We start from the raw sequence: 72,089 nt of genomic DNA, 5'->3' as shown, positions 1-72,089 counted from the left end.
AGACAATCGGTGGTCTACATGCAGAGATCCCAAAACACCCCAGCAACAATGTATCCTTTCACTTGCTAATGTTAAGCCTTTTGGCAACCAGTCTACTCAAAACGTTACTTAGATTTCACTGGGGCTTAATAGGGACACACCCACCACCAACCCCTTCCCCATGGATGTAGGAGGTGCACAGACACATCCGAAGGGCGCTTGGGGCAATGTGACAGCGATTAGCGGCGTGAACAGATACGTTCTATGAAGTAAATTGATTGAGTTGGATTTAGTTCAGCTAAAGTACATTCTTGACCTTTAAACCATTTGCCATCAAGTCTGTAACTGAGGCAAACTGGACATGAGGGAACTATGGTTATTCTCAAATGTCAGGAGTACCTGCGCAGGAGTGGACATTTCAGGAGAGCGGAATGGAAGGAGTGATTAAAAAGTGATAGTTGTCGAGAAAATAGCATCTAGCATTCTATGCAAAAACATATTTAGGACAAACAGATCTTGGGCCGCAATATAATATGTGTGATGAGAGGTGTGGCTTTCAGGCCCACCACACGCAAAGGAGATCGAAGGACCCCCAGAATACACAACTAATGTGGACAGTGAAGATGATAGCAAGATGCATGTTGAGGTAAGTACATGGTGGTAAAAGCAACAGGAAGAGCAGGGTTGAGTTACTACTGCCAACATCACCAGTGAGGCAACATCTAGACTGTAGTGACCCATTCTGGAGAACAGATCTCTGGGGCCATTACCCACAAGTGCCTGTCACTTAATGCCCCACCCTATCTATCGGCAACCCGTCACCCAGACCCAATAGAGCGCATCTCTCTAACTAGATCTATGTCCCCTCCTTCAAAAGGTCAAAGGCAGGAGGCTCCAGCTTTCAACACCTAGCTCCCAAAAACTGGAATGCCCTCTCCAATAAACTGAGAAATGAAAAATCCTACACAGTATTCCGTAAAATGCTGAAAACCAAACTCTTCAACTAATCATTTCACTTCGCTGTAACCTGGAACACTCGCACAGGCTGCTATTCTGTTCCACTGTGCTATGCTGTTCCTCTGTAACCAATGAACACGCATTTCCTCCATGGATTGTTATATTGTCTGCATTGTTCCTCCTTCTGTATAAATCTGTACTAAGCAAGCACTCTGTAACAGCGCCATGATGCCCCTGGGCCGATGTGCGCTATGCAAATTCAAATAAATAAAAATAAAATAAATAAAAGGATCCGAATAGATAAGTGATTAGCCACATGCACGGCTTCCAAGGTGGTGAACCAACTGGGTTCGGTCCATGGGTCCAGAGTAGAGAGGCTGATCAATGCATCATGTGCACACAGAAGGAAAAGAGCAATGATACAAGGGACATGTTGGAGACCTTTGGATGTCAAGCGGGTTTGGACATCGTGCAAGACGCCAGCATTGTTCAACCAAAGGCACTGCTACAGCTAGAGAGCTAGCGATCGCAATTTTAGGTTGGAGGGAGAGGAGGAAGTGACGTTCTACCCAGTGGCTCGGATGCTGCCTTCAAAGCTGGAGACGTGGGTTCTTATTGTGTGTTTGGGATTCACCACGAAGGTGTCCTGCCACCATCAAATGACATTTTGGAGGACCTCACAAAACTACCCTCTGATGCTCATTATTCTGGAAAAGGTAACGTGTAAAGGTTACATGTAAACCATATACACTTAATAATAATTAAAAAAAAAAGAAAGGGTAACAGCACCAATCCAATGGGGTTAGAGCTCCACCAATTCATTGCCCAACAGATAGTGTACAAATGGAGAGAATTCATCACCACAGACACTCTGCCCAGTGGCATTCGTCCTACCAATATCTCTTCAAGAACAAACTGGTATCCAGGAAGTGACCGGGAGACTAGCTCAAAGACGACACGAAGCAACACAGGTTCGATCCCTGGGTCCACGCTTAGAAACCTCTAGCCCATATGTGTGCACATTCGTTCACGTATAACCTGCATTTTTCCATGAGCCTAGTCCATGTGGTGGACACAGACTGTTAACAGATACCCCCAGGGCAGTTATGACACCCAACACAGAGGCCAAGCTGTGTTGAAATTATTCGACCTGCTAATGAAGGATATTATTATACCCTCGGGTCGAGGCCAGGTCATTCACATGCCTTCTATTCACGGCCCCACATCCACGGGGACACATTGCCTGGTCCCAGATGTATTGGGCAGCTGGTTAGGGTGTATTTCCTGGTAGCACATCCAGCCCAATTGGCACATGCTGGTCTTTACTGACTGTGCCTAGAAAAGGAGTTGCCAAACATTTTTATGCAGGTTCCCTCAGGTAAACAGAAAATAATATGGCAGGGTCCACCAATTGTTAGAGCTGCTTATATGTTCTATACCAAAAACCGTGGATGTCATAGTGGATTTAAGCAAGCATGTAAAAGTCTTCAACCTAAAATGTTAGAGTAGAATAGACCATTTCAGCTAAAAAGCCACACAAACCATGGTGCTACCGGTTAGCCATCCTTGGAAGCTCACCTGGAGATCAGAGCCACTGAACAATGCATTGTGGGTTTGCAAAATAGCTCAAATGCAAGCTTTTGCACCAGACAATTCTCTTTGTCTCATAGACCAGACCTCCTTTGTCCTTCACTTTAGCAGCAACAAAAACAGCTCTTAAGAAGGGCGACAACCACATTTCCCCCATTGTCCGGTATGGTTGTGATTAACGTATGTTTAGCAACGACCATCAATGTTATGGTGACTTTATAACAGCATGGAAAACATTTCTACCTGAAATGTGAGAGATGAATATTCTGCTTCATCTAACAAGACCCCCACTCCACAGCACCACCCACAAGCCATGCCTGGGAGTTCCCCACCAGTTCACAGCCACTGAGCAATGCACTGTGGCAATGCAAATGAGCTCAAAAGCATGCTTTTTGCTCCCGAAAATTGTCTCTGCCTTATAGAGCAGCGCTACTTAATAAATAGCTTCCTCAAACAAAGGCACAGAGCTCTCCTGGGTGCAGGCATTCACATATGTGTTTCATCCTCATTAAGGATTATCATTGTGATCTCTATTTTCTCTAAAAGCAGTTACCTATAAAAGAGCCTCAAGCCTCTGTGGTACTCTTCTATGCCACAGTGTACTGAAAAATTGTCCAGAGGTTGTTTATTTATTTTTAGAGGTATTAAAAATGTATTTATTGAGATACATTATTTTCCACAATGAATTCATCATTAAGTAATACACACACATTAAATTACATTAACATTGCAGGAGAGCATAAGACACCAGATAATAAAAACCTAACACAACCATCATTCATCAACAATCAAACCATCATTTGCAACTCAAATCAATCAACCTCATTCACTCACAGTAAAAAAATGTGGACTAAAACTTTTAGCAAAATCCATATGTGGTGGCGTTTCATAATTTAGCCCCACATAGTCTTAAATATTTCATTTCATCCACATAGAATGTGTATCAGCACAACAATTAACCAGAAATGTGCCCTATTCCACGGAGTGGGTACATTCAACAGAAAATGGTAAATCCCATCCCCGGATATTCTTCTCTACCGGTTTCGACATTTTGAAAATAATTGAAATAACGTCTTCGTCAGGAGAAACAATTGATACAATACTACCACTGACTCCCAGTGTCATATGCTCTAAATAGTCAAACCCGTAAGTGTGACTCAGGGAAATTCAACAGGATTTCTAAATCTCGAGAAACAAGACTGGAATTATTCAGTGATCGAACAGCTGTTGCCGATATTGATGTTAACTCAGCACAAATGAATCAAAATTCAATTCTGTGACTGGAGCCTGCTGGAGGTAGCCGTGTGGGCTGCCGAAGGCATATTCCGGTCAAAATCTCAGATGCGCATTGTGTCGGCAGTCACCAGCGGGAATCGGAACCAAGGTCTCTCCAAGAGTTTATATGCCAACCTCGTGGGCTAGCCCCATAGTTTTAAGACCAATGGCCTAGAACCATAAAGTCCAGGTTAATTGGTAGAATCACAACCCCAAGTACTGGCAGTGGCCCATGGCATACTCTAGGAAGGATGGATGGGTCCCCGCATCTGCTATGTCATCTACGCCCTCATCCTTCAGATCTTGTTCTTAAATCCTGCCAGACTTGCCGAAAAGGGTGATTTCTTTGGCAATGATTAAATGTCCACCAGTGATTATAGAGGTATTAGTGTCCTCTTCCACCAGGACACCTGCCTACCATCAGGGTGGCAGCTGCAAGACACACAAATTGGACCCGTTGAGAATATCAGCCAAGGGATGGATGTGCACAGAAGCATAATACACGGCTTACTGTTATTTGGCACCTATCTACATAACATATAAACGGCAGTGACACACAGGATGCCAGATGTGAACAGTCCATGCACACACTTCTATTGTGACAATATCATCATTAAGTCTCAAATCTGATGTCTGTCTTCTCTTCTTCCTCCTAGTGCTCTCTCTCCTCTCAGTCTGCTGCCTCTGCTTTCACTCTCGTCGCCTCTTCTACTTCCTGTGCATCTATATATATATTCAGTGAAAAAACTTTGTTAAAGGGACGTTGTGGTTAAGTTGCGCTACTAAAAACCTATGAAATTCATTCACTAATTAGGGTATGATATTTATTGCAATGATCCTTGACACTTGTTTTGCAACATTATAATACGAATCCCTTGTACACATATTTCATGAAAAGTACATACACAGGTGATGTCATCAGTGATGTCATCAATGACATTTGTGATGTCATCTTTGATGTCCTGGGTGTTAGTCTTAGCAGTGCACGGTGATGGCGCGAGTTATGGTTGCTTAGCTTACCATAACTGGCGAATTTAAAGGGTTTTTCGGTTTTACTTGGAACATAACGTCCCTTTGACAATGTTTTTTCACTGAATTTCATAGGTTTTTAGTAGCGCAACTTAACCATAACGTCCCTTTAACAAAGTTTTTTCATTGAATTTCATAGGTTTTTATTAGTGCAACTTAACCATAACGTCCCACTAACATCTTATGTTCTCAAAGTGGGAACGCCGGGTGGTAAAAAAAACAAAAAGATTTTCCTTCCTACACCGGGACGCCTCTGGCGTCCCGGTGTAGGAAGGAAAATCTTTTACCAAGATGGCCACCATGGAAAGGGAAGGCGGGGTGTATAAAGAACACAACACAACAGGGGATGAGCGGGGGGTGGAGGGGAACAGGGGAGACACATGGGCATGAGCGGGGGGTGAGAGGGAACAGGGTATAAACGGGCATGAGCAGGGGGTGGGGGGGAAAGGAAGGAAACACGGGGCATGAGCGGTGGTGTGGAGGAACACGAGGGAGACACAGGGCATGAACAGGGGGGTACAGGGCACACACGGGACATGATCGGGTGGGGGGGAAGGAGAGAGACAAGGGGCATGAGCGGGGGGTGGGGGGAACACGAGGGAGACACGGGGCATGAGCGGGGGTGGGGGGTAACACGAGGGAAACACGGGGCATGAGCGGGGGGTGGGGGGAACACGAGGTAGACACGGGGCATGAGCGGGGGGCAACAGGAGACAGACACAGGGCATGAGCGGGGGGTGGAGCCAACAGGAGAGAGACACGGGGCATGAGCAGGGGGTGGGGAGAACAGGAGACAGACACGGGGCATGAGCGGGGGGTGGGGAGAACAGGAGACAGACACGGGCATGAGCGGGGGTTGGGGGGAACAGGAGACAGATACGGGGCATGAGCGGGGGTGGGGAGAACAGGAGACAGACACAGGGCATGAGCGGGGGGGTGGAGGGCAACAGGAGACAGACACGGGCCATGAGCGGGGGTGTGGGGGGCAACAGGAGAGTGACACGGGGCATGAGCACGGAGTGGGGGGTACAGGAGACAGACACGGGGCATGGGTGGGGGCAACAGGAGACAGACACGGGGCATGAGCGGGGGGTGGGGGGAACAGGAGACAGACACGGGGCATGAGTGGGGGGTGGGGGGAACAGAAGACAGACACGGGGCATGAGCGGGGGAGTGGGGAACAGGAGAGAGACATGGGGCATGAGCGGGGGGTGGGGGGGTACAGGAGACAGACACGGGGCATGAGCAGGGGGTGGGGGCAACAGGTGAGAGACACGGGGCATGAGCGGGGGGTGGGGGCGTACAGGAGACAGACACGAGGCATGAGCGGGGGGTGGGGGGCAACAGGAGAGAGACACGGGGCATGAGTGGGTGGGGGAACAGGAGAGATACACGGGGCATGAGCGGGGGCAACAGGAGAGAGACACGGGGCATGAGCGGGGGGTGGGGGGTACAGGAGACAGACACGGGGCATGAGCGGGGGTGGGGGGCAACAGAAGAGAGACACGGGGCATGAGCGGGGTGGGGGGAACAGGAGACAGACACGGGGCATGAGCGGGGGGTGGGGAGAACAACAGGAGACAGACACGGGGCATGAGCGGGGGTGGGGGGCAACAGGAGACAGACACGGGGCATGAGCGGGGGGTGGGGGGCAACAGGAGACAGACACGGGGCATGAGCGGGGGGCAACAGGAGACAGACACGGGGCATGAGTGGGGGGTGGGGGGAACAAGAGACAGACAGGGAGCATGAGCGGGGGTGGGGAGAACAGGAGACAGACGGGGCATGAGCGAGGGGTGGGGGGCAACAGGAGACAGACACGGGGCATGAGCGGGGGTGGGGGGCAACAGGAGAGACACGGGGCATGAGCGGGGGATGGGGGGAACAGGAGACAGACACGGGGCGTGAGCGAGGGGTGGGGGCAACAGGAGACAGACACGGGGCATGAGCGGGGGTGGGGGGCAACAGGAGAGACACGGGGCATGAGCGGGGGGTGGGGGGAACAGGAGACAGACACGGGGCGTGAGCGAGGGGTGGGGGGAACAGGAGACAGACATGGGGCATGAACGCGGAGTGGGGGGTACAGGAGACAGACACGGGGCATGGGTGGGGGTAACAGGAGACAGACATGGGGCATGAGCAGGGGGTGTGGGCAACAGGAGACAGACACAGGGCATGAGCAGAGGGTGGGGGAAATAGAAGACAGACAAGGGGCATGAGCAGGGGCGTGGGGGGCAACAGGAGAGAGACACGGGGCATGAGCAGGGGGTGGGGGGTACAGGAGACAGACACAGGGCATGAGCAGGGGGTGGGGGGCAACAGGAGAGAGACACGGGGCATGAGCGGGGGGTGGGAGGGGTACAGGAGACAGACACTGGGCATGAGCAGGGGGTGGGGGTGCTGGAGACAGACACAGGGCATGGGTGGGGGCAACAGGAGACAGACATGGGGCATGAGCAGGGGGTGGGGGAACAGGAGACAGACACGGGGCATGAGCGGGGGTGGGGGGAACACGAGGGAGACACGGGGCATGAGCGGGGGTGGGGGGTAACACGAGGGAAACACGGGGCATGAGCGGGGGGCAACAGGAGACAGACACAGGGCATGAGCGGGGGGTGGAGCCAACAGGAGAGAGACACGGGGCATGAGCAGGGGGTGGGGAGAACAGGAGACAGACACGGGGCATGAGCGGGGGGTGGGGAGAACAGGAGACAGACACGGGCATGAGCGGGGGTTGGGGGGAACAGGAGACAGATACGGGGCATGAGCGGGGGTGGGGAGAACAGGAGACAGACACAGGGCATGAGCGGGGGGGTGGAGGGCAACAGGAGACAGACACGGGCCATGAGCGGGGGTGTGGGGGGCAACAGGAGAGTGACACGGGGCATGAGCACGGAGTGGGGGGTACAGGAGACAGACACGGGGCATGGGTGGGGGCAACAGGAGACAGACACGGGGCATGAGCGGGGGGTGGGGGGAACAGGAGACAGACACGGGGCATGAGTGGGGGGTGGGGGGAACAGAAGACAGACACGGGGCATGAGCGGGGGAGTGGGGAACAGGAGAGAGACATGGGGCATGAGCGGGGGGTGGGGGGGTACAGGAGACAGACACGGGGCATGAGCAGGGGGTGGGGGCAACAGGTGAGAGACACGGGGCATGAGCGGGGGGTGGGGGCGTACAGGAGACAGACACGAGGCATGAGCGGGGGGTGGGGGGCAACAGGAGAGAGACACGGGGCATGAGTGGGTGGGGGAACAGGAGAGAGACACGGGGCATGAGCGGGGGCAACAGGAGAGAGACACGGGGCATGAGCGGGGGGTGGGGGGTACAGGAGACAGACACGGGGCATGAGCGGGGGTGGGGGGCAACAGAAGAGAGACACGGGGCATGAGCGGGGTGGGGGGAACAGGAGACAGACACGGGGCATGAGCGGGGGGTGGGGAGAACAACAGGAGACAGACACGGGGCATGAGCGGGGGTGGGGGGCAACAGGAGACAGACACGGGGCATGAGCGGGGGGTGGGGGGCAACAGGAGACAGACACGGGGCATGAGCGGGGGGCAACAGGAGACAGACACGGGGCATGAGTGGGGGGTGGGGGGAACAAGAGACAGACAGGGAGCATGAGCGGGGGTGGGGAGAACAGGAGACAGACGGGGCATGAGCGAGGGGTGGGGGGCAACAGGAGACAGACACGGGGCATGAGCGGGGGTGGGGGGCAACAGGAGAGACACGGGGCATGAGCGGGGGATGGGGGGAACAGGAGACAGACACGGGGAGTGAGCGAGGGGTGGGGGCAACAGGAGACAGACACGGGGCATGAGCGGGGGTGGGGGGCAACAGGAGAGACACGGGGCATGAGCGGGGGGTGGGGGGAACAGGAGACAGACACGGGGCGTGAGCGAGGGGTGGGGGGAACAGGAGACAGACATGGGGCATGAACGCGGAGTGGGGGGTACAGGAGACAGACACGGGGCATGGGTGGGGGTAACAGGAGACAGACATGGGGCATGAGCAGGGGGTGTGGGCAACAGGAGACAGACACAGGGCATGAGCAGAGGGTGGGGGAAATAGAAGACAGACAAGGGGCATGAGCAGGGGCGTGGGGGGCAACAGGAGAGAGACACGGGGCATGAGCAGGGGGTGGGGGGTACAGGAGACAGACACAGGGCATGAGCAGGGGGTGGGGGGCAACAGGAGAGAGACACGGGGCATGAGCGGGGGGTGGGAGGGGTACAGGAGACAGACACTGGGCATGAGCAGGGGGTGGGGGTGCTGGAGACAGACACAGGGCATGGGTGGGGGCAACAGGAGACAGACATGGGGCATGAGCAGGGGGTGGGGGAACAGGAGACAGACACGGGGCATGAGCGGGGGTGGGGGGAACAGAAGACAGACACAGGGCATGAGCGGGTGGGGGGAACAGGAGACAGACAGGGGGCATGAGCCGGGGGCAACAGGAGAGAGACAAGGGGCATGAGCGGGTGGGGGGAACAGGAGAAAGACAAGGGGCATGAGCGGGGGTTGGGGGGTACAGGAGACAGACACGGGGCATGAGCGGCGGGTGGGGGCAACAGGAGAGAGACACAGGGCATGAGCGGGGGGTGGGGGGAAGAGGAGACAGACACGGGGCATGAGCGGGGGGTGGGGGGAACAACAGGAGACAGACACAGGGCATGAGAGGGGGGTGGGGGGCAACAGGAGACAGACACGGGGCATGAGCGGGGGGTGGGGGGCAACAGGAGACAGACACAGGGCATGAGCGGGGGGTGGGGGGCAACAGGAGACAGACATGGGGCATGAGCGGGGGGTGGGGGAACAAGAGACAGATACAGAGCATGAGCGGGGGGTGTGGAGAACAGGAGACAGACACGGGGCATGAGCGAGGGGTGGGGGGCAACAGGAGACAGACACGGGGCATGAGCGGGGGTGGGGGGCAACAGGAGAGACACGGGGCATGAGCGGGGGTAGGGGGAACAGGAGACAGACACGGGGCATGAGCGAGGGGTGGGGGGAACAGGAGACAGACACGGGGTATGAGTGGGGGGGTGGGGGCAACAGGAGACAGACACAGGGCATGAGCGGGGGGGTGGGGGGCAACAGGAGAGAGACACTGGGCATGAGCAGGGGGTGGGGGTGCTGGAGACAGACACAGGGCATGGGTGGGGGCAACAGGAGACAGACATGGGGCATGAGCAGGGGGTGGGGGAACAGGAGACAGACACGGGGCATGAGCGGGGGTGGGGGGAACAGAAGACAGACACAGGGCATGAGCGGGGGGTGGGGGGGTACAGGAGTCAGACACGGGGCATGAGCAGGGGGCAACAGGAGAGAGACACGGGGCATGAGCTGGGGGTGGGGGGGTACAGGAGAGAGACACAGGGCATGAGCAGTTGGGGGAACAGGGAGACAGACACGGGGCATGAGCGGGGGGCAACAGGAGAGAGACACGGGGCATGAGTGGGTGGGGGGAACAGGAGACAGACACGGGGCATGAGCGGGGGGTGGGGGGTACAGGAGACAGACACGGGGCATGAGCAGGGGTTGGGGGCAGCAGGAAAGAGACACGGAGCATGAGCGGGGGGTGGGGAGAACAGGAGACAGACACAGGGCATGAGCGGGGGTTGGGGGAACAACAGAGACAGACACGGGGCATGAGCGGGGGGTGGGGGGAACAAGAGACAGACACGGAGCATGAGCGGGGGGTGGGGAGAACAAGAGACAGACACGGGGCATGAGCGGGGGGTGGGGGGCAACAGGAGACAGACACGGGGCATGAGCGGGGGGTGGGGGGCAACAGGAGACAGACACGGGGCATGTGCGGGGGTGGGGGGTAACAGGAGACAGACACGGGGCATGAGCGGGGTGGGAGGCAAGAGGAGACAGACACGGGGCATGAGCGGGGGGTGGGGGGAACAAGAGACAGACACGGAGCATGAGCGGGGGTTGGGGAGAACATGGGAGACAGACACGGGGCATGAGTGGGGGGTGGGGGGCAACAGGAGACAGACACGGGGCATGAGCAGGGGGTGGGGGGAAACAGGAGAGAGACACGGGGCATGAGCGAGGGGGTGGGGGGGTACAGGAGACAGACACGGGGCATGAGCGGGGGGTGGGGGGCAACAGGAGAGAGACACAGGGCATGAGCGGGTGGGGGAACAGGAGTCAGACACGGGGCATGAGCGGGGGGGCAACAGGAGACAGACACGGGGCATGAGCAGGGGGCAACAGGAGAGAGACACGGGGCATGAGCTGGGGGTGGGGGGGTACAGGAGAGAGACACAGGGCATGAGCAGTTGGGGGAACAGGGAGACAGACACGGGGCATGAGCGGGGGGCAACAGGAGAGAGACACGGGGCATGAGTGGGTGGGGGGAACAGGAGACAGACACGGGGCATGAGCGGGGGGTGGGAGGTACAGGAGACAGACACGGGGCATGAGCAGGGGTTGGGGGCAGCAGGAAAGAGACACGGAGCATGAGCGGGGGGTGGGGAGAACAGGAGACAGACACAGGGCATGAGCGGGGGTTGGGGGAACAACAGAGACAGACACGGGGCATGAGCGGGGGGTGGGGGGAACAAGAGACAGACACGGAGCATGAGCGGGGGGTGGGGAGAACAAGAGACAGACACGGGGCATGAGCGGGGGGTGGGGGGCAACAGGAGACAGACACGGGGCATGAGCGGGGGGTGGGGGGCAACAGGAGACAGACACGGGGCATGTGCGGGGGTGGGGGGTAACAGGAGACAGACACGGGGCATGAGCGGGGTGGGAGGCAAGAGGAGACAGACACGGGGCATGAGCGGGGGGTGGGGGGAACAAGAGACAGACACGGAGCATGAGCGGGGGTTGGGGAGAACATGGGAGACAGACACGGGGCATGAGTGGGGGGTGGGGGGCAACAGGAGACAGACACGGGGCATGAGCAGGGGGTGGGGGGAAACAGGAGAGAGACACGGGGCATGAGCGAGGGGGCGGGGGGGTACAGGAGACAGACACGGGGCATGAGCGGGGGGTGGGGGGCAACAGGAGAGAGACACAGGGCATGAGCGGGTGGGGGAACAGGAGTCAGACACGGGGCATGAGCGGGGGGGCAACAGGAGACAGACACGGGGCATGAGCGGGGGGTGGGGGGAACAAGAGACAGACACAGAGCATGAGCAGGGGGTGAGGAGAACAGGAGACAGACGCGGGGCATGAGCGGGGGTGGGGGGCAACAGGAGACAGACACGAGCATGAGCGGGGGTCGGGGGCAACAGGAGAGACACGGGGCATGAGCGGGGGGTGCGGGGAACAGGAGACAGACACGGGGCATGAGCGAGGGGTGGGGGGACAGGAGACAGACACGGGGCATGAGCAGGGGTGTGGGGGGCAACCAACAGGAGACAGACACGGGGCATGAGCGGGGGGTGGGGAGAACAGACACGGGGCATGAGCGGGGGGGTGGGGGGCAACAGGAGACAGACACGGGGCATGAGCAGGGGGTGGGAGGAACAGGAGACAGACACGGGGCATGAGTGGGGGGTGGGGAGAACAGTAGACAGACACAGGGCATGAGCAGGGGAGTGGGGGGCAACAAGAGAGAGACACGGGGCATGAGCGGGTGGGGGGAACAGGAGACAGACACGGGGCATGAGCGGGTGGGGGGAACAGGAGACAGACACGGGACATGAGCGGGGGGTCGGGGGCAACAGGAGATAGACACGGGGCATGAGCGGGGGGTGGGGGAAACAGGACACAGACACGGGGCATGAGCGGGGGGTGGAGAACAGGAGACAGACAAGGGGCATGAGCGGGGGCTTGGGGGGCAACAGGAGACAGACACGGCACATGAGGGGAACAGGAGACAGATACGGGGCATGAGCGGGAGGTGGGGAGAACAGGAGACAGACACGGGGCATGAGCGGAGGGTGGGCGGGAGGGAGAGAGACACACAGGGCATGAGCTGGGGTGGGAGGGAGGGAGAGAGACACACGGGGCATGAGCGGGGGGTGGGGGGAAGGTTAGAGAGACACACGGGGCATGAGCGGGGGGTGGGGGGAGGGAGAGAGAGACACGGGGCATGAGCGGGGGGTGGGGGGGATGGAGAGAGACACACAGGGCATGAGCGGGGGGTGGGCGGGAGGGGGAGAGACACATGGGGCATGAGCGGGGGCTGGGCGGGAGGGGGAGAGACACACGGGGCGTGTGCGGGGGGTGGGCGGGAGGGGTAGAGACACACGGGGCATGAGCGGGGGGTGGGCGGGATGGGGAGAGACACACGGGGCATGAACGGGGGGTGGGCGGGAGGGGGAGAGACACAGGGGGCATGAGTGGGGGGTGGGTGCGAGGGGGAGAGACACACGGGGCAGGGGAAGGGGGAGGGAGAGAGACACACGGGGCAGGAGCGGGGGTGGGGGGTGAGGGAGAGAGACACACGAGGCATGAGCGGGGGGTGGGGGGAAGGGGAGACACCCGGGGCATGAGCGGGGGTGGGGGGAAGGGGAGAGACACACGGGGCATGAGCGGGGGTGGGGGAAGGGGAGAGACACACGGGGCATGAGTGGGGGTGGGCGGGAGGGGGAGAGACACACGGGGCATGAGCGGGGGTGGGCGGGAGGGGGAAAGACACACCGGGCATGAGCGGAGGTGGGCGGAAGGGGGGAACAGGAAACAGACACGGGGCATGAGCGGGGGGGTGGGGGGCAACAGGAGATAGACACAGGGCATGAGCGGGGGATGGGGGGAACAGGACACAGGCATGGGGCATGAGCGGGGGTGGAGAACAGGAGACAGACACGGGGCATGAGCGGGGGGTGTGGGGGGCAACAGGAGATAGACACAGGGCATGAGCGGGGGATGGGGGGAACAGGACACAGGCATGGGGCATGAGCGGGGGTGGAGAACAGGAGACAGACACGGGGCATGAGCAGGGGGTGGGGGAAGGGGAGAGAGAAACACGGGGCATGAGCGGGGCGTGGGGGGGAGGGAGAGAGACACACGGGGCATGAGCGGGAGGTGGGGGGAGGGAGAGAGACACACAGGGCATGAGCGGGGGGTGGGCGGGAAGGGGAGAGACACAAGGGGCATGAGCGGGGCCTGGGCGGGAGGGGGAGAGACACACGGGGCATGAGCGGGGGGTGGGTGGGAGGAGTAGAGACAGACGGGGCATGAGCGGGGGGTGGGCGGGAGGGGGAGATACACACGGGGCATGAGCGGGGGGTGGGCGGGAGGGGGAGAGACACACGGGGCATGAGCGGGGAGTGGGCGGGAGGGGGAGAGACACACGGGGCAGGAGCGGGGGTGGGTGGGAGGGAGAGAGACACACGGGGCAGGAGCAGGGGTGGGGGGGAGGGAGAGAGACACACAGGGAAAGAGCGGGGGTGGGGGTACAGGAGACAGACACGGGGCATGGGTGGGGGCAACAGGAGACAGACACAGGGCATGAGCAGGGGGTGGGGGAAACAGAAGACAGACACGGGGCATGAGCGGGGGGCGTGGGGGCAACAGGAGAGAGACACGGGGCATGAGCGGGGGTTGGGGGGAACAGGAGACAGACACGGGGCATGAGCAGGGGGTGGGGAGAACAACAGAGACAGACACGGGGCATGAGCGGGGGGTGGGGGGCAACAGGAGACATACACGGGGCATAAGCGGGGGGTGGGGGGCAACATGAGACAGACACGGGGCATGAGCGGGGGGTGGGGGGAACAAGAGATAGACACGGAACATGATCGGGGGTGAGGAGAACAGGAGACAGACACGGGGGAGAGACTCACGGGGCATGAGCGGGGGTGGGGCGGAGGGAGAGAGACACACGGGCATGAGCGGGGGGTGGGGGGAGGGAGAGAGACACACGGGGCATGAGCGGGGGGTGGGGGGATGGAGAGAGACACACAGGGCATGAGCGGGGGGTGGGCGAGAGGGGGAGAGACACATAGGGCATGAGCGGGGGCTGGGCGGGAGGGGGAGAGACACACAGGGCATGAGCAGGGGGTGGGGGGAGGGAGAGAGACACACAGGGCATGAGCAGGGGGTGGGGGGATGGAGAGAGACACACAGAGCATGAGCGGGGGGTGGGCGAGAGGGGGAGAGACACATAGGGCATGAGCGGGGGCTGGGCGGGAGGGGGAGAGACACACGGGGCATGAGCAGGGGGTGGGTGGGAGGGGGAGAGACACACGGGGCATGAGCGGGGGTAGGGGGAGGGAGAGAGACACACCGGGCAGGAGCGGGGGTGGGGGGTGAGGGAGAGAGACACACAAGGCATGAGCGGGGGTGGGGGGAGAGAGACACACGGGGCATGAGCGGGGTGGGGGGAAGGGGAGAGACACACGGGGCATGAGTGGGGTGGGTGGGAGGGGGAGAGACACACGGGGCATGAGCGGGGGTGGGCCGGAGGGGGAAAGACACACGGGGCATGAGCGGGGGTGGGCGGGAGGGGGAGAGACACACGGGGCATGAGCGGGGGTGGGCGGGAGGGGGAGAGACACACGGGGCATGAGCGGGGGTGGGCGGGAGGGCGAGAGACACACGGGGCATGAGCGGGGGTGGGGGAAGGGAGAAAGACGCACGGGGCATGAGCGGGGGGTGGGGGGAAGGCGAGAGAGACACACGGGGCATGAGCGGGGTTGGGGGGCAGGGAGAGAGACACACTGGGCAAGAATGGGGGTCGGTTGGAGGGGAAGAGACACACAGGGCATGAGCGGGGGTGGGGGGAGGAAGAGAGACACACGGGGCATGAGCGGGGGGTGGGGGAAGGAGAGAGAGACACGGGGCATGAGCGGGGGTGGGGGGGAGGGAGAGAGACACACGGGGCATGAGCGGGGGGTGGGCGGGAGGACGAGAGACACACGGGGCATGAGCAGGGGGTGGGCGGGAGGGCGAGACACACACGGGGCATGAGCGGGAGTGGGGGGAAGGGAGAAAGACACACGGGGCATGAGCGGGAGTGGGGGGAAGGGAGAAAGACACACGGGGCATGAGCGGGGGCGGGAGGGAGGCAGAGAGACACACGGGGCATGAGCGGGGGTGAGACACACGGGGCATGAGCGGGGGGTGGGCGGGAGGGCGAGAGACACACGGGGCTTGAGCGAGGGTGGGCGGGAGGGCGAGAGACACACGGGGCTTGAGCGAGGGTGGGGGGAGGGAGAGAGACACACGGGGCATGAGCGGGGGTGGGCGGGAGGGGGAAAGACACACCGGGCATGAGCGGAGGTGGGCGGGAGGGGGGAACAGGAAACAGACACGGGGCATGAGCGGGGGGGTGGGGGGCAACAGGAGATAGACACAGGGCATGAGCGGGGGATGGGGGGAACAGGACACAGGCATGGGGCATGAGCGGGGGTGGAGAACAGGAGACAGACACGTGGCATGAGCGGGGGGTGTGGGGGGCAACAGGAGATAGACACAGGGCATGAGCGGGGGATGGGGGGAACAGGACACAGGCATGGGGCATGAGCGGGGGTGGAGAACAGGAGACAGACACGGGGCATGAGCAGGGGGTGGGGGAAGGGGAGAGAGAAACACGGGGCATGAGCGGGGCGTGGGGGGGAGGGAGAGAGACACACGGGGCATGAGCGGGAGGTGGGGGGAGGGAGAGAGACACACAGGGCATGAGCGGGGGGTGGGCGGGAAGGGGAGAGACACAAGGGGCATGAGCGGGACCTGGGCGGGAGGGGGAGAGACACACGGGGCATGAGCAGGGGGTGGGTGGGAGGAGTAGAGACAGACGGGGCATGAGCGGGGGGTGGGCGGGAGGGGGAGATACACACGGGGCATGAGCGGGGGGTGGGCGGGAGGGGGAGAGACACACGGGGCATGAGCGGGGAGTGGGCGGGAGGGGGAGAGACACACGGGGCAGGAGCGGGGGTGGGTGGGAGGGAGAGAGACACACGGGGCATGAGCAGGGGGCAACAGGAGAGAGACACGGGGCATGAGCTGGGGGTGGGGGGGTACAGGAGAGAGACACAGGGCATGAGCAGTTGGGGGAACAGGGAGACAGACACGGGGCATGAGCGGGGGGCAACAGGAGAGAGACACGGGGCATGAGTGGGTGGGGGGAACAGGAGACAGACACGGGGCATGAGCGGGGGGTGGGAGGTACAGGAGACAGACACGGGGCATGAGCAGGGGTTGGGGGCAGCAGGAAAGAGACACGGAGCATGAGCGGGGGGTGGGGAGAACAGGAGACAGACACAGGGCATGAGCGGGGGTTGGGGGAACAACAGAGACAGACACGGGGCATGAGCGGGGGGTGGGGGGAACAAGAGACAGACACGGAGCATGAGCGGGGGGTGGGGAGAACAAGAGACAGACACGGGGCATGAGCGGGGGGTGGGGGGCAACAGGAGACAGACACGGGGCATGAGCGGGGGGTGGGGGGCAACAGGAGACAGACACGGGGCATGTGCGGGGGTGGGGGGTAACAGGAGACAGACACGGGGCATGAGCGGGGTGGGAGGCAAGAGGAGACAGACACGGGGCATGAGCGGGGGGTGGGGGGAACAAGAGACAGACACGGAGCATGAGCGGGGGTTGGGGAGAACATGGGAGACAGACACGGGGCATGAGTGGGGGGTGGGGGGCAACAGGAGACAGACACGGGGCATGAGCAGGGGGTGGGGGGAAACAGGAGAGAGACACGGGGCATGAGCGAGGGGGCGGGGGGGTACAGGAGACAGACACGGGGCATGAGCGGGGGGTGGGGGGCAACAGGAGAGAGACACAGGGCATGAGCGGGTGGGGGAACAGGAGTCAGACACGGGGCATGAGCGGGGGGGCAACAGGAGACAGACACGGGGCATGAGCGGGGGGTGGGGGGAACAAGAGACAGACACAGAGCATGAGCAGGGGGTGAGGAGAACAGGAGACAGACGCGGGGCATGAGCGGGGGTGGGGGGCAACAGGAGACAGACACGAGCATGAGCGGGGGTCGGGGGCAACAGGAGAGACACGGGGCATGAGCGGGGGGTGCGGGGAACAGGAGACAGACACGGGGCATGAGCGAGGGGTGGGGGGACAGGAGACAGACACGGGGCATGAGCAGGGGTGTGGGGGGCAACCAACAGGAGACAGACACGGGGCATGAGCGGGGGGTGGGGAGAACAGACACGGGGCATGAGCGGGGGGGTGGGGGGCAACAGGAGACAGACACGGGGCATGAGCAGGGGGTGGGAGGAACAGGAGACAGACACGGGGCATGAGTGGGGGGTGGGGAGAACAGTAGACAGACACAGGGCATGAGCAGGGGAGTGGGGGGCAACAAGAGAGAGACACGGGGCATGAGCGGGTGGGGGGAACAGGAGACAGACACGGGGCATGAGCGGGTGGGGGGAACAGGAGACAGACACGGGACATGAGCGGGGGGTCGGGGGCAACAGGAGATAGACACGGGGCATGAGCGGGGGGTGGGGGAAACAGGACACAGACACGGGGCATGAGCGGGGGGTGGAGAACAGGAGACAGACAAGGGGCATGAGCGGGGGCTTGGGGGGCAACAGGAGACAGACACGGCACATGAGGGGAACAGGAGACAGATACGGGGCATGAGCGGGAGGTGGGGAGAACAGGAGACAGACACGGGGCATGAGCGGAGGGTGGGCGGGAGGGAGAGAGACACACAGGGCATGAGCTGGGGTGGGAGGGAGGGAGAGAGACACACGGGGCATGAGCGGGGGGTGGGGGGAAGGTTAGAGAGACACACGGGGCATGAGCGGGGGGTGGGGGGAGGGAGAGAGAGACACGGGGCATGAGCGGGGGGTGGGGGGGATGGAGAGAGACACACAGGGCATGAGCGGGGGGTGGGCGGGAGGGGGAGAGACACATGGGGCATGAGCGGGGGCTGGGCGGGAGGGGGAGAGACACACGGGGCGTGTGCGGGGGGTGGGCGGGAGGGGTAGAGACACACGGGGCATGAGCGGGGGGTGGGCGGGATGGGGAGAGACACACGGGGCATGAACGGGGGGTGGGCGGGAGGGGGAGAGACACAGGGGGCATGAGTGGGGGGTGGGTGCGAGGGGGAGAGACACACGGGGCAGGGGAAGGGGGAGGGAGAGAGACACACGGGGCAGGAGCGGGGGTGGGGGGTGAGGGAGAGAGACACACGAGGCATGAGCGGGGGGTGGGGGGAAGGGGAGACACCCGGGGCATGAGCGGGGGGTGGGGGGAAGGGGAGAGACACACGGGGCATGAGCGGGGGTGGGGGAAGGGGAGAGACACACGGGGCATGAGTGGGGGTGGGCGGGAGGGGGAGAGACACACGGGGCATGAGCGGGGGTGGGCGGGAGGGGGAAAGACACACCGGGCATGAGCGGAGGTGGGCGGAAGGGGGGAACAGGAAACAGACACGGGGCATGAGCGGGGGGGTGGGGGGCAACAGGAGATAGACACAGGGCATGAGCGGGGGATGGGGGGAACAGGACACAGGCATGGGGCATGAGCGGGGGTGGAGAACAGGAGACAGACACGGGGCATGAGCGGGGGGTGTGGGGGGCAACAGGAGATAGACACAGGGCATGAGCGGGGGATGGGGGGAACAGGACACAGGCATGGGGCATGAGCGGGGGTGGAGAACAGGAGACAGACACGGGGCATGAGCAGGGGGTGGGGGAAGGGGAGAGAGAAACACGGGGCATGAGCGGGGCGTGGGGGGGAGGGAGAGAGACACACGGGGCATGAGCGGGAGGTGGGGGGAGGGAGAGAGACACACAGGGCATGAGCGGGGGGTGGGCGGGAAGGGGAGAGACACAAGGGGCATGAGCGGGGCCTGGGCGGGAGGGGGAGAGACACACGGGGCATGAGCGGGGGGTGGGTGGGAGGAGTAGAGACAGACGGGGCATGAGCGGGGGGTGGGCGGGAGGGGGAGATACACACGGGGCATGAGCGGGGGGTGGGCGGGAGGGGGAGAGACACACGGGGCATGAGCGGGGAGTGGGCGGGAGGGGGAGAGACACACGGGGCAGGAGCGGGGGTGGGTGGGAGGGAGAGAGACACACGGGGCAGGAGCAGGGGTGGGGGGGAGGGAGAGAGACACACAGGGAAAGAGCGGGGGTGGGGGTACAGGAGACAGACACGGGGCATGGGTGGGGGCAACAGGAGACAGACACAGGGCATGAGCAGGGGGTGGGGGAAACAGAAGACAGACACGGGGCATGAGCGGGGGGCGTGGGGGCAACAGGAGAGAGACACGGGGCATGAGCGGGGGTTGGGGGGAACAGGAGACAGACACGGGGCATGAGCAGGGGGTGGGGAGAACAACAGAGACAGACACGGGGCATGAGCGGGGGGTGGGGGGCAACAGGGAGACATACACGGGGCATAAGCGGGGGGTGGGGGGCAACATGAGACAGACACGGGGCATGAGCGGGGGGTGGGGGGAACAAGAGATAGACACGGAACATGATCGGGGGTGAGGAGAACAGGAGACAGACACGGGGGAGAGACTCACGGGGCATGAGCGGGGGTGGGGCGGAGGGAGAGAGACACATGTGGCATGAGCGGGGGGTGGGGGGAAGGTTAGAGAGACACACGGGCATGAGCGGGGGGTGGGGGGAGGGAGAGAGACACACGGGGCATGAGCGGGGGGTGGGGGGATGGAGAGAGACACACAGGGCATGAGCGGGGGGTGGGCGAGAGGGGGAGAGACACATAGGGCATGAGCGGGGGCTGGGCGGGAGGGGGAGAGACACACAGGGCATGAGCAGGGGGTGGGGGGAGGGAGAGAGACACACAGGGCATGAGCAGGGGGTGGGGGGATGGAGAGAGACACACAGAGCATGAGCGGGGGGTGGGCGAGAGGGGGAGAGACACATAGGGCATGAGCGGGGGCTGGGCGGGAGGGGGAGAGACACACGGGGCATGAGCAGGGGGTGGGTGGGAGGGGGAGAGACACACGGGGCATGAGCGGGGGTAGGGGGAGGGAGAGAGACACACCGGGCAGGAGCGGGGGTGGGGGGTGAGGGAGAGAGACACACAAGGCATGAGCGGGGGTGGGGGGAGAGAGACACACGGGGCATGAGCGGGGTGGGGGGAAGGGGAGAGACACACGGGGCATGAGTGGGGTGGGTGGGAGGGGGAGAGACACACGGGGCATGAGCGGGGGTGGGCCGGAGGGGGAAAGACACACGGGGCATGAGCGGGGGTGGGCGGGAGGGGGAGAGACACACGGGGCATGAGCGGGGGTGGGCGGGAGGGGGAGAGACACACGGGGCATGAGCGGGGGTGGGCGGGAGGGCGAGAGACACACGGGGCATGAGCGGGGGTGGGGGAAGGGAGAAAGACGCACGGGGCATGAGCGGGGGGTGGGGGGAAGGCGAGAGAGACACACGGGGCATGAGCGGGGTTGGGGGGCAGGGAGAGAGACACACTAGGCAAGAATGGGGGTCGGTTGGAGGGGAAGAGACACACAGGGCATGAGCGGGGGTGGGGGTAGGAAGAGAGACACACGGGGCATGAGCGGGGGGTGGGGGAAGGAGAGAGAGACACGGGGCATGAGCGGGGGTGGGGGGGAGGGAGAGAGACACACGGGGCATGAGCGGGGGGTGGGCGGGAGGACGAGAGACACACGGGGCATGAGCAGGGGGTGGGCGGGAGGGCGAGACACACACGGGGCATGAGCGGGAGTGGGGGGAAGGGAGAAAGACACACGGGGCATGAGCGGGAGTGGGGGGAAGGGAGAAAGACACACGGGGCATGAGCGGGGGCGGGAGGGAGGCAGAGAGACACACGGGGCATGAGCGGGGGTGAGACACACGGGGCATGAGCGGGGGGTGGGCGGGAGGGCGAGAGACACACGGGGCTTGAGCGAGGGTGGGCGGGAGGGCGAGAGACACACGGGGCTTGAGCGAGGGTGGGGGGAGGGAGAGAGACACACGGGGCATGAGCGGGGGTGGGCGGGAGGGGGAAAGACACACCGGGCATGAGCGGAGGTGGGCGGGAGGGGGGAACAGGAAACAGACACGGGGCATGAGCGGGGGGGTGGGGGGCAACAGGAGATAGACACAGGGCATGAGCGGGGGATGGGGGGAACAGGACACAGGCATGGGGCATGAGCGGGGGTGGAGAACAGGAGACAGACACGTGGCATGAGCGGGGGGTGTGGGGGGCAACAGGAGATAGACACAGGGCATGAGCGGGGGATGGGGGGAACAGGACACAGGCATGGGGCATGAGCGGGGGTGGAGAACAGGAGACAGACACGGGGCATGAGCAGGGGGTGGGGGAAGGGGAGAGAGAAACACGGGGCATGAGCGGGGCGTGGGGGGGAGGGAGAGAGACACACGGGGCATGAGCGGGAGGTGGGGGGAGGGAGAGAGACACACAGGGCATGAGCGGGGGGTGGGCGGGAAGGGGAGAGACACAAGGGGCATGAGCGGGACCTGGGCGGGAGGGGGAGAGACACACGGGGCATGAGCGGGGGGTGGGTGGGAGGAGTAGAGACAGACGGGGCATGAGCGGGGGGTGGGGGGGGGAGGGGGAGATACACACGGGGCATGAGCGGGGGGTGGGCGGGAGGGGGAGAGACACACGGGGCATGAGCGGGGAGTGGGGCGGGAGGGGGAGAGACACACGGGGCAGGAGCGGGGGTGGGTGGGAGGGAGAGAGACACACGGGGCAGGAGCAGGGGTGGGGGGGAGGGAGAGAGACACACAGGGAAAGAGCGGGGGTGGGGGTACAGGAGACAGACACGGGGCATGGGTGGGGGCAACAGGAGACAGACACAGGGCATGAGCAGGGGGTGGGGGAAACAGAAGACAGACACGGGGCATGAGCGGGGGGCGTGGGGGCAACAGGAGAGAGACACGGGGCATGAGCGGGGGTTGGGGGAACAGGAGACAGACACGGGGCATGAGCAGGGGGTGGGGAGAACAACAGAGACAGACACGGGGCATGAGCGGGGGGTGGGGGGCAACAGGAGACATACACGGGGCATAAGCGGGGGGTGGGGGGCAACATGAGACAGACACGGGGCATGAGCGGGGGGTGGGGGGAACAAGAGATAGACACGGAACATGATCGGGGGTGAGGAGAACAGGAGACAGACACGGGGGAGAGACTCACAGGGCATGAGCGGGGGTGGGGCGGAGGGAGAGAGACACATGTGGCATGAGCGGGGGGTGGGGGGAAGGTTAGAGAGACACACGGGCATGAGCGGGGGGTGGGGGGAGGGAGAGAGACACACGGGGCATGAGCGGGGGGTGGGGGGATGGAGAGAGACACACAGGGCATGAGCGGGGGTGGGCGAGAGGGGGAGAGACACATAGGGCATGAGCGGGGGCTGGGCGGGAGGGGGAGAGACACACGGGGCATGAGCAGGGGGTGGGGGGAGGGAGAGAGACACACAGGGCATGAGCAGGGGGTGGGGGGATGGAGAGAGACACACAGGGCATGAGCGGGGGGTGGGCGAGAGGGGGAGAGACACATAGGGCATGAGCGGGGGCTGGGCGGGAGGGGGAGAGACACACGGGGCATGAGCAGGGGGTGGGTGGGAGGGGGAGAGACACACGGGGCATGAGCGGGGGTAGGGGGAGGGAGAGAGACACACCGGGCAGGAGCGGGGGTGGGGGGTGAGGGAGAGAGACACACAAGGCATGAGCGGGGGTGGGGGGAGAGAGACACACGGGGCATGAGCGGGGTGGGGGGAAGGGGAGAGACACACGGGGCATGAGTGGGGTGGGTGGGAGGGGGAGAGACACACGGGGCATGAGCGGGGGTGGGCCGGAGGGGGAAAGACACACGGGGCATGAGCGGGGGTGGGCGGGAGGGGGAGAGACACACGGGGCATGAGCGGGGGTGGGCGGGAGGGGGAGAGACACACGGGGCATGAGCGGGGGTGGGCGGGAGGGCGAGAGACACACGGGGCATGAGCGGGGGTGGGGGAAGGGAGAAAGACGCACGGGGCATGAGCGGGGGGTGGGGGGAAGGCGAGAGAGACACACGGGGCATGAGCGGGGTTGGGGGGCAGGGAGAGAGACACACTGGGCAAGAATGGGGGTCGGTTGGAGGGGAAGAGACACACAGGGCATGAGCGGGGGTGGGGGGAGGAAGAGAGACACACGGGGCATGAGCGGGGGGTGGGGGAAGGAGAGAGAGACACGGGGCATGAGCGGGGGTGGGGGGGAGAGAGACACACGGGGCATGAGCGGGGGGTGGGCGGGAGGACGAGAGACACACGGGGCAGGGGGTGGGCGGGAGGGCGAGACACACACGGGGCATGAGCGGGAGTGGGGGGAAGAGAGAAAGACACACGGGGCATGAGCGGGAGTGGGGGGAAGGGAGAAAGACACACGGGGCATGAGCGGGGGTGGGAGGGAGGCAGAGAGACACACGGGGCATGAGCGGGGGTGGGAGGGAGGGGGAGAGACACACGGGGCATGAGCGGGGGGTGGGCGGGAGGGCAAGAGACACACGGGGCTTGAGCGAGGGTGGGGGGGGGAGAGAGACACACGGGGCATGAGCGGGGGAAGGGGGGAAGGGGAGAGAGACACACGGGGCATGAGCGGGGGGTGGGGGGAGGGGAGAGAAACACGGGGCATGAGCGGAGGTGGAAGAGAGGGAGAGGGACACACGGGGCATGAGCGGGGGTGGGGGGGAGGCAGAGAGACACACGGGGCATGAGCAGGGGTGGGGGGGAGTGAGAGAGACACACGGGGCATGAGCAGGGGGTGGGGGAAGGGGAGAGAGACACGGGGCATGAGCGGGGGTGGGCGGGAGGGGGAGAGACACACGGGGCATGAGCGGGGGTGGGGGGGAGAGAGACACACGGGGCATGAGCGGGGGTGGGCGGGAGGGCAAGAGACACACGGGGCATGAGCGGGGGTGGGCGGGAGGGAGAGAGACACACGGGGCATGAGCGGGGGTGGGCGGGAGGGCGAGAGACACACGGGGCATGGGTGGGGGAAGGGAGAAAGACGCACGGGGCATGAGCGGGGGGTGGGGGGAAGGGGAGAGAGACACACGGGGCATGAGCGGGGTTGGGGGCAGGGAGAGAGACACACGGGGCAAGAACGGGGGTGGGCGGGAGGGGGAGAGACACACGGGGCATGAGCGGGGGTGGGGGGAGGGAGAGAGACACACGAGGCATGAGCGGGGGTGGGGGAAGGAGAGAGAGACACGGGGCATGAGCGGGTAGTGGGCGGGAGGACGAGAGACACACGGGGCATGAGCGGGGGGTGGGCGGGAGGGCGAGGGACACACGGGGCATGGGCGGGAGTGGGGGAAGGGAGAAAGACACACGGGGCATGAGCGGGAGTGGGGGGAAGGGAGAAAGACACACGGGGCATGAGCGGGGTTGGGAGGGAGGGAGAGAGACACACGGGGCATGAATTACCTGCCACTCCCTGTCAGTGGTTCACCTACCCTTACTATCTTTTTAAACACCCCTTAAATGTCTCGTTTTCGCCACTTTCTCCGACTTATAATGCTCTCTTCTTTTGTTGGTTTAATGCATACTTAGTCATTGCCCATTTTTCATCTTACATTGTATGGTTACTGTACAGGGCTTTGGCAAAAGTGCTATATACATTCTACTAAATTACATAAATACAACGATGAGTGAGAACAGTAGCTAGCAAGTCCAAAACCATGTATCATCAATGCGGAAGAACATAGGCACAGGATGGGAGGATAGCTCTGTGGCAATTCGCATCTTGTAAGCAAGACCATGCTGAGCAAACAGAGGTTCGAATCCTGGACCTGGCTTGGGGAAAAAAACACAAGCACATTATAAATAACCTACCCTTCCACAATGAAACATGCATTTAGATACCTAAGGGTTTTGTGTGCTGTAAATAAATACACTCCTGCAAACTTATTGGAATCCCAAGAGTGTGTATACAAAGTGCCATGGCAATGATTTCCTAAAAACGAACAAGAAACAAACAATTCTGGTGGAGGAATGGAATAAACAGACGTAAACAAAGGGCATTTTTACATGGAGGTTGAACGATGGGAAACCCAGGGTTGGTTTTCTGCTCTGTTTTAGGTTTTTCATGCTGGAAAGGTCTCCTGGGTGTGCAGGCACTTACTGTGTGGGCCTACACTGTGCGTCCAGATTTTTGTGTATGCACTTTGCTTGACTACTGATGTGGCTGCACACACACCTCTACAGTCACTGATTCATGGAATTATTTGCGTGTAAACGGGGATTTGCGTGACATTCTGCCCGCAAATCCCAAATCCCCGTTTTACACGCAAATAATTCCATGAATCAGGAAGAAGGTGACTTATAATACATAGTTAATAATGCGCATTGATTTTGACGTTTAATGGGCAATAGGGCATTTTAACTGGCCTAGGAAGTCTTACAGTGCAAGGGAAATCGCAACGGAAATATAAACGCAAAGTCATTAGAATGTATTCCAACGCAGCAATTAAATACGAGTCTAAAAGGAAAACAAAGGCTTATCTCTGGCAAACAGGAAAGCCCCCACTGGGCACACAGAGTCCTGTATCCCGCCATGAGAAATAGTAATTGGTCAGTCGCTGAACCTCTGGATAGCCCCTGGATCAGCGGGAGGATATTTTCTTCCTGACTGAAATACCATTACTCACTGAAGGGCCTGAATGCGAGGGAGGGAGGATGAGGGGGGGATGAGGGGGGGGGGGATGAGAGGGGGGGCGGGGCGGGTAAGATTGAAAGGGAATTGAAAAGATCTTGCTATTAAAATGGAGATTTATTTATTTAGACTTTGCGAAAACGATGGCAAACACACCTGGCGCGGGCTGATGCTATTTGCAAGTTTGCTGGGAAGGTTAATTGAAACTCAGACCTCCTCCCCACACGGCCCCGCGAGCCTCCACAGGGGACGGAATCATTTTTCTCCCTCGATAATTCGCATCCCATCCCTTGGCATGTGCAGCCATGTAAGCGCCGGCCAGCAACGAGAGCGTAGAACGGATTTGAAGTCTTTGTTCGCCGGGTTTCCCGTTCCATAAGGTCTTCCATAAGCTGTCTTTGTTGTTTCAAAATGGAGGGAAGTTCTTACTCTGTGGGATGGCTAAGAATTGCTAATGCAGCAAGGCGTGGCGTGAAATTTAAGAGCCATATTATTGGAGTGAGTGTCCTTGGAAACACAGTGGGCCTGGACAATTGGCCAAGGTCGATAATACTGAAAAGTTATGGCGCTTGTATAGGTTTGATCTTTGACAATGTGATTTGAATCCAAGACCTACGTTGCATCTTCTGTCTGTCCCTCCCTCTTTCCAGCTAGACATTAATTTTGTATTTTTTTTTTTAATTGAAACTTCAGTCTAACAATCACAACTTTACAGTTGATCAAGCATGACTTTTGTTACAGAAGCCATTTCACATCTGGACAACATCAGAGATAAAAGGAAGAAGAAAAGTCAGTTGACTCTTGTCGCGTGATCTCCACTTTGTACTCAATGGCCATAGACAGTAATAGGTACAAACAACAAAGAAACACAGAAAGATTGGATAAACAATTAAACAGGTATGGCGACAAGAATCAATCAAGTATGCTCGCTGTCAATTGATACTTGTGGGCCCCTCTTCAGGAATGAATCTAGATAATTCACTACAGCACAGGTTAAATCTATATGATGCCCTGCAGTCACACGTCCCCACCAGTTTGCCATGCTAGACATTAATTACAATAACAAGGAAAATAGGATATATAACCTGCGGGTGGAAGCGAAACCCACCCATTAGCAGAGGATTTCCTCATAGGCCGGTGCCTCTGTGGTGAAGAAAGTCATGAGCCGGTGGGTAGAGGCGAAGGTCAGAACGTAAAAAGCAGGTGGATGGGTCACAAAAGACACCACAGTGCTCAGTGTAGTGAAGAATTGAGGGTCCCAAAGGTACTTAGAGGGTTAAAGCTAAAAGTAATGATCTTGTGTTTCTATAGAGCTGTTCATGCTAGATTCCTATGCAGTGTAGGCATAGGCATTGGTATAAGGGCTCTGTTGGTCGCTTCTATGTGCTTACACGACTTACTTTGAAAAGTTTCATTTTGGTCGTGCTCTTTTGTTCGACCAGCATTTGACCCATTTTTTTTTTTATTATCGTGTGGGGGGGGGGGGGTTCCCCTTATGCCACACTCCATACACCCACCTCCCCACCCCTTCCTCCACATACATATAGCTATAAAAAAAACGTCAAACTCTGGTTGAGAAAAAGTGTATGACCACAATGAAACTTTTAGAAGCGAGTCCTTGAAAACACAGTATACATGTTGCTCGTACTGTAATGCAACTACAGGACTGCGGGGTGCACACAGATCACGCAGGTGAGCATATCACTCCGAGCTATTTCACCAGCCAAAAGCATGTCCTCAGGATGCACTGTCTGCTGTTTCTGTCCACTTTGGTGTACCAGCTATACCATAGATCCACAGGTTCAAAGGTGGCCAACAGATTGGGGATGTGCCCGCATACATAGCTACCCCTTGCCAATGGGCACCAGGGCAGTATTCCAGCCAGGCAGCGCTGCTGTCTCATTGCCTCGCTTTGCAGCGAATACTGGGGGCTATGAATGCACAGCAGTTCCACCCATAGATCTTGGCGACTACATTATAGGTTTGCAATTGGACAATAATTGGCTGATGTTTCCAGGCTGGAAGGGTGAACCTCTTAGTATTGGTCTGGCTACTCCTGGTTACAGCCCTCTGTAAAATAAACCTACTTTAATAGGGTTAGGGGCGTAACAATTGTTCTGAAAATCTTAACCACACACCTTTCAAACAAAGGGATGCTCTACAATGAATACGGCAAGTGATGATTGGATATATTGGTTGGAGATAAAGACACCTCAGCATAATATGTTCATTAGAGGGAACATTTAAAGGAACCATTAAGAATGTGACCCTGTTCAGTGATGTTGATCTGTGCTTCCTAAGCCAGGGTGACATCACCAGTAAGCAACTATTATAAAGCAGAGACAGAGAGAGAGCCTATTGATGGATATTTAGTAACATTAAATGGTCTATGATATGATATGGCATTTATAACGTGCCTATTCACAAGTGTTTCAGGGCGCGACGAGGCAAGGGAGGGGGAACAAAGGGAGGACGGACAACGATCCTACTAGGCCAGGTGTCATTCAGTTCGTGCAATTGCATGGTAAGGGGGAAGGTGGAAAGTGGGGGGAGGTGGGAGCACAGTACAGTACATGAGTAAAGAATAAAACAAAAGTAAAGGTAACGGCGAGCAGGTGGCAAGTACAGAGGTAAGTGCATACATCAGGGTAAGTGCTTGTAGTGGGACTGTAGGGATACAGAAGCAGTCCCCAAGAGCGGGGGTTGCCAGGCAGGCAGTGCAGGTGTGTGTGACTGGAGGCGGAGGGACCTGGGCCTGAGAACAGAGGGTGGCCAGGTAGCCAGCGCAGGTTCAGTTTCAGCCAGGAGGTCAGCAGGGGAGGGGAGGGGAAAAGGCAGAAGCAAAGAGAAAGGTTTGGAGGTGCTTCCGGAACCAGAGGTGGTTCTCCTCATGTTTCAGGGAGGCAGGTAGGCTGTTCCAGAGGGAAGCCCCAGCCGAAGAAAGAGATCTACCACCAACTCGTTGCTTGGAGAAGCGGCTGATCCTAAGGGAGTTGGAGACGGATGAGCGAAGAGCTCGAGAGGGAAGATATTTAGGAAGAAAGAGTCGACATCTTTTTTTCTACCTATGGTGTCCCCCAGGGATCTAACCTTTCTCCTTGGCTGTTTAACCAGTATCTGACACTCCTCGCCCACCGCATCGCCGCTCTCTGCCCCAACTTTCAGTGCTATGCGGATGACACCCAGCTCATTTTCAGGCTACCCTCGGCCTCCTCTTCTCCTTCCCTCATCTCTGACTGTCTTTCTGCTATCCAGGAATGGTGTGCCGCCAACGATCTCTGCCTTAATCCCAGTAAGACTGAGATTCTACTCATCGGCACACCCACTCCCTCCTTCCCTGCAGCTCTCTAGCCGGCCTCTCTTGGCCCTCTTCCTGATCCTACCTGCAAGGCAAAAAACCTCAGGGTCATCTTCGACTCCACACTCTCCTTCTCTCCTCACATATCCGACGTCTCTAAGAAGTCACACTACCAGCTCCACCTCCTCCGTGGTATCCTTCCTTTCTTCTCCTTCCCCCAGAAGCTCACTGTCTCTAGAGCCCTGGTTCTCTCAAAGCTGGACTACTGTAACAGCCTCTATCTAAATCTGCCTGCCTCTACTCTCCGCCCTTTGCAACTCATGCAGAACAGGACTGCGAGACTTGTCTTTGGCCTCAAGCCCAGAGACCGTATCTCTCCAGGACTGAAATCACTACACTGGCTCCCAGTGACTGCGAGGATCAAGTTCAAAACCCTCTGCATTGTCCACAAGGCCTTCTGGGGCCTTGGGCCAAAATACCTTCAACTCGCTCTTCCTAAATATCTTCCTTCTCGAGCTCTTCGCTCATCCGCCTCCAACTCCCTCAAGGTCAGCCACTTCTCCAAACAACGAGTTGGGGGCAGATCTCTCTCCGCTGCAGGGGCCTCCCTCTGGAACAGCCTTCTCTCCCCCTCTCCCCTGCTAAACTTACTGAAACTGCACTGAATCTGCAACTGGGCCACTCACCGCTCTCGGTCCTTGGCCCAGCCACTCTTCCCTGCACTGCCTCCATGGCAACCCCCTGCACCGCGGGACTGTGTCTGTATCCCTGCAGTCCCCCTTCCCAGCACTTTTCTGCACTTATCTCACACTTGCCACTAGCTGGCCCTTGTTATGTATCCTGTATGCTCTTAACCCTGTATTGCACTCTCCCCTCTCCACCTCCCTTTTGCTCTTTCCCTTCCCCTCTACCCTTGCTCTTGCGCAATCTGAATGACACCTGGCCTAGTAGGATCGTTGTCTGTCTCCCCTTGTTTCCCCCCGCCCCCATCTTGTTGCGCCTTGAAACACTTGTGTATAGGCGCGTTACAAATTCCATACCATATCATATCATATCATATCATATCATATCATATCATATCATATCATATCAAGGTAATGGGGCCCCAGGCCCCAGAAGGCCTTGTGGACAATGCAGAGGGTTCTGAATGTGATCTTTGCAGCCACTGGGAGCTAGTGCAGCAATGTATTGTGTGAACCTAAATTGCCTTTGCTGCTTTGCCCCTAACTCACCCGTTCAGCTTTCTCCCACCTATCAGACAACACCCATCATACATCACAGTAGATCTTTTTGCCCCCAAACATCATATAATTCACACCATTATCATGCTACTGTCTCCCATCCCTCTCTAACCTCTTCTTCTCTAATGGGAGTGCATCCACCTTCTTTAAGGCATCCACTTGTCTACCTACCTCAAAAAGCCATCTGCAGACTCAAACAGTCCTAGTAACTATTGACCTGTCTCTTGTCTATCCCATTATTCCAAAATCCTGGAACCTGTTGTCTTCAAGAGGATCACCAGTTATTTGGAATTTACCCAACTTGGTGACCTTTACCGATCTAGGTGCCACTGCCATAACTCTCCCGAAATGACCCTGATCCATGCTGCAGCTTTCTTGCCTCTGCTCATCACCTCAGGCTCTCCTCTTTCCTTGTCTTTCTTGTTCTCGCTGCAGTCCCTGCCATAGTTGACCACCCCTCTCTCTTTCTGACCGTGTCTAACTTTGAAATGCAGGATATTGCACATGCCTGGATTTGCTCCTACCTCTCTGTTTGTTCCTTCTCTACTTCCTGGAAAATGAAAACTTCTGATCCCACATCTCTCACGGTAGGAGTTTCACATGGCTCAGTCCTGGGGCTACTACTCTTTCCCTTCTATATCTCTCACCTCGGCTAGCTAATGGCCTCCTTTGGACCCCCCTTTCATGTCTTTGGTCACAATTCTTATAACATCTTATCCTTACCTGCCTTAAGAATCTTTAACAGTCCCTCAGCCATCCGTCACTGGATGACAATTCACTTCAACTTCTCTAGAACCAAAGCCATCTGTCTCCTGACTGAAGATGCTCCTCTCCGTATCCATATCCTTCCCCACCTAACCTTCCCCCAAAGGCCTGCAACCTTAAGTTCCTCTTCAATGGAGATGTTAAACTCAACAATTTCCTCCTCGATACTGCTGCTTGTGCAAGGATCCACCAGTTAAACATCAGGAAGATTTGTCGTCCCCTAATCTTCCAAATCACTAAACTTCTTATCTCCATCTTATGAACTCTGGCTCACAGTTGCATCACAAAAAACAAAGAGGTGATGTCTGGAAGGTTTAGAATGAATCTTAACCTCTGGCATTGCTCTGGGCAACCCTCCAGGCCATCGTTCTTCGCCTGCCAAGCCATTACAGAAGGGGAAAGACCATATGCAAATCAGGCTTAGCCCCACCCCAAAAGGGGCAGTCCAGCCCGAACTGGTAGGTCACATCCCTTCTGCACGAGACCACAAGCATCCCCAAACATGTTTCGGCCTTGTTGGGCCTCATCAGTGAGGAGTAGCTTGGGTCTCTAGGCCCAGCAGGCACGGGACCCACGTCTGGGCATACCCGTCGCACTCGGGGTGCCATAGTAAAAACAAAGAGGTGATGTCTGGAAGGTTTAGAATGAATCTTAACCTCTGGCACTGCTCTGGGCAACCCTCCAGGCCATCGTTCTTCGCCTGCCAAGCCATTACAGAAGGGGAAAGACCATATGCAAATCAGGCTTGCATATGGTCATCAGTTGCATCACCACATTCTCAACTTTGCCCCTCATGCTTCTTCATCCATATGTACTTAGTCCCCAGTTTCTGTCCTACCCATAACCTATAATCACCTTTTTCAATGCCATTGATCAAAAATGTGATTTTAAGGTCCTGATCTGGAACCACTCTTGTTTCTCTCGTAGTAGGGGAAGGCCAGGGATGGAACCAATGATGCAGACTCAGGGACTCATCAGTGTAGTTAGGAAGGTCATATTGTGTGAAACTCACAAGAATATCATTGCATTGGGAGCACAGCTGCAGATCCAACAAACAACAAACCTGTAATTCCTAGTATTCCCTACTGTAACCCTCTGCACCCCTTCTCTACATGACTTTGGAGTTTACCCATAAAAGTCTATCTTCCCAATGGTATTCATAGTATTGCACCCTATTACAGTATCATCTTGCTGTACGGTGCCCCATTGCTTCATGGCTAGGTGCATGCTATAATTAAACCCAGCACATACATGTACCTTTGTATTGTGTTGAAATGCATGCCTTCAATAAACGCAAAAACCAATGAGCGGCCTGCCTTGATGCGTCCCTTCCAGGATAGCTGCATTCTATTTGCATCAAAGTCATGATTCGGAACCTCATCCTGGTAAGAAACGTGGGGACTGGGAACCGACACTTGATTCCTTGGGTTACTCCTGTCAAATCTCACCTATTCTAATAGATGAGCACCTTTACCTCCTGTGTAACATCAATTCCTCGCTATGACTGTCCTGTCTGAAGTCGGTTTTAAGTTATTATAAAGTCATATGAATAATATCACATTTGAATAGAGTGCTTCCAGCCAGAACCTTCCGGATCTATGTGATTTCATTTGCAGTGAAATGTGTCTTAAAAATGTGATGAAATGGGATTCACAGCAATAGTCTACAATGTAATGGGGGTATATGGATCCTTCCTGCTCCAAAGTGGTTTTGTTCCCGATGTATTGGTACTCAGTGTATTGCTTTCGGTAGAATTAAGGGGCTGAGTCATTTCTGCTGAGAGACAGAGATATCTAAAGTAACACTTACAATTCTGACCTATTTTACCGACAACTTGGAAGAAAAGTGGTCGAGTATTAAATAATTCATTCCAAATGAGCGTAAAAAATAATTGTATTAGGACACCATCACATGTTATGACAACAAATGTAGAGCTGATCTGGAAAAGGGATGTTTACTTTTGAGTGAAATAATTGTAAAGTGCATAGCAAAGTTTCTTTTTTAGTATGGGATTTATGAAAATAGTCAAAACATGTTGATTTTAAATGCTTTCATGAAACAGAAGTTAGATTCTTATAGTAGAGGCCTTCAGGCTATCAGCACATTTGCATTACATTATTTTAATTAACAACAGGCAGGTGTTACATTTTAATGCTGTTCCATCCATTTAATTGCCAAGTCTCAAAAGGATCTTTTGTCATCAGGTTGATGGTAAAAGACAAAGTATAAGACCTGCATTAGTCCACAGAATAGATGAGCATACATGTTCAGAAGGCACAAGGACAGAGAGGGTCTTGGGGGACACCACCTGACAAGGGGCAAGACTGTGTTATAAAAAGTGGCAATATATTGTCTGACTTATTTCTGAAATAAAGGATTAAGTCAAGTATAAAAATAAGTACTCGATTTCAAATTCCCCGCTAATGATCAAGATTTAATGCGTGGAAATGGCTGTGTGTGACTTTCATGTTTCCAAAATATATTTCCACCCTGCACTGAATATGACTGTATATACACTGCAGTGTTTATGCTAGCTGTTTATTTCTGTCACGTGCTTGCATGTTCTTTGGTGCATATTGTGTCCTGTTTGTAACTATTGCATTAACAAGGCTTCATTGTGCTTGGTTCCACCATTGCCTGGTCACTATATTTTGTACCTTCATAATCTTGTTTCTGGCACACTTAACATTGGTCATCTGGGGACTCCACTCACAGCCAGTAAACAAGAGTTCACATTCCTCCCAAAGGCTTGGCCAACTCCCCTGTTGGAAAACTAGCTCAGCAGCCTCTTTGAGCCAGGAACCAGCCCCCGTGTAATCTGACACCTAGGGCTGAATATTTACTCCCCTTCCCTGAGACCCTCCTCCACTACCGAGTGACAGTTGGCCTGCCCTTTTACACCCTGTCAGTCCACTTGTTGTGTCCATCATAGATGGGGTGAACTCTGGAAAGCCACTGGGAGAATGCCACTGAGAGACTGAGCATATGTTGTTATTCGTTGTAACCCCCCTGTTTTAGATAATTGTTAATAAAACAGCAACTTGCCATCTTCTTGAGTTTGTCTGGTTATTTGGACTCATAATTATTCTGGTGTAATCCAACCCAGCCATAAATGCATGTTCCAAGGGCCATAAGCTCACAATCAAACTAACCAGTTGCCTGGTCTCCCCTGCCCTAGACACAACACACAAAAATGTATATTCCTGGCAACCACATATTGTGTTCCTGGTTTGGGAGTGACAGCCTTATATTAGACCTGTGGAGAGAGAACAGTCGGCTCTTCTGCTTGGTTGCTGGCAGTGGTGTGCTGACGGGGAAGCAGAGCTCAGGAGGACCCTTACACAGGTATCATAGTCTTAGTCTCCATCCCTCCCCTCGTGTCTTCCTCAACCTGCTCTATTTTTCCACCAGTAGGCACTCTTGGCCTGTCTGCTCCCCCGTCTGTGCCCCTCTGTGTCCCTCTCTGCCCCTCTGTACCTGTCCACTGTCTCTCCCTGTGTCTCTGTGTCAGTCTCCTTGTGTCTCTATGTGTCTCTCTCTCTCCCCCTCTGTGTGTCTCTCTGTGCCTCTCTGTGGCTGCCCCTCTCTCTCTCCTTTTCCTCCTCACCATCTGCACTGACCCCTCTCTCCAACTCCCACTCTAACCCTTCTCTTTCTCCCTTGGGGTCCTGTCTCCCCCATTGCATCCAAGGGTACTCCCCAGGCCCCGGGTGCCATGCCAGTGGGTGTGCCTAGCTAATCCAGTGTGTCTAATTGATCCTGCTGGCAATGAGTTCACTCCTCTTCCTGTAATAAATCTGTTCCTGGTTTCTACAAAGACTTTGGTGTCTCCATTGCGTTCCCACTTTTCACTGTAACCTGCCTGTTATTACCAGAGGGGGGACCAATCCGTCTGCATTCACAACACCCCCCGCTGGGTCTTTTGACTCCCTGGTCAAAAACTGTGGCTCCGACTGGGGTCTCCCACACAGCCTCCCCCATCTTGGCCTGCCTCCCACTTCCTCACATGGTTGGCAGTGTTGAAGGCTGCTGATGGGTAGCCCACTTGGTCTGATAAGCCCACTTGGTAAAGATCTATATCCGGGTAGTTACCACTATCTTAAGCACCTCAGTGGCCTCAGAGAGATAGATGAAAAGTCTCCTAGAATGAATTGACACAAAGAAAACGTCTTAGAAATGGGATTGCGTGGCTCTTTTCCCACCAGGCAGTATCTGAACTGATGATGTGCAGATTTTTCAAGCTTGAAGCAACTGCCTATGATTTCAACCAATTATTTAAAAATCTTGACTGTCAGGGATCAATGAGAAAGACAGAGGTGATAGCCTTCATTATTGAAGAGTAATTGTGAAAGAGATAACGGCACCCGGATAGACAAGGAAAACACATGTATTCATTGCTAATGGATGGCATGTGTTGGGATGGAAATGAGTCTATCCCACCCCTCTAGATGCTTTAAGGTGAGGTGAATTCCCTATGAAATAGTCTAGTGTACAAGGAGGGAGACAACCGCACTATGAATCTCGGCACGGATATAATATAGCGTGAACAGCAGATGCATAACCTTAGGAGGCGCATAGAAAGAAATGCCATTTTGTAATTATGGCAGAGACACAGACTTGCATGGCCACGCTAGACCAGGTTAGCCCCATGGGAGGATTTGACTGGGCCCAAATCATTAAGGCAGAATGATCCCGCACCACCAGTTCTCATGGATGCTCACTTCCCCCTTGTCCCTTCACTGTTGCAAATACTTAGTATCATTGGAAGGAATGCGCCCTGCAAGGCAATGAGGCAACACCAGGCTCCTCGCAGTGCCCATTCATCACAACCAAGCTACCAGCAGGCCTCACACCCCCACCCAGCCAATGCAGAGCCAGTGCCCAGATCACTGACCCAACCCCCACACCCATGCGTTCCATGATAAGCGAGCAACCTACAGCCCCTAGCATAAACCAAGTGACCATAAAAGATCCAAGCATGTGCAACTGTTTCATCCCTCAACATAAAATACATCCTTTGTACAAGAGGTAGAGGGAGGGATACATTATAGATCAAAACAAGGGTGGAAGCCTTGAGTGTGAGAGGTGCAGTATCAACAAAGACCAGAATGTCTTGGTCAGTATGACTGTATTTCTTCCTTCCTTCCCCCTGGCACCAGTCCCCGAGCGTCCCAGGTGCATGCCACAGTGATGTAGTAGTAAGCTTAATATATTATCATAGCTTTTACAATGTAACGTATGAGAAATGGACCAATTGCAGCCTGGCATCCCCTATGGAGCAGGATCATGCATAATGTTTTACCAATCATCTGTGTGGGTTTAGACCCTATTTGTGATGTCATCAGTGATGCTGTGGACTCTCAAAAGGCATCAACATTCAGTCTGCAGCCAGACGTTCTCGAGCAGCAGAGTCCTTTGCTGATATTTTGTATTTTGTACAATTAAACCTTGTTATCCTTGTAAGCAATCTTCGTTCCCTAGAGGGTTGTATTCATTCTGGCAAGTGCGCCTCAGGAATTTGCCTTCATTTGGTGACCCTGGCGACGTGATCCGATCACCCCGTACCTGCAGAGGTATCCACGCGGCCTCTCCGGAAGGGCTGTGCCCACCTACAGTGAACAGTCCCAAAATGCATACGCTGAGTGGCCTTGTGGGAGCCATCTTTGCAGAATCCCACCTGGTCTTTGGAGCGGGATGTGGCCCCAAGGAGCGGTGCAGGTGGTTGTGGAACCCCGTGAATGGAGGTCTTCTGGAGAATGCACGCATGTGAGTATAGCCTGCAAGGGATAACAAAGTAGGGTTGGGTGTATGGAGCAGGGTGAAAATTGTGAACACGTAGTGACTGAAATTGAAAATGGGACATGTTTGTGGAGTGTGTTGATTCTTTGGCTTTTTTATTGACTTTTTAAGGATATAAAGGAAAAGGAATAGAAGGAAAAGGGAAACTCCCCAAGTGAGGGGAGATGGCGGTCATACAATATAGGAGCTCTGCATAATTAGGGAACTCGGTAATAGTAGTGGTTGTTATATTAGCTTGTTATTTTAGTTTGTTTTGTTAGTGTATTTTAAAAAAGTGTAAGGAGGAAGCCCAGAAGTGGAGGGAATGGAATGTATGTGTGAGCGTATCAGGAGAGTGTGAAGCGTGTGTGCAAGAAGCTCTAGTGGGAGATTGCAGGAAGGGGGAAAAAGAAAGTGATTATTTTAGTTTTTGTGTAATTTGTTGATGGAGTTAAGATAAATCAGAAAAAAAGACTGAACTGTATACCTATTGAGCTAAATGAGTTGCTGTGACATAGTAGCTAGGCACAGTCACACAGTCATGACACATGAGATACACAACAATGGTGGTAGAAACACCCATAGACCACATATGCAAGGCCCTGCCCCTATATTGTGAAAAGATTAAGAAATATCATAACCAGTGGGTGACTGAGACTAAAGGGGGGGATGCCCCGCTCATGGCCGGACCAGGGATCTTTTGACAGAAGCATGTGGGAACATATGTCCACATACCTGACAGCAAAATACAAGGGGAGACCGTTACAGAATAGAAGTGAAATATTGAACGTCTGTAAAATGTTTGAGGACACAGAGGATCTGAAGGGTGAGGGGCCGATGCACGACAGTAGCAAGAAGACAGACAAAGGGGAAGATGAGAAGAAGATAGAAGAAAAAAAGGGAAATATCCCCTAGCAACTCGCCCAGCAGAAGGCTACACAAACCTGACATATGTATTGGCGGGCACAATGGTAGCAACACCAGGCAGAGCCCAACCCCCGCCATATGTCTCACCCCCAGAAGTTACTGTCCATACTGGGGTGAGTGCTAGAGACCTTGAAATAGCACTAGCATCCACATGCACCAAACTAGCCAGGCTAAGAGCAGTATGCAATGCGGCCAAGGTAGACACACCGGTGCCCCCATAGAGACACCAGTACAACCAGCAGGAGACGAGTGGAAATTGGGCGATTTTCTATTTAGGATAGACAGTGCACCTATAAGCACTGTTCACATAGAGTGTGACGGAGAAACAGACAGCCTGGGCTATGAGAATGTGGTGTCCCGGTGAGGAGATGAGGAGTGATTTTGATGAGACTGAAGAAGAGGGGGGTGGGCTGCCGAGCAGGTGCCCCAGCCCACCCAAGGTTAGAAAGTAAGTGGGACGGAAGATTGAAGCAGAGATTTGGTAGGATAAACCTAGCACAGAAAAAGGGAAGTGCAACCAAGGATGGGAAAGGAAAGATGAAAATGCAGATGCCACTGATAAACAAGGGTGCAGGGAGGCCTCACTATTTACCCTGGCTACAAATGGATACAAATAACCTCTTTAAGGTATAGTGGTAGGGATGTCTAGAGTTTGCAGGAAGGGCGGACCCCTGCGCTGTTGCTGTGTTAATGGTTGTTTAATTACTTCCTGTGGCCCGGCACACGGTTTGCTTTGGAACCAAAATTCCAAAGTTCCTGTTGGTAATTGTAGAGTGGTGGGTAAGCAAACCTAGTTAGTAGTGGCACTGGAAATTGGTAAGGACCATGGTTGCTGTTGCTAGTCGAAGAATGTCAAGGACACCATGTTTGTATTCATCACCTTGAATTTTATTTATGGTTGATTGAAAAAATTATAAGCAGCAAATTCTGACACCCGGACCTGCCTTTGGACTACAGAATTCACTGCTAATAATTTTTTCAGTGGCTACTCAGCCAATCCTAATCAGGAACTGGTACTGTTACAGCCCCCTGGCCACCGAAATCCTTAAAGAGGGATCACCAACCACTCCCTTCCTGCCTTGAGAAAGACGTGTTGGCATTTCACTCATACACCTCGCACATTCTGTGCAGGACTATGGTCACTTTCAACCACAAATAAAATTCAAGCTGTTGAATACAAACATGGTGTCCTTGACGTCCTTCGACTAGAAACAGCAACCATGGTCATTACCAATTTCCAGCGCCACTACTAACTAGGTTTGCTTACCCACCACTCCTTAAGGAACTCCCAAAACTCATGGTGAGGGCTGGCAAATGGATTTATGCGTTTGAAAAGAACACAGCAGGGGTGCCCTTAGCAATAAGTGATACCAAGAGCCTGTTAATGGCTGCAGTGGGTGACCAGGCAGAATCGCTGTGGGTCAAAGCAGGGTACCCACGAGAGACGTTGAGCAATGATGCCCATGATGGGGCATCATTTAACAAGATTAGAGCATGGGTATGGGATGCAATGCAGTGAACATTCCCTGATACTCCAGATTTACAATCAATCATGCAATGCATAATGGGGGATGATGAAGACACAGCCCATTACATTCTTAGGGTCCAAGAGATGTGGAGAGCAGAAACGGGCAACGCCTGGGACCAGTCAACCTCAATTTTGTATTTTATAGTAAAACGAGGCCTACCTAAAGAAGTACAGAAAGCAATTGACAAGATAGCAAGGGTAGAAGCCAAGGAGTGACCGGAAATCCAAAGCCTCATAGTTCACCCTTGCAGGAGAATAAAAGAGTGCAAGAAGGAAACGATTCAAAGGAGACAGACTGAGGAACCAAAACTAGTCCAAAATAAATTAGTGAAAGTAGCTGCAGTATCGACAGGGCCAACATCAGACCAAACGGAAGAGGAAGGGTAAGCCTCTAATGTGGCACAGGCAAGAATGGCGGCAGTGTGGATTGAAGGAGGACAAGGGTAGTGGGGAGGTGGCCCACAATTCTCAGGGTCCCAGTGGTAAGGAGGACAACAGCGAGGATGAGGTGGGTTTCAGAGGTTAAGGGGGGGTGGATTTGCTAGATCCGGGACCAAGGGAAGGGGGTCCAGGGCAGTGTTGAACTTGCAGGAGATGGGGCATTTTTCAAGTCAGTGCCGGAGTAGGCAGGGAGGAGGTTACAATTACAATCAACAACAGTACTATGGTCCACCCCAAGGTAGCCCCCAATGGTTACTCCTCAGTATGACTTCAATACCATCTGAGATTCACCAGGCCTGCACGCAGTTACCACCACAGATCGCCAGCTTCTGCACCCCACAGCACCCGCAGCAGGCAGTCCAGCATTACCAGCCCTGCCCTAACTTACAGCAAGCAGCGAATAGGAACGATTTCGGCAGTGTGCCTAATGGCACAGTAGCCCCGTTTCAAGGTGCTACAGTGGTAGGGGTAAACCCTTTCTCGTTCCCTGGGACAGACACATTCCCTGACTAGGACAGCCCACAGAAAGCACTTGCGTGTCCAGTCCTGTCAATGATCCTAAATCCAGAAGAGGAACTGTTGGTGGGGGCAGAGATAGGGAACAAACAATTCATCTTCATGGTGGACTCAGGAGCAGAAAAGTCATGCATCAGTAAAGATGACTTCCCGCTATCAGGAAAAAACCCTGACATGTAGGGAATCTCTGGGGCTGTTTTAAGAGTTCCTTAAACAAAAGATTTAGAAGTAAAAATAGGACGGAAGGTCATGAGGGCCTACCTCCTGTATTCTGAGAGTTCTCCTGTCAACTTGATTGGTAGGGATCTGCTAAGTTGAACAGGAGAATTTCATTCACAGACAGAAGTATCGTCTGCACCACACCTGGCATGTGTTCACTAAGAGCAATGCTTGTGATACATGCCATGGCACATGATGTAGCGGTACAAGGAATTCCAGTGGACCCTGACATGTTCATCTATGGCATTAAAGTGCTAGCACAAGCAGTGCCCCAGATCATCAAAACCTTCTGGAGAGTACCTACAGACTTCATCTTTCGACCCGTGGTGTTCCCAGTACTAGTTGCAGGAATGATACTCTCCCTAGATCTAGAGGCTCTGGTAGTGTCAGCGAAAAGAATTGTGGTGTTAGGGACTGACCCACACAGCTGCCAATGGTGCACCGTGTTATGCATAGATCCCACTGTGCCCCTCAAAGAATTAACCGATGCAGAGCTTTTTGAGGATACCGACAATGATGGGGAAATCATCCTCGAGATTTACATACCCATGTGAAATAATGGTGCAATACCGCAAAATTAAAAGCCCCCCTCCTGGCTGTGGTCGCACAACCCCCATTCAGCCAGGCAGACCTGCAGCACATTCCCACACATTTATGGACAACCAACCCACATGATGTAGGGATGCTAAAAGAAGTGACCCCTGTATGAATCATACTTAAGGGTGGGGCAGTACTCCCCTGGGTGAAGCAGTACCCATTGTCCATAGAAGGAGAGGAGGGGATCTGGGACACAATACAGGCTTTGCTGTAGGAAGGGTCATAGTGCTCTCTACCTCACCAGGCAATACAGCGATATACCCTATCAAAAAGCAACATGGGGCAGTTGGAAGATGATCCAGGTTCTCTGCCTCTTTAATGACGTAGTACAGAAGGATCTTCCACTTGTCCCTAACCCAGAATCCCTTTTGTGCAGCATCCCCAAAGAAGCAACCAATTTCACTGTTGTAGACTTGAAGAATGCCTTTTTCTCAGGGCGGAAGGCACTACAAACATCTCGTTTGCCTCAAAGGTACTGTGAAAGCCCGAGTATATTCAACAGGATAATGCACAAAGCCTTAGGTAACATTCAGGTGCCCAGAACAATAATTCAATATGTGGATGATTTACTAGTGTGCAGTGACAGTGAGCAAAGCTGCCGAAGGACTTCATTGCACTATTGCAACTGCTCGCACAAAAGGGGTACAAGGTAGACAAGGCAAAGCTCCAGTCCTGCCAACTGGAAATACTCTGCCTAGGGCAATTTATCTCTAAGGATGGAAAAAGGATCATCCCTGACAGGGCAGCAACAGTGCGTGCCACTCCCAAGCCACTTATGCATACATTCTTAGGAGTGTGCAAATATTGCAGGCCATGGATTCTTGAATATGCTGCATACACAAGGCCACACTTACAGGGCCTCAAGGAAGCACAGAAAGAAAGAAAAACAATAGATTGGACCCCAGAGATGATCAAGAGTTTCAATGATTTAAAAGAAGTAATCTCCACTGCACCCGTCCTCGCCACCCACAGATTACACGCAGGAGCTTTACATTTTCTTGTACTCAAATGGCACACTCATGTAATGTTAATGTTAAAGGTATTTGTACCGTGCACTGTCACCAACGGAATTGGTCCCCAGGCACTCAGGCAGATCTGTAAACAAGAAGGTTGGAATGGGTTAGTCGGGTGAAGAGGGAATAGGAAAATGAGAAGGTGGTGTGCTGTTGACCACTTTCGTTCGGTTTTCACTGTGTACTGAGCTTTGGTGTAAATATCGGACCGATGCGAGACCTTGTGTGCTGTTGGTTCAGTTTATGTGTTGTTTGTTTGTTGTTGCGGTGTGGTGAAGTGCGTGCGGTTTGCTGAGCGAGAGGATGGTTTTGTGGATTTTCGTGTGAGTTTGGTATGCAGAGATTTGAGCATAGGTTTAGTGGGGTATATGTCTCTTAGTCCTTATAATTCTTGTTCTATGTAACTGTTTGTTCTATAGGTAGGCATATTTTCACTTTTTCTTTCCTGTCCATCTAATTGTTATGAGTGGTGGCGTGGTACGTTCCCAGCTGCGTTGTTTTGGATTTAGTGTAATAGGTAGGGTGTCTCTTGTCCCCTACTCTGGTAATGTGCTGTAAATTAGCAATTAACAACTCCCTTGCTAGCTATTTCCTGTCGGAATTGTTGATTGTTTGTAGTTTGTAGGACAAGGTGCTATTGATATGTCATCCTTGTCCTTCCAACCCAATCTATCTGTGATTTTCTTTGGTATTGTTCTATCATATCTATCTCTCAGTTGGTAAGTTGATATGTCTCAGATTGTTCTTCCTTAACTTCTGTTTATGGGCTGTAGTTTAGGGGGATTGGGAGGATCGGGTTTCTACTCTCAGCATTGTTTCAGCTGTTTATAGGCCCCTATAGGCGTTCTTCTTGTTATGGGGTGAAGAGCCAGGATTTGAGGAGTTTCTTGAATAGGATGTGATTTCTTGTGTTACGTATGTTCTTTGGTAGCTCGTTACAGAATTTTGGGATGAGGTGAGAGAAAGAAGAACCTCTGGCCACTGCATTTTTATGCATTGTAGTTTTTTAAGAAGTCGTTCAGGCATGCCCAGATATAGGCTATTGGCTTAGTCTACTCTGGAGATGACGAGAGCGATGAAGGGTGAGTGTTCTGTTGGCGAATTACAGGAATGGTGCGATCCTTTTTATGGCTTGCAGAAGAAAGAAGCATTTCTTGATTAGAGCATTTACTTGTGGCTCTAGAGTAAGTTTGTTGTCCATCAGAACTCCAAGGTTTTTTACAATCGACGATGGGGCTGGTGTTTTACAGAGTTCCATTGGCCAGGGGATGTAGTGGTTGTCTCCTCTGTTTTTTTGTGATGATGTCTTTTGATGATCTTGATTAGTTGAGACAGGTAGATGTTCAATAATAACAGGGAGAAGGATAATCCTTGTGGTAATCCGCATGATGATTCTCTTGGGTTGGATTTGAAAGGTTTGATCCATATGATCTCTGTTCTGTTTGTTAGGAAGGATTTGATCCATAATAAGGCATGGTCGGTGATTCCAATTTCTTCCAATTTTGTGATGCGGATGTCGTGGTTAACTGTGTCAAATATTGCAGAGAGGTCTAGAAGTATTATAGCGGTACTATTGTCTGAGTCTGCGTTTGCCTTTAGGTCATCCCATATTGATAGAAGTGCTGATTCCGTTCCTCTCATTGGTCTAAAACCTACTTGTGCCTGGTCAAGCAGGCAGTGCTCTTCTATACATTATTGGGTTGATCTGTAGATGTATGTTTCCAGCAGTTTAGCTAGGTACGGGACTTTGAAGATGGGTCTGTAATTGGAGAGGTCCTCTGCGTTTCCTGCTGTATGTTTGAGGAGTGGCCTGATGTATGCTGATTTGAAGGATTGTGGCACTTTTCCTGTTGAGATTGAGAGGTTGCAGACGTTCCTGTGGTATTCCATGGGTGTTCCTTGTAAGAGTTTTTTTTGTATATGTCCGGGGGGCAAGGATCCGCGGGGTAGCCTGCTTTGTTGCTTTACTTTAGCAGTTTAGCTTATATCTCCACTGATATTAGGGGTAAGCTTCAGAATTTTTTCGGGCGTTGCTCGTAGGGGTGGGTGCGTTCCATATTCTGCTCGCTTGGTCTGTTTTGTATGGTCTGTTGGATGGTGATGATTTTATTTTTGAAATGGTTTGCTAGATCATTGCATAATTTCTTCAATGATATTGGCATGTTGTTGCAGCCAGGTGGATTTTTTATTTCATTTATGATTTTAAAGAGTTCTTTTTGAGTGTTTGGTGCTTTGAAGATTCAGCTGTCATAGGATTTCCTTTTTACTTTTCTGTATTTCCTTTTGTATGAGCGGGGAAGTTTGTTAAAATTTGTAGTGGGCTGAACCATTTTGCTGTTGCTCTTTTGCGTGAAGGGGTGAAAGGTTTTTCTTTTGCAATCTAGTCAATTGTTGTTGTGATCCAGTTATGGAGTAGATTTATTTTTTTGTCCAGGTCAGCTTCGTCCATTTGTGGTTTGCTGAGTTTCAGTAGTTGAGTTAGGTTGGACATCAACTCATGACAGCAGTATTCACACAAAAGCGCACAATGGGCCACAAGCCTCTGGCCTATTACAGTGGCAGACTCGACTCTGTAATGCAGGGGCAGTTCGCATGCAAAAAGGCTCTTGCTGACACGGCCTTTGCGATCAAAACAAGTTCCACAATTGTGATGGGGTGCTCACTAACATTATATGTAGAGCATTCATGATTTGCCATCTTGGATCGCTCAAAGTCCACACTCAACACCCAACAGGCATCTGCCTATGAGATCATACTGTCAAGCCTGCACATCCATGTTGTAAGGTGTAAAACAGTGAACCCAGCCACGTTTCTCACACAACCATGCACTGCCGAGGATTTACAACAGCATAACTGTGCAACTTATAAGGGGACGATATTCCCACAGCGAGAGATAGACCCCTAGACGAAGGAGAAATATTTTTTGTTGACGGGTCAGTGTCAATTGACCAGGATACGGGCAGAGATATGTTGGGGCTGCAGTAGTACGTCTGGAAGAAAATGAATACGAGACACTTTGAATGAAAATGTTGCCCATGCATTACTCAGCCCAAGCAGCAGAACTTGTAGCACTCACTGAAGCCCTCCGGGTGTACAAATGGTGTTCTGTCACCATTTATTCAGACTCTGCTTATGTCACCACAACGGTGCATGCAGGTCTTTCACGCTGGAGGATGGGGGGCTACAGGGAGGCAGATGGCTCACCAGTACAACATGCCACCCTGCTTAACACACTAATTTCCGCCTTCACAGAACCCTCTGTGGTGGCGGTCATTAAATGTGCAGCACACACCCACAATACTGATGATATCTTGTTGGTGAACGCAGCCGATGTGGCAGCAAAAGCTGCAGCATATCTCCCAGTGCCCACCTCAGTGCCCCCAGTGCTGAATATGTTATGACAACAGCAACCACCAGACCAGAAACAGGCGCATACACAGCCCTCCCAACAGTACAAATAATAGAGCTAGCAGAGCAAGATACATGGCTCAATCGTGGGTGCATGCAATCCCCAACTGATCTCTTGTGGAGACAACAAAGTACAGGGAAAGTAGTAATGCCTGTGGAATTACTGCACACAGCTTTTGATCAATTGCATTATCCTTCTCATAGTTCCAAGCAACACAGTGCAGCGGATATCCAGGAAGACTGGTTAATTCCCAATCTACAGGAACACCTCTCAATGATGGTCATTCAATGCACCACCTGCCCAAGTGTTTAGCACAGGGATGACACTCAGGACATTGCAGGGCAAACTGCCCTGCCCCATCGGACCATTTAGGGAGCTGCATATTGACTATGCAGACATGGGGGAGAGATGTAATTGGGCTCAATGCCTGTTTGTGGTGGTGTGCCCAAATTCAATGTGGGTTGAGGCCAGTCACTGTGCCCACCCAGATGCCAAGTGTGCAGTAAAATTCCTCGTACAAGAGGTTTTTTCCCGATGGGCGGTGTGTGATATTCTACGGTCAGATAATGGCGCACACTTCTTTAATGAGCTCTTCAAAGAGACTGCAGTCTTATTAGGCATAAAACACGGTATGTGTTCCATTTACCCCCCACAAGTAAATGGTATGGTGGAACAAATAAACGGCCTATTTAAAAGCAGGCTCTCCAAATTGTGCAACACCCTGAAAAAGAACTGGGTGTATTGCCTACCCCTGGCTCTTTTCCATTTGCGCAGCAGTCCATTAAGGAACACCACCTCTCCCCTCATGAAATAGTGGCTGGCAGATGCATGCAAACACCCATCTCCCCTGTCAGGAGATCATCAGATGCCCATAAAGCAGTAGCAATTCTGGGAGAAGAGTTCAAGCAGCATCTGACACAATTAACACGAGCAATAAATTGTGTGCCAAGACAAACCACACCTCCACACACAAAAGAGGCATAGACCTCGACAGCTCCACAAACTGACCCTGTACCCGCCCAACCACTGTTGCTGGGGAGCTGGTCTATTTTCAAAGCTTTGTGAGAAAGTGGAACAACCACAGGTTCCACGGGCCATACATGGTTCTGTTTTCCACCCCTCTCGCAGTGAAGGTGAAAGGAATCCGATATTGGATACACCTCTCAGACATTTGCAGGGCCCCACCCAACTCGACACCAGCTGCCCAAGACTAATGCAACGAATATACCTCAATACACTTAGCATCATGCTGACCATATAAGTGCATGTGAAAGAGTTAAAAATACATGCATATCTGCTAGAAGCATGACCTACTCCAATTAAATGAGAATGTACTTGCTTAACTGTGGCCTGCACATTACGGCCATCTAGTTTGCAGTTTTGAATTTTTTCATTGGGGATATATTGGGGTATATCTTTTATCTGGGCTGGCAATCTAAAAGAAGGAGGGGAAGGACCACAAGGACCTGGAACGAAAGCATACCACCCAATGTAACTGAATTGACCCCAAGCTCAAGCCTGAATAAAATAATAAATGAAACTGTGTTATTTAATTTAACGGAACTAAAAAATATGACCAGAACTAGGTATAATGTGACCCCCACAAATAGTAGCAATGCCCACACAACTGTATGTACAAGTAGAATGTTTTATATATTACTTCCAAATGTCAAATTCCATTTGTGTAATGCAAGCAGTAATGTGAATAATACAAACAGTAGAAGCAGGGCAGCAAAAAGGCACAAACTGCGCAATAAGAGAATAAAAACACAAGCATGTAAATCCCATTACAATGCATAAAATGGCTTAGGCCTAGATGCAGTTGAAGATATCTGTCATCCCGAGCACTTAAACAGTTGGTTTTCTGACATGAGTACAGTGGGAAGACGAACAACCAATGACAGTTGCTATGTCTGCTCCTTAATATCGCACGCACCTGGGGCACTCAAATTTTCGTACCGCAGAAGGTTTCAATGATAGAGGCACAATGCCTAATTCATCTTGTGCTATGTGGGATCACAGGCACTTTGCAGGCACGCAATGTTCACCTAGAGCTTGTTCATCCGGACGCCCAGAAATGCAAAACGAGTTTCGACCAACACCAACTGTCTGAAGCAACCCTACCTGTTGATCAAAGGGGCAAAATACACTAACAACACGTGGCAAGACACAACCCTCACATATAAAGCTAAAGGACTTTTAGTCTTTACTGAAAAGATTGTGGCCCTTGTGGAACAGACCTGCGCATACGGATGGACAGAGCACATCACCAAATTGACTTGAACTGCAGGCATAGAGAAGCCAGCAAAAGTGCACCAAGAAAAGACTTATGAACTATGTTTTTTCAGTGAAGGAACGGTTTCTGTCGGCTCAAACGAACGGTGCAACAGAACTGTGATGATTCCAGACCTCAAGGCACTGCAGCACTGATGGACTACTACTGGGTTTGTAGACAACAAGCGTACTTGCCCCTCCCACTGTCTTGGAGGGGCTATTGTTCGCTAGTGATGCTGCACTCGGCCCTGTTAGTAGTCCCAGAACAACACCTGAAAGAGGGGTCCCTATCTGACAAAGCACCATCAGTGCCCCGAACCATCAAAGCACAGCACCCAATGCCACCACCAGACTTTCAGATCCTTTCTGAGAAAGAGCCATATGAACAATTGAGAAGAAGGAGAAGATCATCCAATTACCTATCAATAGACTCATCCAAACTGTTCACACAAATACTTGATGAGTACAAGCTCTATAATTCCGCAGATACATTTTTTGCATCTTTGATACCCAGCATACAGACACGAACAAATGCCAAATGGCTGCACATAGTCAAATGGGAACTGATCCAGCTTGCTAATGACACCGAACAATGGTTCAACGTCATAAGTGGAAATGGGGCCCTCAGGTTAATGATGATGCAGAAGAGGTATGTGCTGGATCTACTGACAGCCATGGAAGGAGGTGTTTGCAAAAGGATCAGGAGTTCATGTTGCAAATTCATACCTTCCGAAGACGCTGAAAATGGGACCTTGTCACATGTTATCGCTGCAGTGCATGAACTGGGGGTGAAGATGAAAAAGAAGCTGGGGTTCAGGAATGGTTCTCCCTAGCCTCCAGGTGGGCCCCATCATGGCTTGGTACATTGGTAAAAATGTTGGTGCCTATCATTGTGTTTGTCTTGATGATCATCTGCTTGTACCAACTGGGCTTCCAGTGCTCTGTCAAATCCGTGACTAATAACGCAATGATGATGGTTTCTATTGGTAGCCCTAAGGTACCTTGTGATGCAAATGAAATAGAAGTACAAACTGACCACCCTGTTCACCACATGGTCCCAATCCCTGTTGGAGATATAGTTGACCGATTATACCACACAACCATTGTTCCTCCCCCTGACCCTGAAAATCACAAAGAAGTATGGGTTGGCCTGGCTGGGGATCGGGGTGGCATTTATATGGCATGTACACCTGAGGAGTATCCATGAGCAGGAGAAAGTTTGAGACGTGTGTAGGGCCTGGATGCCGATAAAGGGAACACCTGCATATAAGGACGCAGTAAGGCAAGAAAATGAGCGTAAATAAGGGGTAGGAGAATGTGTTACTGTAGAAGTAAGAAAAGGGGGAATTTTGGGATGCAAATGGGTCTATCCCACCCCCTAGACACTTAACGCCTATGTAATAGTGTTGTGTACAAGGGGGGAGAGAACCGCACTATGAAACTCAGAGTGGATATAATATAGCGCGAATAGCAGATGCATAACCGGAGAAGGCAAATAGAAAGAAACGCCATTTTGTAATTATGGCAGGGACACAGACTTGCATAGCCACACTGTACCACTTTAGCCCCATGGAAGAATTTGACTAGGCCCAAATCATTAAGGCAGAATGAACCCACACCACCAGTTCTCATGGAAGCTGATTTCCCCCTTGTCCCTTCAATGTTGCAGATACTTAGTATCATTGGAAGGAATGTGCCCTGCAAGGCCATGAGACAACACCAGGCTCCTCGCAGTGCCCATTCATCACAACCAAGCTGCCAGCAGGCATCTAACCCCCACCCAGACAATGCAGAGCCAGTGCCCAGATCACTCACCCGACCCCCACAATCCTGCATTCCATGATAAGCGAGCGACCCACAGCCCCTAGCATAAACCAAGTGATCATAAAAGATCCAAGCATGTGTGACTGTTTCACCCCTCAACATAAAATAGATCCTTTGTAACAAGAGGTAGAGGGAGGGATACATTATAGATCAAAACGAGGGTGGAAGCCTTGAGTGCAGCAGGTGCGGTAGCAACAAAGCCCAGAATGTGTGGGCCAGTATGCCTGTCTTTCTTCCTCCCTTCCCCCTGGCACCAGTCCCCAAGCCTCCCAGGCGCATGCCACAGTGATGTAGTAGTGGACTTAGTATATTGTCATAGCTTATTCAATGTAACTTATGAGAGACATGACCTTCAGTCCATGGAGAGAAGAGCCCAGCTGACCCACGTGGGAATCGACAGACGGCTGAGAAATGGGCCAATTGTAGCCTGGCATCCCCTATGAAGCAGGATCATGTATAATATCTTAACAATCATCTGTGTGGGTTCAGACCCTATATGTGATGTCACCAGTGACACTGTGGCCTCTCAAAATGCATCAACATTCAGTCTGGAGCCAGAACGTTCTTGAGCAGCAGAGACCTTAGCTGACAGTTTGTATGTTGTACAATTAAACCTTGTTATCCTTGCAAGCTATCTCTTGGCTTCTTTCCCTAAAGCATGGGTGCACAACATACAGCCCGCGGGCCAGTTGCAGCCCGCCATGCTCTTTTGTCCGGCCCGTGAGGCACAAACACTTTCCTAATGGAGGGCGGCCCACGGCCGCCCTCCATTAGGAAAGTTTTTGTTGTCTTCCGGGCCGGACAAAACACTGGCCCTCATTGGCTCAGCACACACACGCACCACGTCGCTCCTACGAGCCACGTAATGCGTGTGTGCTGCACCAATGGAGGGCCAGCACTACGGCTGGCGTGGTCCATAAGGCTTGAAGCCGGAAGGCATTTCAGCCTTGGACCACACCAGCCGTAGTACGATTCCAGCGTTCCAGTTTACCTGCCGCTTACCTGCCTGCCTTCCAGCACGTGTCTGGTAAGTGGTCTGTTTGTGTTTGTGTGTCGGGTCTGTTTTGCTTTATATTTGTGTGTGTATGTTGCGATGGGGGGGTCGGATGTGTGTTAGATGTGTATGAATGTTTGGATTTAAATGTTTTTTGTGTGTATGTTGAGATGCGGGGCTGGAGGGGTGTCGGATGTGTGTCGGATGTGTATGAATGTTTGGATTTGAATGTTTTTTGTGTGTATGTTGAGATGCAGGGGTGGGGGGGTGTCGGATGTGTATGATTGTTTTGATTTGAATGTTTTTTGTGTGCTGAGTTGGGGGTTGGGGGGTTTGGGTCTGTATGGGTGCATGTTTGTGTGTGTGCTGAGTTGAGGGGTGGGGGGTTCGGGTCTGTGTGTGTGCCGATTTGGGGGGTGGGGGTTCGGGTCTGTATAGGTGCATGTTTGTGTGTGTGCTGAGTTGGGGGTGGGAGTTCGGATCTGTGTGTGTGCTTATTTGGGGGTGGGGGTTCGGGTCTGTATGGGTGCATGCTTGAGAGTGTGTGTGCTGAGTTGGGGGGTGGGGGTTTGGGTCTGTATGTTTGCATGTTTGAGAGTGTGCTGAGTTGGGGGGTGGGGGTTCGGGTCTGGTTGGGTGCTTGTGTGTGTGTGCTGATTTTGGGGGGTGGGGTTTGGAGTTGGGGGGGTGGGGGGTTCGGGTCTGTATGGGTGCATGTTTGTGTGTGTGCTGAGTTGGGGGGTGGGGTGTTAGGGTCTGTATGGGTGCATGTTTGTGTGGGTGCTGAGTCAGGGGGTGGGGGTTCGGGTCTGTATTGGTGCATGCTTGAGAGTGTGTGTGGTGAGTTGGGGGGTGGGGGGTTTGGAGTTGGGGGGTGGGGGGTTCGGGTCTTTATGGGTGCATGTTTGTGTGTGTGCTGAGTTGGGGGGTGGGGGTTCGGGTCTGTATGGGTGCTGGTTTGTGTGTGCTGATTTGGGGGGTGGGGGTTCGGGTCTGTATGGGTGTATGTTTGTGTGTGTGCTGAGTTGGGGGTGGGGGTTCGGGTCTGTATGGGTGCTGGTTTGTGTGTGCTGATTTGGGGGGTGGGGGTTCGGGTCTGTATGGGTGTATGTTTGTGTGTGTGCTGAGTTGGGGGTGGGGGTTCGGGTCTGTATGGGTGCTGGTTTGTGTGTGTGCTGATTTGGGGGGTGGGGGGTTTGGAGTTGGGGAGGTGGGGGGTTCGGGTCTGTATGGGTGCTTATTTGAGAGTGTGCTGATTTGGGGGGTGGGGGTTTGGGTCTGTATGGGTGCTGGTTTGTGTGTACTGATTTGGGGGGTGGGGGTTTGGAGTTGGGTGGGTGGGTGGGGGGTTCGGGTCTGTATGGGTGCATGTTTGTGTGTGTGCTGAGTTGGGGGGTGGGGGTTCGGGTCTGTATGGGTGCTGGTTTGTGTGTGTGCTGATTTGGGGGGTGGGGGTTTGGAGTTGGGGAGTGGGGCTTTCGGGTCTGTATGGGTGCATGTTTGTGTGTGTGCTGAGTTAGGGGGTGGGGGTTTGGATTTGGGGAGGTGGGGGGGTCGGGTCTGTATGGGTGCTTGTTTGCAAGTGTGTGTGTGCTGAGTTGGGGGGTGAGGTGGGCCAGGGTGAATAACATCAGAGACAACGGGCAGCCTTGCCTGGTGCCCCGTAGGATCACCCAGGCAGGTGAAATGTGTTTGCCAGTGCGAACCCTGGCCACTGGCCTGATGTATAGCAACTGCACCCAGTGTGTAAATCCCGGGCCAATCCCAAATCGGCATCACCACGTAGATCTGTTCCCATTAAGTGATGCTCTTTGGCATTCGCTGCAGTCCCCTAAAGATCATACTCCTAGGTCCAGAGTTGTCCCTGGACATAGTATGATAGTAACAAATGTTTGCCCCCCACCCCCACTTACTATCCAACTGCCATAGTGTTTGGTTGGGGGTGAGGGGGCCATGGGGCATAGTGTTTGGTTGGTGGAGAGGGCGCCATGGGGCATAGTGTTTGGTTGGGTGTGAGGGGGCCATGGGGCATAGTGTTTGGTTAGGGGTAAGCGGGCCCTGGGGCATAGTGTTTGGTTAGGGGTGAGGGACATGGGGCATAATGTTTGGTTGGGGGTGAGGGGGCCATGGGGCATAGTGTTTGGTTGGGGGTAAGGGGACCCTGGGGCATAGTGTTTGGTTGGGGGTTGCAGCCATGGGGCATAGTGTTGAACTCCAAGAGTGAACTCAATAATAAAGCTAAAACAGGCACCGTTAGGAGATGTACATCCTTTGCTTTTTTGAGGAAACCTGACTCAACGAGGCCATACTCCTCTTGGGCAACACAAACAGCAAACTATAGCAGTCCAAAATAACGGAATGTCCAATCAAGGGTCAATAAAATATATATAATTTCATTAAACAGACGATATAAAATAACTAAATCGAAATAAATGATAACAATGGAAAATGTATAGTACAAAATGTAAGTTTGAAATGCAATAAAAATCGTTACCCCTCAAAAACATATTCTTTTTCCATGTGTTTAATACAAATTGAGAGTTGAAAAAGCCTCCTGACATGTCCCGCCTACCGCCCCGCCCACTTTTACTTTTCGGCCCACTATAGCCCTCATGTAAGGTACTTTCGGCCCTCTGTCAAAATCAGTTGTGCACCCCTGCCCTAGAGGGTTGTATTCATTCTGGCATGTGCACATATGGGACTTGTTTTTACATGTCCTATGGATAGTCTCAGCTTAGTTTAAAGGGGCAGTAGTAGCTAAATCTGCTAGGGTGGGCAGCTCCATTGCAATATAAAAGAGTTCTTCCTGTGGTTGCTCATCTTAGAAAACTGAAAAGGGTAGTGGTCTTTCCTGTAAAGGGATGACGTTTCCTATTTCATTGACACTGCTCTAAAAAAAGTTTGTTTATGGTTAGAGAACAGGTTTTAAAACTACTAATTTGGGATAATTAAAGGGACTGCCTGTTTCTTCTTGTGCAAGTAATTAGTACTTGGGTTTTAGTGAATCAAATGATAAATTGAGACAAGTATTGAAGGCATTGTAAGGATCTTGACAAGATGAAAGGCGGGGTGACAAATCGTACATAGACGCTGACACTGCTGGGCTGAGTTTATTCCAAAGACTTGATAGCAGATTAATCTGGAAAGCTTGTGAGACAGCACCAGGGATCGGACGTCGATGGTAAATGAAACAGGAAATTGATCGGACAGTAATGGTAATAATATTGTGTTCTTATATATTGCTTCACGCCAGACTCTGCCAGTTTCTATGTTCTGTAGTAACGGGTGTTATTATTACCCCATTCTTAATACTGCTTGATTTATTGATCTCTGAAGGATGAAGGGCTAATTTGGCCCAGAATGGTGTTGGGTAGGGGCATTGCTTATGAATTTGGGATGCTGTTGGCTGGTGATAAAGCCAGCAGAAGTGGAATCTACAAGGCATACAGATCTACGAACTCCCACTTCACATAAAAGGGAAGGGGAAAACGTGGCGTATGGTAGACACACCCACGTTCAAATAGGCATGGCTCCTCCCAGGATCACGATGCTGTGTGTCAGCTCGCCATCTGTGCAGGGAGTGTATAGAAATTCTGATGACAGGTACAGTCGTACACAGTAAAGGTCCTTGTCTTACTTATTGGAGGTTATGGTTCCACCTCAGACGAAAGTCCAGCCTGGCCGCAGCCGGATTCATAGAACTCTCAGGAGTGGGGTATTGTGTGATCTTGGGCTACTGTAGAATCCATCCCTTCCATCCCGGCTTGCCGATCAGAGCTCACTGTTTCTCGGTATCGCATCCCTTTAATCTGTGAGCAATCTGCAGGCCAAGGGTGGGAACATCACCAATTGTACTCCAATTTCTCTGAAGTTAAATGAATGTTAAATACAGTTACAGTATCACCAAGTATCCCCAAGAGAGTCAACCAACTTTGCCAAGTGAACTATCTATGGTAATGTTTGGAGCAGCACCAAAAGTTGGACATAGTAGCTCGACGGAGAACAGGGAGTCTGGGGATTGATCTGAATGGAGAGTAGTGCATAATACTGGCCAATGTGTGAAGAAGTAGCTACGATGCTGGTCTATGAGGATTTCAGTATCATTACATATGACACAAGTGACAGTGCAACCCTGCATGTAATCATTTGACATGTGACCTGATCTGCTGTGGTATGTAAGTAACTATCCCATGGAGCATTGCTAGGTTCGTTTGTGGGCTTGGGATCCGTGAAACTGACGTGTCTCAAGGTCACTAAACACTGGTTTACTGACCCACGCACTACATCTCAAAGAAGAAGGACGATGGGGAGGAGCACAGTCTCCACTGCTGTTTCTGAAGCAAGGACACTTTGCACCATAGATTCCTAGCAAGGCCTGTTGTGTGTACAGCCCGGGCCCACAGCAATGACATGTGTGCAGGTGGGCAAGAGACGGACCACACGCCTTTTTTGTAGGTCGAGTTTAACATCCCCTAACTTCTGTTCTGAATCTGCTGACACTGGTTGACGGCCGCCATTTTGATAATCAACTAGGGATGCCTTTAAAGGACTCATCCTACTCATATCCATTAGACAAAGATGGAGCATTTTTCTAGTACAGCATCGACAACGGAACCTATTATTAAGTTGAATGGTAAGGTGAATAGTAGAAGAACTTCTTTCTACAAAAGCAATGCTTTCATTTGTACTTCTGCACCAGAAATCAAAACAAGACCAAGTCTGTATTACTATGGAAATATCTCTATGCCATGATATGATATGTTATTTATAATGCGCTTAATACCCAGAGGTTTTGAAGTGCGGACCCGGGGAGCGAACCTGTGTTGCTCCGTGTAGTCTTGCTTCCAAGGTGAGCATGTTGCCCCTGAGCTATCCTCCCGAGACAATGGTATTACTATTGCATGTTCAATAGTAATACTATTATATCCCTTTCATAAAGCACACATTGCTACTTGAATTATTATGTGCTGTTCAGATAATTGGCATCATTGTTACCCAGTGATTTAGAGTTCAGTTTGTCAACCTTGGGATAAGGAAAGGACCCGTCTTTTTAAGGGTGTACAGCCTAGAACGTTATCTTCCAATTTACGGGTTTATATATGTTGGCACTGTATCCTGCGTGCTGTTTGACTTTGTGGGAGACTGTCGGTGTTGAAGTCGTTTGATAAAGCTTGTGTTGCTTGTTCTTAGTTTCTCCTGCTCCTTTCTTTGTGTTGGACTGGCTGAGTCATCTGGGGCAGACGGTGTTTCTGTGTCTCTGGGTTTCGCAGCCTTTGCTGGCTGGATGTTTCCATGTCGATGCTGTCTTTGTTGGTTTTCCCTGGTCTAATCGGTTAATGAGAAATGTTGGCTAGGTTTCCAAAACATGGTCCCCTACGAGCCCGGTAAAGCTCAGATGCCAAGATCAGTGAAGTTGCTGGGATGGCAGGGATCCAACTGTGCCTTTCCAATTTGCGACAGACTAAGTTCAGCGGTCCTTGTTGAAGGTAGCATTTGTTCGGTTGTCAGGCATACAAATGTCCACTGACCGACAGGAGTTGTTTGTGTATTCTGTTTGCAGACCGCCATTTGCTGTACAAAGAAGATTCTTTATGACTTTCTTAGCAACCATGGCAAACAAGAGACCCTTGATGCAACTGGCGTGAGGCCTGGCAGTCCACTCTACTGGGAAGAGAGCCACCGGATCAAGGTCTTAACCATGGGTCATTCTTCTAAGACAAATGTGATTGCCCAACTTGGCAACGCCACCATGAAAGGGGGAGAGAGTGGATACGTTCCGACTCGGCAATGGCTGCCACTCACGGACGTCAACGCTGTCATGTCATCTCCCAAAAATTGAAAAGGAGAACATTGATGAGTTAAGAAATGGGAACGAGTGTCAGTCCTGGATCGCCACGCAAGCACTTCACCCCGTAATGGGGTGGCGCTGCAAAAGGATATCTTAATATTTCGGGATAGAAAATGGCCATGGACTGTCGCTAGGCTTTTGAAACTCTCACCACCGCGCCATTGCTGGTCAGGCTTCCAAAGCCCTAACGTTATCCTAATGCCATGAGACGAGATAAATGTTTTCTCCTAGACATGACTTGACAAGATATGACACGATGGCTTGATTCGCAGAAGCGTCCGACCCCCAAAAGTCTGACCCCCATTTATTCACATATGTATAAGTGGGGGGACGTAAAGTTAATAAAAATGTATAGGTGTTAGGTGGGGAGGCTGTCGGGGTCACCCCCCATATATATATATATATATATATATGCACGAAAAAAATGGGGAAAACAAAAATAAACAGACTTTTGGTGGTCGGACTTTTCGACTTGGTAATTTCACGCAGATCCAACGAGGAGGTGATGCAAAAGCAGCCATCTTTTATTAAAAGAGCTGTTTGCTTGCAGTACACATTAATTAGAGAAGCTATTTTATGCAGATCTATTCGACAATCAGTTCCAGACACTTGGAGAAAGACAACATGAGCTATCGTGAGGTTTACGCTATCCTCGCGAGGAAGCCAACGAACGCAATGCCCTCTTTCGCATGCAAATCCGGGGTTGACCTGCCAATATTGTGTTCACTCTGGGCACCAGCTGAGGAGAACTAATGCCTTCTGTTTCCCTTTAAAATATTTTGTTTCGCATTTTAAGGGCTTGGCGGAAGCGCAGTGTTTCATCAATTCGTACTGTTCTGGGGGATTTTTTTGTTTCTTTCCGCAGCAGCTTTGGCATCCACCCACACCTTAATCAAAAGCACTTTTTTCGCTCGCCCTCATTTAAATAAGTACACCCTGTAATCCCTGCCATCAGCCGCCATTTTGAGGTTCATTTGGTTCACTTTGTTTGTTTAGTTCCATTTATAGCTCGCTTCGCCTCCCCGGCTGCAGCCTGTAATCATCCTGCCATTGCATCTCATTGGCCTTTCGCAGCCAGGATGATCACTCGCCGCCCACTGCTGGCATGGCACAGCCAAGCCGCTGCATGACTGGCAGACGGCTAGGCGCTGTGCCACCCTCCGAGGTGGAAAAGTTTACCATGACGGGGTTGTAGGTTGAGCTGTCAAGCAGCAGAGCAGAGCTTGCGGAGAAAGGAGGTTGAAGGATCCATGTGCGCGCGGCGGTCCGCTGAGGCATTCTTGTAGCGTGTTCTCTGTAGGTATTGGCAGCGTAGGGTTCTGCTATTTAGAATTTGGCTGGCTGTGCAATACTTAGTCTCATGATGTTCTCAGCACTCGCGCCAACTCGCCCACAGGACCGAAGAACCAACGCTTTCTTTGAGGCTTAGGGTGAGCCACCACCACGCATCGCGTAATTGACATCTGACCTACGTCACCCATAGAAAGTCAAACACACCCTGTGTTACCATGCATGGTAATGTTAATATTGCGGTTGATTCCCATCTAGCCTATGCCACCTTGATCCCCCATCAATATTCCTATAAAGCCACATATATTTATCTTAGTCACAAAATCAGGAGATATTTTGTTGAAAGCGCAGCGTCCTTACCAATCAAATAAATACAGAGGAAACGTTGTGGGGAGCAATAGCACAGGTCAGACAGCAGGTAGAGCTCTGCTTTAACATCCATGCTGAGCCTGCCAATGCAGGTTCGAATCCCGACAGGACCAGGCTGAGCCTTTTATCCTTCTGAGGTAGATAAATGAGCACCACCATGGGTAATAATGAGCAGCGCTCAGATGCCTGAGGCTTCGTAGCACTATATAAATGCTAATTTAATATTATTATCATCCCGAACATGTGGATTCTCCTCTTTTCTAATGTTCTGCTCAGTGGTCCACGCCTGAGTCACCGGGACCCTGGGCAACATGTCCAACTGGGTGTCCAGATGGCTCACAGTGGAAAGACTGGTAGTGCAGTGTCTCTCTTCAGAAACCCACTTTTTAAAAACAATTCCTATATGTCATCCAAGAATGCTTTGCATCTTGATTCAGTAGAAATAAAGATGCTCTAGGAGCAGATTCTTAAAAAGTACAGCTGATGCGCTGGTTTTACTTGCGCCGTGGGTGGACTGGCCTATAGGGAACTCTGGAGATTTCCTGGTATGCCTAGGCACCCTGTACAGGGGTGGACTGGCCTATAGGGAACTCTAGAGATTTCCCTGTAGGCCGCTGCACCCTTGGCCTTCTTTATGCAGTATTTCTAAATGTTCCATAGCAAAGGGGTTGGGCTTGCCAAAAATGTGTAATATCGGGTCATTTTGAAAGTTATTTCCAGGGCCTCTTTGGCTTCCCAGTCCACCCCTGTCTTGCGCCACTTTAAGAAATGAGCAGGCCACCTTATTCACAAAGGGGACCAGTACATTGCTTTGGGATGTGCAGCTGAGTAACAGTGGTGCTGGCCGCCCCCCTTGTATCCATTAGTGTTGGGAGAGTGTGTCTGTCAATATGACAGGGTTTCAACCCCCACGTGGGTGCTGGCAGCACATTTCACGGTGATGGGCTGTTCTAGTGCTTTTCATTGTGAAAGGCCAACAAAAGTACAAAAGTAGTTTGATCCCAGTTCAAGCGATAGAAGTGACTGTGGTGCAGCAGCAGTTCGTGCCGTTGCTGTTCCACTGGAAAAACAATGCCTGAATGGGTCAAGAATGACCCTGTGAAGCATTGTGCATCCGCTGCACCTGTTCCAAACAGAATGTATTTGACTTCTGTGCATTTCAAAGTGCACTACGTTTCTGAAATGGGGGGCACGTGTGAATGCACAGAAATGCCCCCTTATTTGCGCAAATGAGCAAAGGGGGTGTGAAAGGGCATCTGCATGTGTACATCGACAATGCACATATTTGGATTGTCTTTGTGAATAGTGTGCACATTTGCATCGTGCGTAAGTGATGAGATGCGCACCTCATGGCTTGTGCCCAAAGCATTTTTAACAATCTGCTCCTCTGTGTTCAGAATTCACCTGCACATTTCTGAAATCAATTAGAACCCTTTCTCCTGTTTTCTCGTCAGTGACTTGAGTGGTAGTGTGGGTAGGACCGCCTGTCCCTTTTTACTTTGCGTCAAGGTACGCCATTGGCTGTCCCTGTAATGTTTAGAAGCCATTTGCCATTTGTGCAAAATTTCTGCAGAGCTGCTCCAAATCCACTGCAATGAGATGCAGAAAACCAGAGCCCAGGCCATCTGCTCTAGCACCGTCAGAGAATAGACTGCCCACCCATTACTTTGCCCCATCCCTACTTGCCTGCAGGAAGCGTCTGGTCACCAATATTCAACAAATAGTTCCCGGACCTGAGCACAAGCCCAAGCTATCACCTGACTTCTCCCCTCCCTAATCAACGAAGAAAAGCGAAACCTGTGAACAAAGCAAAGCTCATGACCAATGGGAAACACATCTATGATACTGGACCTCATTGCAAAGCTGTGAACGACATTTGGACGTTGCAAAGGTCCTATTTTATGGGTGAGCAATAGCGCGGCACTGGCTGCAGGCAAACTCGAAACTGAAGACGCATTCCACGCCGTCCATCTTTGGATCCTGCTAAAAAAACATACAGAATCCATTGTCTTCACAGTAGTATCATGGAGCTAGAATGAGTTGAGCATAAGGCCCTTTGGGTATCGGGCATGAAATGGATGGGTTTGCAGAATAACTCTGACACCAAATACTCAAACCAACTCAAGAAGATGGCAAATATGCTGTTTTATTAACAATGATCTAAAACGGTGAGTTACAACGAACATCAATGGACGTTCCTTCGAGCTCTCAGTGAATTTCTCATAAAACGTAGACTTTATACTAAAAATAAATCAGAGGTGAGGTCATACTACATGGCAAATCAGAAAAAACTACGAGGGATTGTGATAGGCTCAAGGCGAATCATCTAAGTATAACTTCTATACGGGCTGAGATTATGATTGGCTGCCTACAGTCAGGTGGACAACTGATGCCTACCTCTAAAACATGTAATCTTTAACACTATTAGGTACATAGTAAATCATTGGTCTTTAAACTATAATGCCCTTCATTATATGGCCCTCTACAATTGGTTGGCACGCTTGTGCCATTAGGAACATTCGGCTCACTTAGCAGCACGTAAGCTCAGGTGTCAGGAGGTGGACTTGAGTGTACCTCCCAACCCAATTAGCCCAACATCTCTCGTAACCCATGCCTTCTGCCATGAAGATTGTCTTTGAACTTAGCCTTGCAAAGTATCCCTGTCTCTGGGAATATATAGGAGTGCTACCAAGCACTATTGTTGTTCTAGAACTCCACACAAACTCTACCTATTCCCATCTTTGGATCATGTCACAGGAGACCACAAATGGGTCCGTTTTGCAGCATTTAAATGTCTTAAATGAATAAAACTTGGCACTCATGGTGTTCTGTCTTTGAACCTTCACAAGGGATGATTCAGCATCTCACGTTCACTGCCTTTATGAATAAATAACTGGCCTTGGGGGCTTCATTTTTTATACCAGGCCAGACAGTCCTTCTCGACTCTTCCATGATCTCAGCTAATTCTTGCTGCTATGCAGTTCTCGGCTTTTCCGCTCCATGGGTCCTGGCTTCCTAAATTCATGACACCGATTTCCAGCGTCTATACAATGAGGCTTTGTCTGCAGTCTATTTACTACTTATAGCCAGCGTTTAAGATTACTTAACCTACTTGCGTTACAGCATCTGTACAGTTATTGAACGGCTTGCATTTTCTGCAGTGCTTCTCACACATGCAATCTTCTTTTCCGTATGAAAGTTTACTCGAATCTTAACTTCGTCTTCAATTTCTATAAGGTCCGTACTTTCTCTTCAGGCAGTATTCTTCAGGCGTCACGCTCGTCATTGGTGACCTCACCAGCTCTTCTTTCGCTCTTTTCATATTCCTTCGGGGAGTTCCTCCCCCAGATTGTTGTCTCTTCGGGGATACCTTTGATAGGGTTTCTCAATGGATACCTTCTTTCGAATATACGCTGCGGAATCGACACAACTGTTGGGTTTAAGCACGGCATGATCTCAGGCTTGCAATATATAGGCAGTAAGGAGGGCAGGATTTCCTGCAGAGGTATGTAGCTCCTCCTCTACAGAGGTGTGGAATGCCAGTCTGATGTTCAATTGAACTGTATTTTCTGCAGCAATTTGGTAGCGTTATTTCAGCCACTGAGCTGGATTGTGTATGGCAAGGCTAGCATGTGGTTGGAATCCTTCCTAAATGCAGCACCCCAAAATGGAGACAAATAGAATCATGGCCATGTTGCAGACAGGCTAGTTGTCACGTCGTGCCCAGATTAACGCCTCTATGTCATAGCAGCACAGGCGTAGTAGATGGGATGCACAGGCAGAATTGACATAAAGGGAAGGGGCCCGGACAGCAAACGGAAAGAAATGAAGAAGACATGTTCTTGTTTGCTCCGTGTCTGCGTGTTCATTTCAGTAGTGTATTAACACAGGCGAAGAAAAGGTGTGTCGCAACCTGGATCTGCTGAGTCCTTTGCTAACTACTTTGCTCTCCCGGATGCACTTCTGATGACCAGTTTCCTTCAACGGATCACATCGAAGGCTGCCTGCCCCGTGTGATCCCTCAGAAGACCTGCTCAAAGCATTGTGGACTCCTGGTCGTCTTGGTGTGCTCTCAGACTAGGGTCTATTCGCTGCCTGTGGCATGTGTTTTGCATTTATGCAGCATTACGAGGCGCATTACGAAGCACATTCTGCTTACCAACACAGAGAATTTCATGGTCCAGAAGTCTGCAATATGGACTCGACCCCCAGTGATGGGAGACTTTATCATTACCTGAGGTTCCTGGCTTTCGTTTGTTCAAATCCAGTGCACCTGTGCCTGCTTCCACTTGTACTACCCTACAGCAGGCCATAGTAACAGAAGCTGACCATCACGTTTGAGTGCAAAAGTACCAGTAATTCTAATACACCAGTGTTCGCAATAGCTGGGACCTGGAAGCTATTTCGCTCCTGCTTCTAGCCTGCGAGAGCCTGGTTAGCTTAAAACCCACAGTTTGCAGGAGCTACCTTTAGCTCTCCAGGCCAAATGGTGGCTTATAGACATTACTATGTGACATGACCTGTGAGTGTTTCGGAATGTAAATAAGGAAGAATTAAGACACATGTCGAACACATTTGAATATAATGGATCATACATAATAGGAATATGTTAGTGTACTCTCACGGGAAAGTTAGATTTGCAGCATGCCTTGTTCTTGCTCCTCGGACCCCGGCAGTAGCTCTTGCCTACTGGGTGATGCCTGACCCCCAGGAGCTGGTTTTAGCTCCTGCTCATTAAAGCTCAATTTCGAACCCCGTTACACCATGTTGACTATTACGGTGTCTGCATGTCTGATGAAGATTTTGATGGCTCCCTCGATGCAACAGGCTTTTGAGACAAATATAAGCAAGGGTTATTAATGATGTCAGTGGCTCCATCAGTTCATGTTTTCTTCAAACCGCCTGGAGACGATACTGTTGCTTTTGCTGACATAAAAGGGGGTTTGAACGGCTGCTTCACACCTCACAGAAAGCGGATTAGGAATGTCTTCTTTTTCACACCACTGCCCAAGCGAGAGCAGAAACAATGGGCAATGTTGTAATCTGTCTAAGGAACCGTGTGAAACCCTGCAGTTGCCACTATTCCCCAAATGACGAGGCTTTGAAATCACAAGTAATTGTAGGCTGGGAGTGTTCTGCTTTCTGAAAGAAACTGCTGCAGAAGCTTTGTACACTGGATGAAATACTAACCACAGCACGCACTGCGATAGCAAATGTCGAAAGTTGAAATAATGGACAAGCTTACAGTAGTGCAATCAAGCCTGGCCCCTTCACTTCAAGTAAGTTCTGCGCCCAGGCTGAATAAGGTCACTGCGAAGACGTGCTTCTGATGTGGATATGATTTCTGGCACTATGGTGCATGCCCTGTATGGGGCAATCATATAGTGTCTATGTCGATGAGAAATCTTTTTAGCAGTGTGTCGGCCATCGGAAAAATGCATGCACCCCTTGTGAGGGATTCGACCATCTGCAATGGAAGAGTGTGCTCGCTTGGGCTTTTTCTGTTTGTTTAAAAGACTGAATGATGGGAGATCAACCTCTGAAAATATGTGGGGCCATTCCTGCACATATTTTCCATGCTAACCGCACAGCAGAAAAATAGGCATGTACTTTACCAGCGCCGCTCTCCCCTGTTATGTGTAGCTGACACCTGACAGCCACGGGCATATCAAAAGCCTTTGGCCATGGGCATCCTGATTAGAATTTCAAGGCACTATGGATTTGAATCTCCATTGTCAAACTTTCCTCGGGTGGCAAATACTGAAAATGTTAATTAGCTTGCCTCAGGGAAGGCCTAGGTGCAGGAAGTGACAATGGAGACCAGACACCAACACCTCTTTGTAATGTAATGTTTCAACTTGTACTAACACCCCTCCTTGGTATGAAAGGGTGGTGAATGTCCTGTCTGGAACCACTTCTTTCAGAGCAGGGAAGTATGTGACTTGTAGGAGACGAAAGTCTGCCCGCAACCCCCTACTTCAAAGGAGGCCCATGTTGTGATCAAGCACCACATAGGGCTCAGTTAATTAGGGAGACACTTTGATGTACAACAGACAGAACGATGGGTGGGACTTAGAAGTATATGTTGTCATCCTTCCCATGTCTGTTACCAAGCACTCTGACTCTGACCTGAAGCATCACTGAAGATTGTTTATGGAGACCCAGGATTGGCTCTCTTAAGTTAGGCTTGGCCTACACCAATCCATGGGCCCTGTTTGACTTTAATAGAGGGCTGAACCCCTCACTGATCAGATCGATTGAAGACTTAGCAAGAAGTAAGAAGGACTCATTTGGACCTGAGCTGAAGGTACCGCCTACCTTACATCTTCCACCATTGAAGGAAGACCAGGAGTTCCAAGAGGGAAGCAATATCCCTCCCCTAAACATCTCTCAGGGAACAGAGGGAGATACCAGACTCAGAGGACCCATCCAGCATCTGCAGAACCGGTACCCATCCAGCACACAGCATGCCCTGCTAGGTTGTGACAGCAAGCTTCCATGGTGGGAAGTGTCAGAGAGTCTATTGCCAAAGGACAAGGCCATTGCCTGCTAACACCCTCCTGAGCTTTCGGCCGTCCACCTTGAAAGGACACCAGCCCCGTAAAGAAGCTAAGAGGAGTGCCACACAAGCATCATCCAGCGTCCATCTTTTAAGGACATTTTCGAGACAGTCGAGTCCCCGAACTGCATCCGGCTGCAACCTGAATGTTGTCACGCTGCAGTCACCAGAGCCATCCGAGACGCCTCGACCAGCATTCCAGATCCAACAACCAGCACAGAAACAAAGATTCTGGGCCCTGAGCCGCCACGCCAGACTGCCTGAAGACGTCCCTCTATCCTCACTTGCCGGACTGCCTGCTGCCTGGTACACTCAGCGGTCTCCCACTACTAACTCTGTCTCATGGGCTGCAAAGTGCCCTGGAACCGCCTCAATGCTGTCAAGCACCAAGAACTTCTTCAGCACCAGGTACATTGTGGTTCTGCCCCCCTGGTTCTTCTCTGAAGGCCCCTAGAGACAGTTACCACCCTTTGCCCCTTTGGTGTTGAAATCAAATAATCATGAACTATAAAACTGATTACTTTACCAACTACCCTCATGTCAGTATCCAGAGTGCATCCCTTTCCTTCATGAAACTGTCTGTCCTCTGTGTTCCTTTACAGTGGGGTTGTAATTGCAGGCTACTAGAACTGTATGTAGTAGTAAAAATAAAGTAGCTATTTGTATACATACTTGACTGGACAGTCCCTTTTATCATTGGGTAATAATTGTATTTTCACTGTGTTGCAACTAACCAATGATCCACGACCTTGCAGAGATAAGCCTGCAGTTCCATCCACATAACCAAAATTGGACAAGGAGGTCTTATTATTTACTTGTATTCCAATCTGTTCGAATCCCTTACCTCCTATATGTTGGAAGCCTGAGATTGTTCCGTGTTTGACACCAGCAGTTGTACCAATACTGCACTGTATATTCGAAAGAAGATACCCATTGAGACAACCCTATTGAATGTATCCTCGAAGAGAGGACAACCTGAGGGAGGAACTGCCTGAAGGAATACGAAAAAGAGCAAAGAGAGAAGCTAGTGACATCACAATAGACTTGCGCGACATCCCGAGATACTGGCCGAAAATGATGTATGGATCTTATAGAAACTAATGATGAAGTAAAGAATCAAGTGAACTTTTAAATATGGAAAAGAAGATTACACATGCAGGAAGCGCTGCAGAGAATCAACCATTCAATAATTGTACAGATGCTGAAATGAAACGCAAGGTAGACTAAGTTATCATAGAAGCTGGTTATATGTAGCGAATAGAACGCAGGTGGAGCCGCCACTGTATAGAAGCTGGACTTCGGTATCGTGAATTTTAGTAAACCAGGACCCATGAAGAAGGAAGGGAGAATTGTGTCGCAGCAAGAATAAGCTTAAATGGTGGAGCTGCATGGCGAGGCTGGCTGGCCTGAAGTCACGATTGAAGCAGCCAAGGTCGGCTATCTATTCTTTAAAGGAGTGAACGTGCAAAGGATGAATCATATCTTGTTAAGGTGCAGAGAAGGAACACTAAAAGTTCCAAGTTGTATTAATTTAAGACATTTAAAAGTTTAAACCTGCAAAATTGACCAAATGATGGTCTCCTGTCACGTGAGTCAAGGATGAAAATAGAGTTGAACTTGGGGTCCTACAACAACGCTAGTGAGTGCTCGCACTCCCATGTATTCCCGGAGACAAGGATACTTTGCAAGGCCTAGGGCAAAGACAATCTTCATGGTAGAATGCTTGGGTAATGATAGATGTTGGGCTAATTGGGTCGTGAGATAGAGTCAGGCCCACATCCTTTCACCTGGGTCTGGGCTTACGTGCTGCTAAGTGAACCGAATGTTCCAGACATGGCACAAGCATGCCAACCAATTGTAGAGGGCCATATAACAAAGGACCTTATAGTTTGAAGACCAATTGAAAACTGTGTACTTAATGGTTTTGAAGATGACATGTTTTAGAGGTAGGCATGAATCACAATCCTTGATCCTATGTAATGTACATGTTCCCCTTAAGCCTATCACTATCCCTAGTCGGGTTTTCAATATCAGCTCTGATGTACTTTTAGTATATAATCTTGTTTTTGTGAAAAGATCACAGAGAAATTGAGCGAGCGTCCGTTGATGCCTGTATTAACTCCCTGTTTTAGATAATTGATAATAAAACAGTACTTTGCCATCTTGCTGAGTTGGTTCGGTTATTTGGACTCAGAGTTATTCTGTGAATCCATCCATTGCTTGCACGTTACTAAAGGGCCCTAAACTCACGTGGTAGCGGTGCGGATGGTTTAAAGATCCAAAGCAGTTTGTCTCCAGATTTTTGGACGATCAGGCATCCTATGTCACTAGCTGGAAGATCACAGGGTTTCCTGTGGAGAGCGGCAGATACAAATAAACTTGCAAGAAGAACCAAGACAGTGGACAGGTCCCGCTTTGAAGAAATCCCAGTCCGGTTTCCACGGGCACTCTGCGGACAGAAGGCGAAGTGGTCGGATTGAAGGAGGAGTGGATACTGAAGGCCTCGAGTCAATTAATGACTGGTGAGTCGACTAAGGGGAATGGCAAATAAGGGGGATGGGATTGTAATAATTTTTGAGTAACAGGAAATATTGTATATAGCGCCTAGAAACCCTGACTCAAGGGAGTCAGAAGAAGACATCTCAAATCCCAGTGGGGGTAGAGTGAAATATAAAATGCAGAATCAGGATCACGTAAGGTGATGTCTCAAACCCTGTATAGGGTATAGGGTATAAATAAAGGTGAGCGATAATGTGATCACAGTATTTATAAATATGTAATGTTTGACTAGTCTGAATGTTGTTTGTTGAGTAAAAATTTAGAAGAGCGATAGAGATTGTGAAAAATTAAAAAAGTTCAGGTGTAACATTGATTGAGCATAGCAAAATGACTGGCGCCAATCAAGAGAATAGATACGTCAATCAAAAGAATTGATAGATTACTGAAATTAGAGACTGAAGCAGTGATTGATGGTGCTTGCTCATATTTGTTGTTTTTAAAAAAAACATTGAAAAGTGGTGATTTAAGCCAATGTATAACATTTATTTAACAGTCTGGTAAGTATCGACAGTCAATTGAGACTTTTCATTATGGGGGATCCACCTCTCATGCACCTATGCAAGACACTGCCATAGCATATGCCCAAGCTCAAACAGTATAGTGCAGAATGGGTAAAAGCCACGCCAGAGAAAATGTTCATGCCATGTCCACAAGGGGGATCAATGTCAAAAGCGGCATTGCAACACATGACCACATACTTACACGCTGTGTACACAGGGAAGAATTTAGAGAGAATATTAACGATTTTAGAGCTCTGGAAGATGTATCAAGAGGAAAGAGAAGACCCGCCACCTGATGAGTGGATGCTTAGTTAGCATAAGAAGGAAGGCGTTGAGCCCTCAGCTCCCCTGGCCCCACCTGAAGCACAGAGTGTTGTCGTGGAAGAAATAGGGGTGTATCCTTTGAAAGAACTGAAAGCAGAAACAGGGTATAGTAATCCAGTATATGAACCCCCAGGAGGAGAATAAGAGAAAGGAAGAGATCTATAAGATCATACAAGGCAAGGAAGAAAAGAGTGAGCAGTCAAATGTGTTGACAGAAATAGCCAGGGAGATTAAGAGAGGGAAAGGAGAAAAGGAGATTGAAAGAAGATGAGCAGAAAAGTAAAAGAAGGGAGCGACGAGAGCAGATATATCAGGAGGAGCAAGAGAAAATAGAAGAACAAGCAGAAGAACAGAGAAAGTATGACAATAGGCAGAGAGCCATAGAAGAAAGGGATAGAAATGAAACAAAGAGAGAGGAGGTAGAAGTGCAATGATTAACGGAAAAAACATTACGAAGGGAAGAAGAGGAAAGAAGGGAAGGAGTAATGAGAGGAAAATAACAAAGGCAAGAGGAAGAAAGAATTAGAAGGGATTTGAGAAAGCGAAGAGAAGAAGATGAAGAAATAGAATGGAAAAGGAGACAGGGAGGTCTCAACGCCAGTCTCATTGGTAAAGAACAAATAAGGCCAAGCCCAAAAATACGGTGGGATAGAGTGGAAGAAATTCTTCTGATAAACTAGCACCAGCAGTGCCTAGAGTAGCATTAGGAGAAGAAAGATTTAATGTGGAAAGCATTGGAGAAAGTATCGATAAGGTCTATCAACAGTTAAGGTGAAGTAGTGAGTATGGAACTCATGGGGATGGTGATCATCCCCAGTGCCTCAATCACGAAGTGAGGAGGGAAGCCTGTTCAGTGATGGACGTCAAGCATTGTCTTTAAGCAGACTGAATCTGGATAAGGGTGAAGGGGATGATAGTCACACTAGTTGGGTACTAGAGATGGCGGACAATGAAAGAGAGTCTGGTTTTGGGGCAGACAAGGGAGCGTGTGTGACCCTGAAGAAAGTCTGTAAATGGATAAGGAAGTGAGTTCTTCTGATCTGGAACAGCCTAAAGATAGAACACCAGATCCCATAGCATAGCCTGAGTGTCCTGGAAAACGGTCACATAGTGAGAAGGGAGAGTCGCCACCATATTTGAGCAGGTTAAGGTCATTACTCACAAGTAGACAGACAGGGACGATTATCTCTGCCATGAATAGACTAATAGGGGGATCCGACTATGCAATGGGGTTTACGCAGTTTCCCTTGTTAGAAAAAGGGGGACCAATACCACAATATATTCCATGGCCACAAATGCACACGGATAATTTAAGATGCAAGCTCCCTAGTTTGACTTCGGGTGCTGGGAAATGGATATACGAATTAGAACAAATGACAGGAGGAAATATGTTGGCCACAGGGAACATAAAATGTTTCCTGGCAGCTATTCTTGGGGAGGAGGATGATGACATATAGAGGAGAGCGGGATATTCAAGCATGACTGCACAAAATACAGCGCACGATGGAGCGCTGTTTAATAATTGTAGACCAGATGTTTGCAGGGAACTGAGGGTACAGTATCCTGACACATCAGATATGGGTGCAATTATGACATGTAAGATGAAGAAAGATGAAGACCCTATTGCTTATATTCAGGATATTCAGGAGAAATGGCAACTTGCCAGTACAGAGGCAGATGAAGAAACAAGTAGGGATGGAAGCAAAGCCATGGGCTGAGATACAGCTGAGCGTAGTACACCATTGTCAGTTATTACAAGAGAAAAACAAGAAGTATGAGAATATAAAGATGGAGGAAGCCAAATTAGTTCACAATCTCTTGTTAAGGTGCAGAGAAGGGACACTAAGAGTGGCAAGTTGTATTCTTTTAAGACATTTAAAACCTGCAAAATGGACCAAATTGTCGTCTCCTCTCACGTGAACCAAGGATGAAAATAGTTTAGTTTAGCTTAGTTTATTCATTTATAATGCACAACAGACCCAGGGGTATCAGGGCGCAACAATTACAGATAATACAAAGCTTGATTAAAAGGTTACAGAATTGGCAATGCCGTGTAGGCATGGTAATGCAGATGTGGAACACAAAGAGAAAAAAAATGCAGTGAAAAATACATAAACAAATAATTACAATTTAGCCAAAATACAGAGGCGTAGTACATACAAGTAAGATAAGGGGTGCTGGCAACTTTACAAGAAAGGTGCAGTGGTGCAGGAGTATAATTCGGGCTAAGGGATATGTATATATACATTAGATGTAATTCGACTTAAGCCAGTTGATGTCAAATAAAGTTGAACTTGGAGTCCTAGAACAATGGTAGTGAGTCCTCGTACTCTCTTGTATTCCCAGAGACTGGGATACTTTGCAAGGCCAAGTTCAAAGACAATCTTCATGGCAGAAGGCTTGGGTGATGAGAGATGTTGGTCTAATTGGGTGGGGTGATAGAGTCAGGCCCACATCCTTGCACCTGGGTCTGGGCTTACGTGCTGCTAAGTGAACCGAATGTTCCAGACATGGCATAAGCGTGCCAAGCAATTGTAGGGGGTTGCATAACAAAATACCTTATAGTTTGAAGACCAATTGAAAACTGTGTACCTAATGGTATTGAAGATGACATGTTTTAGAAGTAGGCATATATTGTCCACCTGACAGTGGGCAGCCAATCACAATCCTAGGTCGTATGTAATGCATACTTATACGTTCCCCTTAAGCCTATCATAATCCCTAGTAGGTTTTTCATTATTTGCCACTTAGTATGACCTCACCTCTGACATATTTTTTGAATATAATCTTGTTTTTGCGAAACGATGGCTGAGAGAAATTGTGCATTGATACATCCATTGATGTCCGTTGTAACTCCCTGATTTAGATAATTAATAACAAAATAGTACTTTGTCATCTTCCTGAGTTGGTTCGGTTATTTGGACTCAGAGTTATTCTGTGAATCCATCCATTGCATGCCCGTTATTAAAGGGCCCTAAGCTCACAACCTTGACTGGAAAGTCCCTTTTATCATTGGGTAATAATTGTATTTTTGCTGTGTTGCAACTAACCAATGATACACGACCTTGTAGAGATAAGCCTGCCATTCCGTCCATGTTACCAAAATTGGACAAAGATGTCTTATAATTCACCTGTATTTCGATCTGTTTGGATCCCTTCTGGTGCACTAGAGGTGTGGGGTTGATTGATGGTTTATAAAACAATTTTCATCCCTGGACCACTGGTGCCCCGGAAGTTAATTCATCACACCCCATCTTCTGAAAGAACGTTTCCATGAATCTCATGACACTCATGGATGCAACACTGTCAGAGTGGGGGGGGGGCAAAAGAAAGAAAACACTTGTCTGAACAATGTTCATCTCAAAGCATGCATCATTCGTCTGATATGGGGTTCTGATAGGTTTGGAAAAGATCTGTGGGTGCGCTAATGTCGGGACTGTTGGGCCT

Source organism: Ambystoma mexicanum, chromosome 9 (assembly GCF_040938575.1).
Source record: "Ambystoma mexicanum isolate Mex_15411 chromosome 9, UKY_AmexF1_1, whole genome shotgun sequence".
Lineage (NCBI taxonomy): Eukaryota > Metazoa > Chordata > Amphibia > Caudata > Ambystomatidae > Ambystoma > Ambystoma mexicanum.
This window is presented reverse-complemented; position numbering follows the sequence as displayed.